The sequence below is a fragment of the Toxorhynchites rutilus genome, chromosome 3 (assembly GCF_029784135.1).
Source record: "Toxorhynchites rutilus septentrionalis strain SRP chromosome 3, ASM2978413v1, whole genome shotgun sequence".
NCBI lineage: Eukaryota > Metazoa > Arthropoda > Insecta > Diptera > Culicidae > Toxorhynchites > Toxorhynchites rutilus.
The window spans coordinates 247,757,820-247,829,908 of NC_073746.1; the positions used below are offsets into that span (position 1 = coordinate 247,757,820).

At 39.4% G+C, this 72,089-nt stretch overlaps 1 protein-coding gene across 1 annotated transcript; it reads left to right on the forward strand.

Annotated features, from left to right (window-relative positions):
• Window positions 1-23,437: 23,437 nt before the first annotated feature.
• Window positions 23,438-25,630, forward strand: LOC129778868 (uncharacterized). The gene is made up of 5 exons (XM_055786019.1): window positions 23,438-23,477; window positions 23,533-23,624; window positions 23,681-24,863; window positions 25,011-25,410; window positions 25,487-25,630. Exons 2-3 carry the CDS (start codon window positions 23,602-23,604, stop codon window positions 24,759-24,761), a joined length of 1,104 nt encoding a protein of 367 aa, XP_055641994.1. The 5' UTR covers window positions 23,438-23,477; window positions 23,533-23,601; the 3' UTR covers window positions 24,762-24,863; window positions 25,011-25,410; window positions 25,487-25,630.
• Window positions 25,631-72,089: the final 46,459 nt, after the last annotated feature.

The following is a 72,089-nucleotide window of genomic DNA, read 5'->3' on the forward strand; positions in this document are numbered from 1 at the left end:
TTCATTAATTACATTTTTTACATAGCCAAACAACATGCTCGATATTATGACATCCAGGACCACAATTACATAAATTGTTAATAGCAAGGCATTCACGATAAACACGTGAATTGAGCCCGAATTGATTGAACTTTAGGGATAAAAAAGTAAAACCATCTTCCAAGAATATCCCACCATCGATTCTACCAACTGATAAATACCTATTATCGGTAAATAGAAATTAATTCATGATTAATATCAACTCACATTGTGAGCTAACGCCGAATTGTAGGCAAAAAGATTGCTCGTTGCGCCTGGGAGGAAAGCGAGTGGTTAGTGCAATCGAAAAAACATACTCATTTTAATAGACAAGTTGTTTAACTTTTTTATTATATTTTCTATTCGTGTTTCAAGTAAAAAACTGCTAGATAAATTTCCTGTCTAATGGTATACAACACAACATATGTCCTAATCACGATTTCGAGTAATACAGGGAAACTTCGATATAACGTACCCTCGTTATAATGTACCCTCCGATATAACGTACATTTTACCTCGATTATATCCCTTGTTCAATGTGTAAAAAATATTTTCCGAAAAAGGTTCTGAGAGTTTCATGTCAATCTCACAGGTTCAACAAAGGTCACTTGGTGGCCTGTACTTTTAACCAATCTCTAGATACAAATGGTTTTATGATTCCGGATTCTAAATGAATCGAGCAGTGTGAAGGGAAACATAATGAGAAAGGTTGGCTTCATCTTTTAGTTGAACTTCTTCATTATTATTTATTTACCGTACCCAAACAACAACACAAAAAAAGTAATATAAGCTGTGTTCCTGGGTTCATTATTTTGCTTCGATATAACGTACAATTCGATACAACGCACAATTTTGCAAGAAAAATGTACGTTATATCGAAGTGTATGCGTTTTAAAAGTCTTAATAGATCGTTACATTTTTCGTAGAGTGAAACCCCCCCCCCTCCCCTTCTATATAAAAATCAAAGACATAGTTCTATGTCAAAACAAAAAATGAAAAACGAAAATCGAAAGATGAAAATCGGAAATCGAAAATCATTCGCCTTAGAATTCAATAGAAAGAAGAAGGGACACTTATGCATCTTGAGTCTTGCACAAAACTGCATCGAGCGAGTGCATAAAGAGATGTTATTTGCGATTTGGCATCTTGTCTTCTATTTCCGTGACACGCATCAGTCTAATTTAATGCTTAAACTGTTATGTTAAATTTCAGCAGATTCATATAGAACCGACTACTCTGCCATAAAGAGGTCTGTTTCAATCTTCAATGATGAAGTTTTAATTATTTTCAGTCGAAAGGATCGTGTGTCGTCGTGGGGCAGTAAATTTTCTTTCATCTATACTTTCTTGCACTTACCGTTCGACGAAGGTTGTATTGTGACTCAATGAAACAGAATAGCGTGAGCCTCTAATGGGCACCTAATGGATGCGTATGGGCTATATTTTTGCCATGTCGATCGTGTGGAGGCGCACATTGATTGGTTCAATCGGAGACGCGTATCGAAAGGTGTTGGATGTAATGACATTAACAAATTATTTAATGATCCTAGACGGAGTTGCTATCCAGCCCGTTTGACCGAGAATCGTACACAGACGGTAAATGTGAGGTAATATAGATAAGTTTTACACTGATTAATTCGCAACAAAGTTGCACTTGCGCACTGTTGGCGTGTTACACTAGAGGAAATGAAATCTAGGGAAATGGATTATTAATGTAGTATCATGTTCTTATTTTTATCTTAGACACTGTGGCATTTGCAATCGCTTTCAAATTTACGATTATCTATTGAAATAGAAATAAAATATCGTAAACTGTTCTCTTCGATCTAGTCACGCTGAAAACAAGTAAGTGATAACAAATCTTGTATATTATTTTCTGCCGTGAAACGCATTGCTCAATAACGTTTCACTTTTCAGAAACAAGTTCCAATAACCCACTTCCAAATGTCACTGGTTCGGCGCAATTAGAGCCAAATCGATTTGAATGATCATTTTCATTCCCACAAACTCATCTCGTCCGATTCGTCGCCACATCATCAATGAATGATATTTCGCGCTTCTCATTCGGATGACTAAATGAACTCAAGCCAGCAACAAATAAGTGAGAAGTCACGCTGGGTTTCAATCCAATAATAATAATAATAATAATCGGCAATGGAATGATCATTTCTAAGACCCGCCGGGTGCTGTGGGAATTGGAACGTTTGCGTAGTATATTACGATCGACAGCAGCAGAAGTGTCATGTCGTTTAGGCCAGACGATGATTTTCCCATAATTTCCACTATTGGCTATACATGGCTCCAAATTGACTGGCGGCCAAAAATAGGCAAAACCAGTATACATAGCCGACTCAGACGCAGACTGGCATCGTCCACAGTTGACGGGTCGCTGGAAATGTGCTTTAATTAAAATTAATTTCGTCCAATCCCTATTTGAACTATTTTCCGATAATGCGTGAACCGTTGGTGACACTGAACAAATTCAGCTCTGTACGAGAGATTATCATCTATTTTCGTTTCAACCAGTTATGAAAAAAATGGTTTGCTGAAAGGAGATACTATTTCTGAAGCTCTCACTTCTCACTGACGCCGCCAAACGGAAACATGTTCCACAATAAACAAGCTCAAAGTAGTTACCCCTTAAAGGCTAAGCATTATCGATAATTTTATGACAAGTAGTAAAATATCAAACTGTTGTTGAAAAGGAGCGGTAAATTATCCATAAAAACATATAAAAACAATAAAAAAAAACAAGATCCACTGATGGATTATTAAGAGCATCGTCGATGTTACAATGCTATGATTTAGAGCTGCTGGTACAGGTGCATTTGTGTGCCCTGTAATGTGCGATAATTGGAGGTGAAAAAGCACCGCGCTCTCAAGGGGGGGGGGGGGCCAGTGGGCATATGGACATTATGCAAAATATAGTCGGTAACGAGCCCATAACTGTTTATTTGTTTATCCTTGTGGGAACGTTACTGTTAACGTAAAATTAAAAGAGTTGCAATATATGAAACGACAACAAGAGAGAAAGAAAACCGCTGATTGGGAGATATCAGGGCGCAATTAGAGTGTGATTATTATAGGTTCCGACGAGGCTTTGTTGCTGGTTGATTGCGGTTCATTTTCTGCACCAAAGTACATCTCATTACATGGTTTTGCGGTGTGTTCCAGAGTAACACAATGATCTCATTACCATGCTATATCGCGTTGGAAAGTGAAAACACAAATAAGAGACCCGGAATTATACATTTTTTGTACATTTTACTTGTGAGAGAAATACTCACAAGATTGGACCGATAATAATAGAATAACATAAAATTTTCAAGGTGTAAAAATTGAAGAAGAGATATTAGGTTGTGGCAAAAGAAATCAACTATTTTTTCAGACAGAGTAGACCAAGTACACAGAACTAGTTATAAAACCCTCTTGATTAACCTTAAAGAGGTTTTTGTTGTTATAATACCATTATACGACCTTGCTGAAGAGTAACTAAGAGATTTAAAAAAACAATTGGGAAAATGATAGAATCTTCGTAGCCACATTGGATGCGCGTTCGCTTGCTAAACGATCGAACGTGAGAGCTTTATTTGATCTTTGTGTTGTTACAGAATAACTACGTCCACGCAATCATCATCGGCAATGGAGATCGATCCACGATGGAACATAAGTCGATTCATCTATACAACTGCTCTGCTCTGCAAGAAACATCGGGGTTGTGCTATCAATAACCCAACAATGATCAGTATGAGCTGTCTTTGTCCGGTCTGCTGGACAATGGATGAACAGGAAGAATACTCTTACGCCAAAAAGGTTTTTACTTTTTTGTAATTTACCATAATGCAATGGAACAGAGAAAAATATTCTCACGCCTAAATCGCTACTAACTACTGTGTAATTTGCAATTTATAGAAATCTAAACATGTTACATGTAAACAATTGAAACCCGGCTCTGTTACAGCTAAAATACTAGTAGTACTCGAACCGCGAAAGTTCATTCACCTCTAGTGTCTGGAATGACGATTTTCCCAGGCTTATCAGTTTAAAAGTACGTCTTAGGGAAACATATTCCGATCTGCACAACGACAAGCGAGTACAAAAGTACTCAACACCAAAAAATACCCCCGACTTGCATGTATTTACATGGCGGATTCCCCCAGGCACATTGTTTTTGAAGTCCGTGATAGGGAAACACAGCTCAGTGGGAAAAAAATACCCCCGACTTGCATGTTTTGACAAAGCGAATTCCCCCAGGCATATTGATTTTGAAGTCCGTGTTAAGGAAACACAGCTCGGTGGGAACAAAAATACCTCTGATTTGCATGTATATTTGCAGAGCGGATTTCCACAGGTACATCGATTTTGAAGTCTGTGTTGGGGAAACCGTAGATCGGGCCAATATTACATATTTGTACATATTTGTGACTCTTTTCCTAGTGTTTTTCGATTTTACCAATCGTTGATCTAAAAGCATCTATATCCCACCATAATGTCTCCGTTGTTATTCACGACCAGTGGCGTAGTGAGGGTAGACAGCGCCCCCGGCAAAACATGAAAATGGCGTCCCCCACACAGTACAATTTTTTTCAATTTTTCCACAGTTTAGGAATTGTGATATTTTGTGAAAACTACTCTTTCATACCAATATTCACTTTAAGCAGTTTATTCGTATTTAGAAGGCTAGAAATATCACCTCTCACCTCTCCACCTCTGATACAAGTTGCTCTGTATCAACATCTGAAGAACACTTCCGCCGGAAATGTAACGCAACCTGCTTCAATTGATTCATGCTCATAGATGTTAGTCAGTTTCTCGTTATAAATAAAAAATCTGATGCTATATCTGCTATAGCAGGGTTGGCCAAACTTTCCACCACCATGTGCGCCTTTTTTCAAAAGCAGATGGCGGACTACCAATATAAAATATTTTTAAGTGACCGTTAATAAGAAGTAGTTTGATTGTAAAATGATATGTAGAATGTTGTTTTAGGTAGCGAGAATGATGATTTCTTCTCAAAAACTAATTAGTTATAATAACAATAGGTTCTTTCTTTTTTGAATTTTTACTGCGAACGAATGCGAATTTTAAACATATTTTATATTTTATATATTTTATCCTGAATATTTGTTTTGTATCTGATAAACGCTGGAAACATTAAGTAGTATATTTTCGTAATGTTTTTCATATTTTTGTTCGAAAGTACTCAAATTCAACAAAATTCAACAGGTTGGCAAATAGTAATGTGTCACAGGAGAGCGATGTTTTGTTTCGATTGTATTCATAGTAGAAAATATTGTTTTCGGGTATAAGTATATAAGTAAGAGATTTTAAAAATATATCAATATTCAAATTGAACATTCCATATTCAATTAATGCTTTTCAATTTCATTGATATTTCATCTATGTTGATTGCATCATTGAATGGAAATGACATGATTTATATTATGTTGTCTATTTTTGGAATAAGACTTGAAGTCTTCTGTCGAGCTCATTTCGCAACGAAAAAATTTAATCTGCGTAACGATCAAATTCATGTGCTAAATTTTCGAATTGCTTTAAATTTCGTATCCTAAATTGTGCTTCTAAGAGTTTTTTCTCCTGATGTTTCAAATTCAATTCATTTTGCTTCGCTTGGATGACACAACTAAAAACGGGATCATGCATTATTTATTTAGGATATGATTTCTTGCCAGTTGCCATAAACTCTTTTTTTTTTGAAAAAAAAATTGGCACCTCGGGGTATAATAATAATAAAAATATTTGATTCACAATTCTATTGCTCTGAATTTGCATTTCTGCTAACTGATTTCTATACGTAGTTAACTATTTCAACTAACTATATTGACTATTTTAAGTGTCGAATTCCTCACATCATCGGATTTCAGCATTTGCTAATGTATACAATGGTAATCGATAAAATTCGGAATATTATCATAAATTTTGAAATCCATTATGATTTCCATCCGTGCGAGGAGCTCCATCAGTCGTAATCGATACCAATTTTTTATTGGAAATCATGTTTTAGTGATGAAGGACATGAACGAGTCGTATATATATTTCGACATGTCGTTTGTCCTTTTTTTGACAAAAAATTGTTAAAAATACTTCTTTATTAGACATATCCTGCAAAAACATCCTTATTGACACATAACCGTGCGGTATCAGTTCATTCGTCGAGTTGTATTTTTAGCTTCTGCTCTAATCATAATTTTTTGTGAGTATTTTTCTTGACAGCAACTTTTTAATCAAATCAATTATTTCAGAAACATTGTTAAAATTTTCAAACAATGATTCTCCTGATGCAACAAACCTCCTTTCACCGCATTCAAAAGGGTTCCTATGCTTTAATAAAATTTAATTTACTTCAAATGTTGCAATTGTGGCTGTTTTCAACTTCGAGTTCGATTTCGAGAAAACAAACTCTGCAGAACATTTATTTGGAGCCAACGATACTTTCTTTTCATTTCAATAAGAGGATTTTTCGTTATTTGATTTCGTTCAAAAGATACAGCCAAAAATAAAGGGCGAACCCGAAATTATTGCGACACATTCAACAGGGCATAACTTTTTTACCATTGGGTAAAAATCAACCAAACTTTGCACACTTTCTCATTGATGTGTATTGTCTACATGCTGTCAAACTCGAAGTCGTGTTTTTCGATTCAACGAAAATGGACGTAAACCAACGCGAGTCGAGAGAACAAATTCTTTCCAAACACCTGGAATTTCCTGACCTGTCGCACCGGCAGTTGGGAAAAATGTTGAACATTCACCATTCAACCGTCTCCAGAGTGTTGAAGCGGTTCCAGGAGCGGTTGACGTTGGACCACGGCAAAGGAGCTGGAAGAAAACCGGGACCGGAGAACAAAAAGACGGAGGGAAAGGTGAAGCGGATGATCAAAGCAAATCCCAACGTCTCAAGCCGTGATTTGGCTAAAAAGATCGGCATGTCGCAGAGCTACGTCCAGAATGCAAAGAAGAGAGCTGGAGCTAGAAGATGCTGACAAAATATGGCTGCTGTGTGATGGACGACGAAACGTATATAAAAGCCGATTTTAAGCAAATTCCGGGGTTGGAGTTTTTCACCGGCAAGAGCAAGTTCGATGTGGACGACAAATTTAAGAAGAAGAAAATGTCGAAGTTCGCATCCAAATATCTCGTTTGGCAGGCCATCTGCTCTTGCGGACTGAGGAGTGAGCCTTTCGTGACAAAGGGCACAGTAAATGGCGAGATCTACAAATCTGAGTACCTCGAGAAGCGCCTTTTGCCGTTCTTGCAGCAGCACGACGAAGCTCCGTTATTTTCTCCACATTTGGCATCATGCCACTATTTTAAAAGTGTCCTGGAGTGGTATGAGGCCAATTCTGTCCATTTTGTTCCAAAGGACATGAACCCGCCAAACTGTCCGGAGCTGCGCCCGGTGGAGCAGTACTGGGCAATAATGAAGCGTGAACTTCGGAAGAGCAAGAAGACAAGAAGACGCAAGAAGTCAAAGACGAGAAGGACATGTTAAGAAAATGGAAAAAAACTGAGAAACTGGTACCGGATGACACTGTAAAGACTTTGATGGAGGGCATCAAGCGAAAATGCGTTTAATTTTACACTCAAGGCTCCATCGATTAACTTTTCTGTTGATTTTTGAAGTAAATATATGTATAAAACAATCCTAAAATTTTGGTTTGATTCTAAACATTATAAGAAAATTGGCATGACATTTTCGGCGTCGCAATAATTTCGTGTTCTCCCCTTATGAGGTCACCTCAAGGTATATATTGTTGCTGTATAAATTATTAAACGCGTTTTTCTCAAAACCATGTTTTTTCAGCTGGTGGTATCGATATCTCAAGATCCGATTTGGCTGACTTTTTTCAGCATGTAAAAATGGATTACCTAATGACTTTTTATTTAATTTTTTTTAAATTTTTTTTTATTATTAGCTTTCAAATATCGATTTTTCATTAAAAATAAGTCATTTTTAACAAAAATGGCCGCCATTTTGGTTTTTTTTTCAGAAACCCCTATATGACGCTTTAGGTATTTTCATAAAGTTTCAAAATATTTATTGGATTCGTTCTGCGACACTTCGTTGCTTCAGAACCGATACCACCAGCAAGGTACCGATTTTCAGACAGCATCTACGCATCCAGCCGTCAATAGCTTAATAATCATTATTCCTGCATTTAAAAAATGGAAAATACATCTTCAAATATACATCAAACAATAACCAAAATACCCGAATACTTCACTTTATTCCTAGCATCCGAAAAAATATTACGGAAATTCATTATTTTTCGACCTTCCAGACAAGGGCCCGCCCTTAAGCAATAACTGTAAAACAACGCATAGCATGGAGGAGCGCCCAGGCATGCGTAGCGAAAAATTAAAAGAGTGTTGGTGTAATGTGATGTTGGGAGTTTCAGTTTGCGAAAATCAAAGAGAGGTTATTGGTTTTATGTACACACAGAAGCAACTACTCATGGTGGATGTTTTTTAACTCAATTGAAATATGAAATATAATACAGTGAAAAAAAATTCTATTGAAAATTCTTGGATTTTGGCGCCCCAAAGGGTCGGGCGCCCCCGGCAAATGCCGGGTTTGCCGCCCGCACACTACGCTACTACTCACGACTACCGACCAACAGAATATTCGATAATTTTAGTGGTGACATTTAGGGCATGACGAACTTGAAGTACAATTATTCGTCACGTTTCTTTCAATTCCAGTCATCTTTAATGGTTTACATCTTCCTATCAATAGCACGTAAAATATTGACTACTTCCATGCTGTATGAAGACATCGGACATAATTGATTATCTATTTACATTTGCATAAGAGAAAACAAACTCGTGAATAGCCCTTCATATTGTAATGTAATCAAACATACATGGTTCAACGGCAACACAAACATGTTTACCACTCACCAAACTGTCTCATCCAAACAACTATGGACAATACCGACCTGGGGCCATTAGATTGGACCACCCTTTGCAAGAAGAAATCCGTACCTACATCGATGCTCGACAAGTGCCTTACAAATGCAAATCAATTGGGTAGGTGGTTGCATCATATTTACGTCTGTTCTTTGTCGTCTCTTCTTAATTGACCGCCACATAGTCAATACTCAACCTAACAATTGCGATTGAAGTGATTTCGCTATACACAGTTCGGCAGTACAAGCGATTATTGATTGTACACAAGTACAATTCTGAACAAGTTTGACCAATCGTAAATCAGTGGAATAACGATGAAATCCAATATTTGGGTCGTCGCGACATACTGACATTCGCGTTGAACTGCGGACCGTCTCCGCCGAGTCTCAGTTGACAAACCGCCCAAATTTGCCAGCCAACAGAAACTGATTATAATCGGCAACAATTAAAAAAGGTGTCGATTTTAAATCGAAGCCATAATTCTCTAACACGTTTGTGGCCGAACACCAATTAAAATTGTGTGGAAATAACTCGAAAAATAACTAATGACCATCTTTCGGGCTGCTGGAGGATCGGGCGGGTTCAAGAAGATCCGCGCCAATTTGTGGACGACTAATTTGCCAGCGACTCCGAACCCCGTGTGCGCTGGATGATTCGAAGTGGCGTAAGGTTACAGCAATTTGAGCGATGATAGTGTAGCTCCCTGAAATGGAAGACGAAATTAGCATAAACAAAGATAGTGTCCCGAGTGCGCTACCAATTATGTAGCTGTCTCTTGCTTAACACGGACCGCCGCGCGAGCGTTGAGCAGGACGTGAGAAATTTAACACCCCAATTAAGGCTAGTTTTTGGCAAGAGATAAATTGACACACGACAACTTTTACTGCGACCGATATACCTACTAGAAGAAACGAAAGCTGAGGTTGAAAGTCGAACTCTATGGCGCTGTCAAAACAGTCTCCCCTTGCGGCCACGAAGATGATGATGTGATGATAGGCGTTAGGCTAATGATACTTCATCATTTTCACCTCCATTTTCGCCAATAACACCAAGTAGCATAAGTTGTGCCCCGCGGGTTGTCAGATTCCTAACGAACCATGAAACAATAACAATTTCATGCACATCTAGCCTGAAGCTTCTGCTCAACGGGTTCGCCTCTTTGTTGCTGCGTTCCTAAACCTGCAGGTATTCGCATCAATTCGAACACAATTTGCAAGGCGAGTACGCTCGTTAGTTCAAAGTTCTGCGGCCGCCGCAAGCATGTATTTGATTTATGTTTATTGGTTCGCTGGCGCTTACCGGTTGGTAGGTGCCGAGAGGAGATGCAAATGATGCAAATAAGCGCCAAGTATTGATGGTAACGAAAGATAAAATGTCCCGTGAAACAAAAGGTGAAATACAGTCTTGTGCTCATGTAGGACAATTTCGTTTTTATCGTTTCACTGCGATACAATCAAACCTCTCAAAAACTTCCAATACCTGGAACCCCGGAAGCCAAACTTGATATTCATTAAAGTTACATTCACTAGTGCCGTCAGGTGGCCGACTGACAAATCGAAAGTGGTTACGTTGTCTTCAGTGCAGCTTCATATTTGATCTGCAAACTGCCGCGAAATGCAAATTATAGTTTTCAGGGTGGTTGAAATTAACTTTCCTGTGCTGTGCTTGTTATATTGATATTCCCTCTTCTTGTTTCACTCGCAGGTTGGTCCTTCTTTTCCACGCATATGAAGATGATTTTATATTATTATGGCATTTTATCGCTCCAAGCCAGACCAGATCGGCGGAGTGCAATTGTAGTTGCTTACGATGATACTACACCCGGGAGTGAACCTGCTTTGGTCCTTTCTGTTGGCAACTCGAGTGAATGGTGGTTTGAGGCGTGGGAAAATTAAAGCTTCGAGGAATTTGTGAGTGGAAAACCTCCTAGATCGACGTTGATGTTTCTGATAATCTGCATTAGTTGAGCAGGGGATATAAATGCGTAGGTCGTTTACTTGTAGCATGCGAGTGATTCCTTAAAAAAATAGACAACGTTATGTTTGTAAATTTTTACAACGAAAATTTTTATGACTACAATGATGATTCTCCCTAAAGCTCCCTATAGTAACTGGATAACAGGGACCGTCGCGCACCACTTGGCAAGTTCAGTTTGCGGGGCTCAGCGTGTTTACAGATTCGAGACGTGGAATCTCAATTTCATCGAAAATACAGTGTGCTTTCCAAACTATTGAAGAACCGCATGTTTGACATCGTAGCCCTGTAGAAACGTGTGATTGAGTGGTAGCCAGTCAACCCACGAATGTGCAGATTAAGGGTTAAGGGGCGATTTCTCAATAAAAACTAGAAGTGGGTTATATCAGCTTTTCGACAGTAACTACGCCGTTTTCCGTCAAGATCGGTCACCCTCTAACAGCAACAAAAGTTCTGGCGGTGAAGTCCTGCTGGAGATTCGTTCTTACTGTAAGTCACTGTCTAGGGTATGGTAGGATGAGCATTGGGCATTGCCAGTCCCCAAGAAAAGCCACAAAAACTCGGAAACAGCTCCTCAAAGCGAATTGACGCCGCTATAAACGTCTTTACCTAGTTCTGGTGATACTCGGGACGTAAAGCAGCAGTATCACGAAGGTCCTGCGAGATAGTGGGGTTGGTCGCAGGCCTTGCTAGCCGCACCACTAAAAACACCAAGCAACGAACGATACACAAGAAGATTTGAACCGGACTAATCAACACAGACTCAGGCGACGAAAACGGACTAACGATTGGAAACTCGGGACGTGTAATTGTCGATCTCTCAATTTCATCGAAAATACTCGTGTGTAATGTGTTCCAGATTACCGAGGGAAATCCGAGGGAAACTACTAAATGATACTAAATGAAATTCTTAGGATTATAATAAAAATGCGTGTGACTTGTTTGGGAGTCGAAGTCAGAAAAAGGGTCTATTTCTTTGACAGCAGTATGTTTATCCCGCCGAATGTTGAATACACGAATAATTGAAGTTATCTAAAGTGTCTATACAATATACTCATTTGATAGATGTTCGAATACACTTTAAAATTCAACTAATCTAAATTGTAATTCGATATGCAATAGCTCTTCCCGCTTACAAAAATCCAGAAATAAGAACAATAATTCAAAAATATTCATATTCACTTTCTTTTCTATTCTTGGCTTCTTCACTCTCTTCGAACGCCTTCATAGGCCAATTAGCACTACCGATTCAAACTGATACTTTCACTTTCTGATTCCATTTACTGTTGATTGATTCTCGTTTCGAACCGGCGTTTGCCGAACATCATTTTTCTCCTCCACAGTTGGCATTTCGGTTTCAGAGGTAGTCGGTATTGGCCAACCATTTTCGACCAATGTCAACGACGGCCTGGGCTGACCCGATGTTCCTTGTGTGTCCTCAACGACTCTGACCTGCGTTGGATGAACGATAGTAGTCGTCTCGTTTCCAACCGTGATCTGTGAAAACTTTTTAGAGAATTGTTTTAAAAATGATTTATTAATCCATTTTTCACGTAAATGCGGTATGTTATGCTTGTACCACACGATATCCACAGGCATCTGCGTATGTAAAGGATCATGTTGATGATTGTTATTATTAGATTTAGAAGCATCATCAAGCGAACGAGGTATCAACAATTGCTTTTATTTTTTCTTTGGGTTGATCAAATCGATCAACATCTTTGGTGTATAACTAAATATTCTTTTAGGAGAGAAACTACCCTTTAATGCCATGTTATAAGTTCTCAAATTAAATAGAAAAGGATGAGTTTGATCATCTGAGCTTAAATCCAGCATACCAGGCTCTAGAAAAAACTTAAAACTACTGAAATGTATATTTATTCTAATGATGGTCTCGTAGTAGGGATCCACTTTGAAGTAATGCTTAGCTTTGGAACAATTGCCATACTTGCACAAACATCACAAGCTGCAACAATATTTCAATGTCCTACAAAACCTGTTCCATTACTTGCTGGAAGATAGACGCACTGAAGGAAGCGCCCTGTAGCAGTCTTCTCTTCTTCAATGGCACTAACGTTCCTAGAGGAACTTCGCCGTCTCAACGTAGTATTACTTGCGTCATTTTTATTAGTACTTAGTTGAGATTTCTATGCCAAATAACACGCCTTGAATGCATTCTGAGTGGCAAGTTCTAGAATACGCGTGATCACAGTGCAAGTCAGAGGAAATTTCTTTGACGAAAAATTCCTCCGACCAGAACGGGAATCGAACCCTGTAGCAGTCTATTATTTGTAAAAAGTCCTTTAATCGTGTTAATTATTTTAAATTGTAGTGATCGTTCAGACAATGATAGCTGTGTTTACGCTCCATCTAAATCCAACGCACAGAAAACGCTACATCCAGCTAATCTAGCAAAAATATACTGACAATTGATAATGGATAGGTATTCGGTATAATTACCTTGTTAATAGAAACTTTGCAGTCAATTACTAATCTTATATCATTGTTTTTCTTCATAACTATAACCACAGGTGATGCCCACTCACTAGTTTGGATAGGAATTATAAAGTTATGTTTCCCTAATTTATCTGAACAATTTAAAACCTTCTCCTCTAAACGATAGGGAACGTCATTTGCCTTCTCAAAAATTGGAATGCTTTAAAATGTCTTATTGGAGTGAAAAAATCCTCGAAGAAAACGTCAGAAAACTTTAATTTATTTTAGCAGTTAATGAGTTATTTTGCTCTTCTGTAATATTATTGATTGGCATAGAATCATAAAAAAAATGTCTCCAGTTGGGAAAAAATTCATCCAACCATGGTCTATCCAGCAAACGAATAAACTGGTAATCACAGTCAAGAACCAAAAGATTCAATTTCACTTTCTTCACTTTGCATTCCACAATAACTTCAACTTCCCCAGAAACCTTTAACCTGGAACCAGTAAATACAACTAATTGTTTCGAACTTTTCACTAATTAAATGTTGAATTTTGAAACAAACAAATTTTTACTCATCACTGATACAGAAGAGCCACTATCAATCTACATCTTTACAGGATCATTTTCAATAGACACTTAAGCACGAAGCAGAGAGAATTGGACTGAAAATCAATGCGTCTAAAACCAAATACATGCTGGCTTTTGGATCCGAGCACGCCAGGTAGTAGTGTAATGATCGATGGCGATGAGTTCGAGGTAGAGTACCAATTTGTCTACCTTGGCTCAATGGTAACGTCTAACAATGATACCAGCCGCGAGATCCGGCGACGCATTATCAATGGGAGTCGTACCTACTATAGTCTCCACAAACACTCAAGGTCAAACAGACTTAGCAGTCGTGCGAAATGTTCCCTGTACAAAACGCTCATAAGACCGGTTGTCCTCTACGGGCACGAGACGTGGACAATACTCGAAAAGGACCTGCGAGCACTCGAAGTCTTTGAACGGCGGGTGTTAAGAACCATCTTCGGCGGTGTACAAGAGGACGGTGTATAGAGGCGAAGGATGAACCACGAGCTCATACGACTCACCAGCGAACCCAGTATCCAGAAAGTGAGCAAAGCTGGAAGGATACGCTGGGCAGGACATGTTGCAAGAATGTCGGACAACTATCCTACAAAAATGGTGTTCATCGGGAATCCGAGTGGTACGAGACGACGAGGAGCACTACGAGCAAGGTAGTTAGACCAAGTGGAGCATAACATGGTGAGCACGGGGTGCCCGCGGAATTGGGAAGACATAGCCATGAACCGAGTTAATTGGAGAAAAATTGTGAATCAGGCCATTTTATAAAGACGTTTAGTCAAAATAAATAAATAAATTAATAAGTCACGGTAACTGTCCTCTTCCGATAGCTTGTTGGTTGAGCAATTGTGGGTGTCGGTTAATGCGGGCGACTCAACGCTATTCATCTGTATGGTCTACATTCCTTCGAATCGTGTGAACGACAATACCTTTATCGAGACGCATTTGCAGTAGGCGCAATTAGACTTTCCGAGATCTCGCACAGCACGCAAAAGAGCACTTTGCGTTATCCAGTCTCGCATCTCACAAAGTCATTGGGAGCTGTCTGCAACAAATGACCGAGGCAGAAGGCAGCCGAGCGAGCAGACTTCCTGTGTGCGCGTTTTATTTTCGTGAGACGAGTATTGATTTTCTCTTCCTCACAACTCTTCTATGTGCAAGCGATGAGATCGAGCTTTAGCACATGGGCTTGGGATTGGCTCTTTCTCTTCTCTTATGTAAAATTGTGTGATGCGTTCAGGAATGCCTCGTCGCGTTTCAATGCGAACGATGCACATGGTTTGTGTACACGATGAAGAGATCTTGTGCATGAGTGCTCGCGAGACTTTCTCGTGTAACTGCTTCAAAGTGACATTTGGTTAGACCTTCTGAGATCTCGCACAGCACGTAGAAGAGACAATTTGCTTTGCCCTATTCAGCCTCGTATCTCACACAATCATTGCGAGCTGTGCGCAACAAATGAATGAATAGATTGGATTATTTTAGCAGCCATATTTATGTGAAACAGTTCTCCACTAATTGTTCTATGTGCCATTTTACGAAGATTAAAATTTTAACACCAGAAACACAACTTCCCCCGATAGGTAAGGTATTCTAGAACGCCTCTCAATATTTTACGAAAGAGAAGAGAAGGAGCCGAACCCAGGCTCGTGTTCTAGAGCCCGGTCTCATCGCTTGCTCATGAAGGGGCTGTGAGGAGGAAAAAATCGATACTCGTCTCTCGAAATTCGAAAAAGAACCAACTGCAATAAAACTACTGAAAAATAACTGAAATTTTAGGTCTAATAGTGAGATAGAATTAGAAATTAATTTATAAATTGATATGATGCAAATAAACTTCAATAGTAGATAAAGTGTGAAGGAAACGGAGTAAAATTGAGTTAATTGCGCTGTAAAAATTGAAATATTAAGTGATGTTCCCGAGAGTTACCGAGTTCGAAAAGCAGTTTGCCGAATACTCCAAACCCTGACGAATAAAATGACGCCGAGTATTGATGCACAAACGTGCACATTTTTGAAAAACTTAATGAATAAAAATGACATATTTTTGCTTTGTAACCACTGTACATCGCAATGGTGTCATTTAACACTAATAGTGTCTTCAGCAAAGTTATGTATTTCCATGTTATCTAAAATTTTGCGGAATATGTTGAGTTGATATAATGTGATTTTGGCATAACTTAAGCTAAGTAACTAGTTTTGAGATAGTCTCCCCAGAAAAACAGTTATATCTCTGAAGGACTGATAGATAAATATTAAGTATCTTCAGCGAAGTTTCATAAAATTTTTAGTTCTTCAATGTTACTGAAGACATAACTCAACTATCTCGTAAGTATAAAAAGTTAGTGTTTTTAATTTTCACTGTAACTTAGTATTAGTTTAAATGAAACCGACAAATTATTCGAATCAACATTCTGAACAACTGTTCTGAAGACACCTAAGCTCTAAAATGTAAGATAAGACGAGTAAAGATTTTTGACCGTCTTTTTTCAGAACGGCCCCACTGTGCGTCATCTCGAAAAATGTTTTTTTTTGTCAAAAATCGCCACTCTGAAGCTTATTCTTCTTTCGGAATACGAGGCAAAACGCATGCTTTAGGGTACCAAAGAAAAATATCATCTCGATTTTTCATATGGAACTTCGTACGATATGTTTATGATTTACACGATAAAATACCCAATGCGAATTTTTTTAAAAACTGAAAAATCAGCGGCAATCGGCGTTTTAAAAAAAATAACGCCAAATGTCTCAAAATTGCATGGCACGTCGAGATTTACGGTCATAAAAGAATGTCAAAAAACGATTTTTCAGAAAAAATGAACGAGTGCCAAAAAAAACTTCGAATCAACATTAGGGGTACCGTAAACCGGGGGCAAATTGATCACTATTTTCAGAAAAATGTGAAAATTTCCGATTTTTTTCGTTAGATTTATACCCAATTATTTTTAAAATCAGTACTGGTGCTGAGGTCACAAAACGTTATGGAAAGTTTTGATCAAAAAATACTTAAGCATTAATTTGGAAAATTTTTAGCGGTAAATTTCGAATGTAGCTTCGGAGTGAAATTGATCAATCTATGTTTTCAGGATTTTCTACTGTCATATGCACAAAAATGTTTAGAAAATCAATTATTTCTTCACCTATGGTCATTTAAATGATAATTCAAGAGTTTGAGGATACAAAAACCCGATTAAATCCACCTAAAGGTGTGATCATGCTTTCCATAACTTGATTTAAACCATTAGGGTTATCCTGCTGTGGCCAAAAACCCTTGAAATGGTCACCAATGAGCTAGTTTTGACGAACCAAGACGCTCAATAGGTCGCTTGATGGGATACGGTTCTGGTCTTTCGTGGTGCTTTTTTGGAAAATAGTTTTTTCTCACTTGTTTGAATAGTAATTACAAGTATTTGAATACTTATTCAACTCATCAAGTATCGGCTAGAAGTGAATTAATATGTTTAGCGTCTATAAATATTGCTTTTATGTGATGGAAATATGATTCTTCACCATAATTAAAAATGTAAACGAAAATGCTATTCATAAAAATATTAATATTTATGCAATTTAATAAGTTATTCGTTGATAACCATTGACTAAAAGAACCTTCAGATGGTAATTTAACATGTCAGATTAAAAAAGTTTAAAAATAAATTGCATAAAACCTCTGGAAATTTATGAAATACGATGTAATATTTATGGAAATTTATGTCATACGATTGATTAATTTCACCCCGGTGATCAATTTGCCCCCGGATGACGGTACTATGTTTTTGGTAACCGAGGCTTGGGTCGAGGTACCGGCGGATTCCATTGTCAAATCATGGAAATGCTGATGTCCCGTTGTCGGTTGACCCGAACGATACCGTACACGACGAGTTTGTGGAGTTTGAGGCCATAGTCAACACAGTTTTGCTTCCAAACACATATTTCTACGATAATTAAAATTCGTTTCCGACTGCCGAGGGTGCGAATGCTTCATCAGTTTGGAACTACATCAGGTAGATGAAGAGTCCGAAAATTTGGATTCAAATGGAACAGCCTTATGTGGATTTGAAAAAGTTATTACTTGGGCTAAAGAAAACGGTTTGCCGATGGAAAGACAATTTCTGCTGCGAGAATTACGTAAAAATCAGTGATGAAACGGTTAGTGATTTGGCCGGATACTTGATACCGGATATCCGGCCAGCTTTGAGGCCGCCATTTAGAAATTCTTGAAACGTAAACAGACAGACAAAAAATCATCAAAATCAAAATCATCATACAAAAATATCTTTAGGTGAATCTTCTAAGAATAAAAGCTCAAACGAAAATTCTTCTTCTCAAAAATATTAATATATGAATAACTTCCAACAAGTCTCTCATACATTGGAAAAAGGGCATTGTTACTTTTGGTATTTTTATGAGAATTTTCAAAAAAATACGTTTTTCTAGAAAAATGAATTTTAATCTTTGAAACAATTTTTTCAGTGTAATTTCCCTCATGTACTTTTTTCATGAAAATTCGAACAATTTCCTACAATTCTTTTTTTGACCAGAATTTTGCAGATAATATAGTTTTGAAGTTTGGAAATTTTTGTAAAAAAACAATTTGGCCCTTTCCAAAAAGTATTCCAATTCTTTTTTGGAGATTTCAGGCATGCAAAGTTGCTCAAATAACCAACGTCTTTACACCCATAACGTTTCACTGCAATCTGAGATGGTCCGGATTTGTCCATTGAAAATGTGTACGTTATATCGAGATGAAATGTCCGTTATATCGAATGACGTTATATCGAGGGTACGTTATATCAAAGTTTCCCTGTAGTTATGTTCAAATAATAAATTAATGGAATAACTCTACTGCGGGTAATCTAAACTAGTTGTATGGAACAACTCCTATTCCAGCCCCCTCCTCTACCTAGCTACATTCAATTTTGTTCAAATAATCACATGTATATAGTATATTAACAAATTATTCAAAAGGTTTGATCAAAAATTTTTTTTTTAAAATCGAAACAAAAATACTCTGGATTATCGAGTCTAAAATCCCGAAAATCGAATTCCGGATAATCGAAGATTCCAGAACATGTATGTAACCCTTGCTATTCTTTTTTGATTATGTTAAAGCTGTCTTTAGCATTCCGGTTACACAGAATCCCGCTCAAACCATGCCACCGAAGTTCCACCATTGAAAAATATTGTTTCTCCTTCCGTAAATCACGCCAGTATCCGTTGAAACCATCAGGACCATCCAAATTGAACTTTATTTCATACCTATACATTGAAGAACTTATCGTTATGGTATATAACAAAATGTATTTTTCTGAAAATATTCTTTGTCATAACATACCATGCCCCACTGTCGGTTCATGTGAGCTTCAGCAAAACTTAGACGTCTTCCGATATCAGATGATGTAAGATTAGGAGCTTTAACCTTTTAAATCCTTTTTAGGTGCAATTCCAAATGAAATCGAACTAAAATGCAAATTTGAAAAACTTATATTCAAACGGAATTTTGTATTCCGTTTGGGTTGGAGGAAAAGTGTGTTTTCCACAGAATTTGGGATTTTTTTGACTCAAGTGTAACTTTTGGAAAGGGCGTATCGATTTTAGTAAAGGAAATCTTTGATAATTTATATCTCAAAAACTATGACTTCTTCTTCTTCAATGGCACTAACGTTCCTAGAGGAACTTCGCCGTCTCAACGTAGTATTACTTGCGTCATTTTTTATTAGTACTTAGTTGAGATTTCTATGCCAAATAACACGCCTTGCAATGCATTCTGAGTGGCAAGCTCTAGAATACGCGTGATCACAGTGCAAGTCGGAGGAAATTTCTTTGACGAAAAATTCCCCCGACCAGAACGGGAATCGAACCCGAACACCCGGCATGTTAGTTATGACGCTAACCACTCGGCCACAGGAGCACAAAAACTATGAGTCGTACCGAAATAGTGTCTTAGAAAGATTTATAGAGTATCGACGATAAAACGTGAAAAAATAGGTACTTTTATTTAAAAAAACTTGTTTTAATTTTGTTTGTTAATGTTAATGTTAATGTTAATGTTTGTTAATGTTAATTAATGTTAATGTTTGTTTGTTAATGTTTTAAAAAAACTTGTTTTAATACATGTTTTAATTTCTTGTTTCATTTTTTCATATAAAATAGAGGTTATGTAGAAATATTAAAAAATCAGTCCAAGATGGAAAAACTATTTTTGACGAACTTTGTGGAACATATAATTTTTCTGAATTTTCGAAACTTCGAATTTTTGTATGTTAACAATAATTTTTAGCCACAAGTTATGAATCCTGATCAGTGTTGCCACATTTAAACCTGTACCAGAGGGGTTGAAAATATTCCTCATCTGTACTTATTCTCCAAAAAGTATATAAAAGTACATAACATTTGTTACGGCCCTGATGGACAAAACTAAAAAACAACACATTTTCATTTTCACAAAACACTTTATTCACCGCTCAAAAAAGTATGAAACACTTAACACTAAAAACCCCTTGAAATCTGCAGCAAATCAGCCTGAGTCCATACCTGAAAACAAAGAGCAATTAGTATAGATATTTAACATGAATACATATTGGTAGTTACCTTTTCATCGTCGTCACGGATACCCAAAAGAATCAGCTGAAATATAATTATTAATTACACATAATTGAACGACACAAAAAAAAGTCACAGGAGGGTTATGTTCGAGACACGACCGCATAGTTGACGTAGGATTCCGTTAGGCTATCTGTTGATTTCGGATATGTTTGAAGAATTACATTGTTAAACTCTTTGATAATGATTTGGTGGCCCTGAAGAACCGTTTTGTTCGGTTGTTTGGTATTGTTTGTTCACTCCACCAGTGTTTACCGAGTGATGATGACAGAAGGATAGTGTACAGTCGCTGGATGGTGCGTATCAGATAAAAGATACCGAAGTGGAACGAGAGATGATGGAAACCGCCCTCTGGGATCATGGACGAGATGCCTCCTGTGTTATGTATGGATGAAATAAAGAGAAAAAAACTCTCCAATGTAATATAAGATAAATACCAATACCGAACACAATTATCAATTTTTCTCATCAGTAAAAACATGTTACTTTAATGTTGAGAAAACATATTTGAAAAAGAAAACGTAATTTTCTTTTGTAATTTTCACTTTCTGAGTGTTTATTTAATCCAATGCGAATTTTAATTAGACTGACAACACCTAACACTATATGTAGAGTATATGGGAAATTACTTTTTGTAAAATTCCTTCACTTTTCCAATTTTTCTCGCCGTATAAATTTTTTTTGAGTGAAAATGAACACAACAAAACAAACAGCTTAAACCAAACGACCCGTTCTCGAGCGGGAACACACCTTGGTTTTTATTTATGAAAATTTAAATAAATCGTTTCATATATCAAGACATTTTTAACACAACTGCTATCATATACAATTTTTCACGTACACTTGTCCTAAATTTTTCACAATACACGATCGGTCACTGATATGAAATTTCACGAAGCAACCAACATTAAAGTTCCCAACTCATTTTTTAACTCACATGTCTTCAAATGTTTTTCAACGTAACTCCTAAACATATATTTTTACCATAATGATGTATTTGGAAAAGTTGTTGAAAATTATAAGCAAACTCATAAAACGTAACGATCATGGCGGTATAATACGACAAAAATATTAGAAGAGCCTATCTACTATAAAAAAGACAATAAATTAGAAATATTTTTTTAAACATCTCGAGAATAGCTGCATTTAGAAGGAGATTGATAAAGAGCTTTTTGTTTTAAATCTAATCAGGATTCATAATTTATGCCTAAAAATGCATACAAAAATTCCAAGTTTCAAAAATTCAAAAAAATTCGATGTTCCACAAAGTTTGTCAAAAATAGCTTTACCATCTTGGACTCATTTTTTGAATTTTCTACATGACTTCCATTTTATATGAAAAAATTCAAAAAAAAATCAAAAATACATATAAAAATTTAAAAAAAATAGAATTTAAAAAGACAATAAATTAGAATTTTTTTTTCAAATATCTCGCGAATTGATAAAGAGCCTTTTTATTATAAATTTGAAGTTTCGAAAATTCATGAAAATTCGATGTTTCACAAAGTTCGTCACAACTAGTTTTACCATCTTGTACCCATTTTTTAAATTTTCTACATGGCATTTGTTTTATATGAAAAAATTTTTATAAAAATAAAAAATAAGTATTTTATTTAGATATTGTAAATTAAATTTTTTTTGTTAATAAAAAAAGGACTGATTTTTTTCCTCAGTGTATATTTTTTTCACGTTTGTACATACTCTACAACTCTTTTTAAGACACTATTTCGGTAGGACTCATAGTTTTTGAGATATAAATTATCAAATGTTTCTCTTACTAAAATCGATACGCCCTTTTCAAAAGTTACACTTGAGTCAAAAAATTCCCAAATACTGTGGAAAACTCATATTTGCTCCAACCCAAACGGAATACAATCTTTCATTCGAATCAAAAATACTCATGTTTTGTCATTTGTCGATTTCATTTGGAATTGCTCTTTATATTGACTTTGTACCGAAATTTGACGAATTGTTTTTCATTAGAGATGTTGATGGTACTGCTCCCGATTTCGTTTGACAGAATATCCCTCTCGGGATAGTCTTGTTTCGTTTTATTAGGAAACTGGACCGATTCCGCGGATGTTTTTACTGGGTTCAACTCTTTCAAAACCTTTCGGGGAGCTGTCCTATTTTGATTTTCCGAAGCATGAATAACTCCTCTATCTCATGTATTATTGACGTATTTAAAAAAAAGTAGCAAAACACGTAATATTAGCAACAACAAAAATAACTTGTTATAAATTGCTTTGTGATCGCTGCTTCTCGTCAAAGCTAAGACGTTTTAGTTGAGAGTGTACACTTCGTTTCATAACTATAGAATCACTCCATTTTTCTGAATTTCCAGAGATATGTAAGAAGTCGGTTGAATTGAAGTATATAGTGTAGGATATAATAACTATCTTCATTTATAAGATTGGCCATTTGAAATATTCAGTGTTTCATAACTATAGAACCAGATGGAAAAATTCTCACTCCTTTATAAAATTAACGTCAATTTCACATGAATTGCAATAAGTTTTTAATTCGTAGGTCATCTTAGGTTCTTATTCTGCTCAAATAACCCATTCGGGGTGGATTCGACCAAGCTGTGCCATGCTGCAAAGGAGTGAGAGTTTTTTTTTTTTTTAATTTAATTTTTTAATTTTTTTTTTTAATTAATCTGGTTCTATAGTTATGAAATACTGCAATTTTTGTTTTTTTAATGTTTCGTGCCTGGATACTGCAATAAAGTAAAAATGGCCAGTTTTATAAATGAAGATAGTTATTATATCCTACATTATATACTTCAAGTCCACCGACTTTTTATTTACCTCTGTAAACTCAGAAAAATTGAGTGCTTGGAATCTACCCATACCGGAAGAATCTCGTGCAAGATGTCGAATCGAATTTCTATACTCCATTCAACTTAAGCATCAGAATGGTTGAATGATGTGAGTGTCTGTAGATTAAAAAGTATTCTTCCTAATGTATTTGTATTGCGAACAGAGAGATGAGCATGAACTGTAGCACTGATAAGAATGTCATAGATTAATAATCGTCACTCGTAGCTCCGCCATGGAACGAAAGCGAATTTGGATGTGAGTGGATAAATCAAATTTGTTGTATCAATTTCTTCCAACATTTTTTGTTTCAGTTTCTTGCTCGCAGTGGTTCTGATCGTCCCCCAAGCCGTCGACGGCTGGTATTACAACTGTTTTGTCGAATCCTCTGTGATTCTTGAGGATGGCTGCAATTTGAAGAACATCGTGGTTGCGAAAGACATAGATGCGGAGAACATTTATTTCCCCCCGACGAACATAAACTTCTTCCAGTCGAATTTTTCAACATTTTCACCAGCTTTAGGCAGACGACTAGCCGTTGAAACGGAAAGTGTTCATTTCTACAATTGCCTCATGCCAAAATTTGCCATTCCACTGGCGGTCAAGAGGATTGGAATTTTCTTCAACAACTTGCAAACCGTGTATTCCAATTACTTATTAGAGAATCAACTCGAGCTGCTGATTATTATGAATACTAAAATTACAAACATCCGATTCGTAGAGGTGCTCAACAAATTGCGCTTTCTACGCATCGTGGGGAACCCTATTAGATATGTTGATTTCGGACGATTTCGCAATCTCACAGCTCTTGAACATATTGATCTGAGCGAAAATCAGATATATAATATCGATCCCGGATCGGAACCGATTGTGCTGCCAAACTTGGTGAAATTGTTTCTGCACAAAAACTTTCTAATTGAGTTTGACAGCAGTATGTGGTACTTTCCGAGCTTATACAGTCTTAAACTGCACAAGAATTTCATGCGATCCATGAATGTGAAGGAGCTGGACAGGGCAGCGCCGCAACTTGGCGAAATTAGTTTGAGTGAAAACCTGTGGAGTTGTCGGCGGTTCACTGCGGTGATTCGTCACTTGAGCAGTCGGAACATAACCTATCTGGATGATGAAGCGAAAACCAACTGTAACTCGATTGATCACTATCAATACGTTACTTTTTCGGCATTGGATGACATAACCGAAACGAGGCTAATGTTGGCGAGACTGAACAGCACCGCTTCGGAGCACTATCAAAATGCTAAATCTGAGGTATTGATAGATGTGTTGAAGAGAAACGATGCTGTAGAGAGTGGATTAACTGAGCTCGAAGCCGGGCTGCGGAAGCTGTTTATCAAATACAATAAACTGAAACTATGGATACTGAACGATAGATCGTGATTTTTTGTCCGTTGGAATAAACAGTATATACTAATCGAAAATAATATGATATTTTAACCATTATAAAAACATTCAACAGAGTATCACAATGTTATACAATAGGTGAGTAAACTTGCTTTCAATCATAATTCAGACGATGAAAACGGCATTTCCCATGCATTATTAAAACGATGCGCATCATTAATGCTTGCAGGCTGTTTTAAGCAGCCAGAAAGCGGGTATATTAAAACGAGATACTCCTTTTTCCAGTATCTCTCTCGCCTCTCTTCTGTCTTCATGTGTCGTTATCGGAGATTGTGGCTGATTCGCCGCCGGCAGCAAAATACTTCGCCAATATGCTGCAATTTTGAACATGTTTCCGCCGCCAGAATCGAAACACAACGGCAGAAGAAGATTGCTCGAATGAGTACATAAGTTATAGGCGAACTCATCAGTGACGACAATGATAGAGCGTAAATCCCCAGGCTGAACGGGCCGACGATCGTCCGTTGGAGCGGCGGAGTCACGGTGGCCAATGACTTCTGTGCAGTGCTTCCCCCCTGTAAGCCCGTATGTCATCCCGTGCAATGCAAGTTTCATTTTGTGCATAAATTAGAAATTATTTTGCCCATCTCGAGGTCCGGACGAAGTCCTGCTTCTTCTGCTCTAGGTTAAAAACCCGCCACGGTTCGCCGTGAGTTATTGAATGACTTAATTATTTCTATCGATTAATTTATTTATTTTAGCTTCTGGTTATGAGCTTGATCAGAAAATGAATCGATCGGTCGGACTCGTGAGTGGCCACTTCCACCCAGCGTCTTCCCCGAAGCCCGGCACGAATCGTGTTGGATTCTCGGCCGAGGATGGCCAACTTCAGCAGGATTAATGCCGCAGCATTAAAGATTATTATTCATTTATTCTTCTTAATGTCGAATTTAATGCTTGTTTTTGCATTGCATTAAATAGGATGAAGTATTCGAACTGCAGAAATGACTTGTCCGAGTCCGAGAGCGCTACTGCTACCGTGGCGTTCCGGGTCTGAATATGCTTTTCGGATTGTATCTCATTCGATCTCCTGCGGGGGATTACATGTACAAAGCGAAACGTTACACGGATCCGCCTGGAATAATAGTTCGGTGAGAGGGTGTTCTTGTTAACTGTAAGCGGTATGAATTATCCTGCTCATTAAAGGCTGGTCCACTTGAATACCCTACTTGAATACTTGAATACCATGTGATCTGCGAGCAATAGACAGAAGGTGTTGTATGACGTGGTGTCGAAGTGTACGCTGCTAGCCTCCAAGAGAGTAAAAATTAAGTAAGTATAACAAGAAACAAAAACGTTTAACCACCGTAAATCGCGATATCTTGATTGACTATTGAACATGCAGTTGTTCACTGAAATACGGTATTCATGCCTGTGTACTAAAGGGAAGCTGAAAAGTTACGAAGTAGGATCAGTCTATACTCAGTGAGTTCGGGACCGGCTTTTGACATAGGACTATGTCTTTGATTTCTATATACGGAAAAATGTAACGATTTCTTAAGAGTTTTCAAACGCATATTACTCAAAATGGTTATTGCGACATATGTTGTGTTATATTAGGCTGTCAAAAAAGTCCTGCGGTATTTTTTTTGAATTTTCATTTGTTCATAAAATTAGTTACAATCATCTGTTTTAAGTCAAATATGCGCCGTTTTGTTCGATGACTTGTTCCCAACGAGATGCCAACTTCATAATACCCCTGTTATAGAAGCTCGCTTCCTTATTGGAAAAAAACTCGGATAGCCAATTTTCACAGGCCTCTTTTGTAGCTAACTTCTGACTACCTAGCTCGTTCGCCATGGACAAAAACAGGTGGTAGTCACTTGGTGCAAGGTCCGGACTATACGGCGGATGCAAAAGAACCTCCCATCCGAGCTCCCGGAGCTTCTGGCGCGTCACCAAAGAAGTGTGTGGCCTGGCGTTGTCCTGATGGAAAACAATGCGGCCTCTGTTTATTAAAGATGGCCTCTTCTTCATGAGTGCTACCTTCAAGCGGTCCAGTTGTTGGCAGTACAGGTCCGAATTGAGCGTTTGGCCATAGGGAAACAGCTCATAATAGATTATTCCTTGACAATCCCACCAAACACACAGCAGAACTTTCCTGGCCGTTAATGAGGGCTTGGGCACCGTCTGAGCCGCTTCAGCGGGCTTCGACCACGACCGTTTGCCCTTCACGTTGTCGTAAGTGACCCACTTTTCATCGCCAGTCACCATCCGCTTCAGAAACGGGTCGATTTTGTCGCGATTCAGCAGCGATTCACATGCGTCGATACGGTCAAAGATGTTTTTTTGCGTCAACGTGTGTGGCACCCATACATCGAGCTTCTTTGTGAATCCAAGCTTTTTCATATGGTTAATAACGGTTTGATGACTTATCCCCAGCTCTTGGCCGATGCTACGGCTGCTACTATGCCGGTCTTTCTCGGCTAATTCAGCGATTTTGTCGCAATTTTCGACAACAGGCCTTCCGGAGCGTGGCGCATCTTCGACGACCTCTACACCAGAACGAAAACGTTGAAACCATCATTGTGCGGTGGAAATGGAAACTGTATCGGGTCCATAAACTGCACAAATTTTATTGGCAGCTTGAGATGCATTTTTGCCTTTGTCATAGTAGTACTGTAAAATATGTCGGATTTTCTCTTTATTTTGCTCCATATTTGCGACACTATAACTCACGAACGACTTAACCAAACAACTGTCAAGGACTATATTATAGCGCACAAAAATACCTTTCCAACAAGCTATAATATGACTCGATACAATGAATACAACTAGAACTACGCGCTTACAACCACACCTCGCGGAAATACCGCATGACTTTTTTGACAGCCTAATATATCGTTAGACATATAACCAATATGTGCTCAATTCATGTTTTTATCGTGTAGGTTTTTGCATGTATTTTTCGAATTTGATTTTTGATTCATCCCCTTAAAGTCAAAAAACATCTTTCTCACATGAAAAAAATAAATTTATCCAAATTCTCTGAGAAGGTGATAGACGATCATATTTGATGAAAAAAATCCTCCTACGCATATCTTTTTTTTGTTTCGGATTCTGTTGCCTCAAACTGGCTCTACATTAAAAAAGTACGCTACGGAAGACGATTCTGATGCTTTCATTTGAAAGATGAGAAAATTTAGTACAGAATAGTAGTGGAACAACTAAATTGATGGATTTTAATAACATTTTGGAAGTTAAAAGCTCAAAAGTTAATGATTTTTGATGTGTTATTATTAATTTTATCCTAAAAATTTATATTAAACTAGATTGTTTCTATCAATTAAATTGAAGCTCTTTAACCGTTCTACAATTTGTTCTTTGACGCCCAACTTATATCTTTCATAACTTGGCTGCAATATCGATATAAACAATTCCTAGTGAAAATTCAGGCAAATCTTCAAAAATCACGATTTTTACCCCACTGTACATGTAATAGCCACTTAAACTTCACCTTAACGTTGAAAGGTTACATTTTTTCTTGAAATAAGCCATATTTGAAATATAAAAAAACATATTTTTTTCAAGTTCAAAATTGTATATAATCGAATCACATATAATCGAGTCTGTATATATTCGAGTCCGACCTGTACTACAATATTTTTTTACTATGATAGAATTTCCACGTCCGTGTTTGGCATATCCCGAGGTGTTGCTAATTTCGTTGGAGAACTATGTGCATGGCTCAAACTTCAAGTTTTTGTTTTTTAGATATCTATCGGTTTATGAATCTAGTTCCTAGATGTACAATGATTGCTTTTAAACAGCTATTGACGTGACAACATTCGTGAGATGACATTCCTTGATTTAGTTTCGCATAATTTTATTTTATTTACATTTATCTTCTCTTCGTCTTTTCATAGCTGCCACTTTTCCATGCTTCTTCAATTTATGTTTTACAATTACTCGATATTTCTTAATGAAGCAGAATTGAGAGTTGGGTGGATGGTTGTTATTTCGAAGAAATTCACCCCATTGCCCCGATACCACTGAACTCCGCAGGTCCATTGTGAGCTTTAATGCACGGGATAATACATTTTTTCAGGTACTCCTGTTTGGACGTTTTGGAATCCATAGTCCAGAGTTTATCGGCAATAAGGAATTCTCCACTATATCAATAATAATTAAATCACAATTTATCAAGTTATAGTTATAGTTATAGTTATAGTTATAGTTATAGTTATAGTTATAGTTATAGTTATAGTTATAGTTATAGTTATAGTTATAGTTATAGTTATAGTTATAGTTATAGTTATAGTTATAGTTATAGTTATAGTTATAGTTATAGTTATAGTTATAGTTATAGTTATAGTTATAGTTATAGTTATAGTTATAGTTATAGTTATAGTTATAGTTATAGTTATAGTTATAGTTATAGTTATAGTTATAGTTATAGTTATAGTTATAGTTATAGTTATAGTTATAGTTATAGTTATAGTTATAGTTATAGTTATAGTTATAGTTATAGTTATAGTTATAGTTATAGTTATAGTTATAGTTATAGTTATAGTTATAGTTATAGTTATAGTTATAGTTATAGTTATAGTTATAGTTATAGTTATAGTTATAGTTATAGTTATAGTTATAGTTATAGTTATAGTTATAGTTATAGTTATAGTTATAGTTATAGTTATAGTTATAGTTATAGTTATAGTTATAGTTATAGTTATAGTTATAGTTATAGTTATAGTTATAGTTATAGTTATAGTTATAGTTATAGTTATAGTTATAGTTATAGTTATAGTTATAGTTATAGTTATAGTTATAGTTATAGTTATAGTTATAGTTATAGTTATAGTTATAGTTATAGTTATAGTTATAGTTATAGTTATAGTTATAGTTATAGTTATAGTTATAGTTATAGTTATAGTTATAGTTATAGTTATAGTTATAGTTATAGTTATAGTTATAGTTATAGTTATAGTTATAGTTATAGTTATAGTTATAGTTATAGTTATAGTTATAGTTATAGTTATAGTTATAGTTATAGTTATAGTTATAGTTATAGTTATAGTTATAGTTATAGTTATAGTTATAGTTATAGTTATAGTTATAGTTATAGTTATAGTTATAGTTATAGTTATAGTTATAGTTATAGTTATAGTTATAGTTATAGTTATAGTTATAGTTATAGTTATAGTTATAGTTATAGTTATAGTTATAGTTATAGTTATAGTTATAGTTATAGTTATAGTTATAGTTATAGTTATAGTTATAGTTATAGTTATAGTTATAGTTATAGTTATAGTTATAGTTATAGTTATAGTTATAGTTATAGTTATAGTTATAGTTATAGTTATAGTTATAGTTATAGTTATAGTTATAATTATAGTTATAGTTATAGTTATAGTTATAGTTATAGTTATAGTTATAGTTATAGTTATAGTTATAGTTATAGTTATAGTTATAGTTATAGTTATAGTTATAGTTATAGTTATAGTTATAGTTATAGTTATAGTTATAGTTATAGTTATAGTTATAGTTATAGTTATAGTTATAGTTATAGTTATAGTTATAGTTATAGTTATAGTTATAGTTATAGTTGTAGTTATAGTTATAGTTATAGTTATAGTTATAGTTATAGTTATAGTTCCCGACAGGTCTGAACTGTGCAGGAGATGCGGTGAGAAAGAGCATGTTGCGAGAGACTGCACGAAGCAACCGAAATGCCTGCAAACCAGAGAACGGCAGCGACCATGCGACAGGAAGCTTCAAGTGTCCCTCGTATAAGAAGGCGTTAGCAGAATCGCAGTAACGGAGATAATTCAGATCAATCTGAACCATTGCAACACAGCTCAGCAACTGTTGAGGTAGTCGACAACAGAGACAAAATGCGACGTTGCAATCATAACGGAGTCGTACCGAGTACCCCGTGATAATGGCAGCTGGGCGACGGATAGCTAAGGGATTGCTGCAATACAGGTGATGGGCAGATATCCTATCCAGGAAGTTGTTGGAGGTTCACATGAAGGTTTAGTAATCGCCAAAATTAATGGAATCTTCATGTGTAGTTGCTACGCACCCCCGAGATGGACAACTGAGCAATTCCACCAGATGCTAGACGCAATGACCGAGGAACTAATCGGTAGAACACCGATCGTCATTGGAGGCGACTTCAACGCCTGGGCGGTGGAGTGGGGAAGTAGATGCACCAACATCAGAGGGTACAGTCTACTGGAAGCAAAGCTGGATGTAACGTTACTGAACGAAGGTACCACCAGCACTTTCCGGAAAGATGGGCGCGAATCCATCATCGACGTTACTTTTTGCAGTCCGTCGCTGTTGGCGAGTACGGAGTGGAAAGTGTGTGAGTCGTATACGCACAGTGATCACCAGGCGATCCGGTACAGAATCGGTCAACGAAACCACGTGCTATTTCGGAGGACAACAAGCGGTGAGCGGAAGTGGAAAACGAATGCTTTCGACAATGACCTTTTCGTCGAAGCACTTCGTCTAGCTAGCGGAGCTTCAGATTGGAACGCAGAAAAGTTGACAGATCTACTGGTGAGAGCATGCGACACTACCATGCCGAGGAAAGTTGTACCAAAAAATGGAAGACGCCCAGCTTACTGGTGGAACGACTCTCTTCGCAACCTTCGCGCTAGCTGTCTTCAAGCCAGAAGACGCGTTCAGAGAGCTGTGCCGAGATGCAGATGTTTCCAGTGAAGAACTGGTAGCAGTGGCGAAGAGACTGCAGGTAAACAAAGCGCCCGGCCCCGACGGAATCCCCAACGCGGCCTTGAAAACGGCGATTCAGGCGTTCCCAGACATTTTCAGGATAGTGCTACAGAAATGCCTGGATGATGGTCACTTTCCTAAGAAATGGAAGATCCAAAAGTTAGTGTTGCTGCCAAAACCAGGAAAGCCCCCGGGGGTACCAACATCCTATAGGCCTATATGCCTGCTGGATACTCTTGGGAAACTCTTGGAAAGGATTATCCTCAACAGACTGACGAAATGTACGGAGAGTGACCATGGTCTGTCAAAGATGCAGTTTGGATTCCGGAAAGGTAGGTCCACCGTTGATGCTATCCGGACAGTGGTTGAAAAGGCAGAGAAGGCGTCACAGCAAAAGCGGAGGGGCGACCGACATTGTGCTATAGTAACGATCGACGTGAGGAATGCTTTCAACAGCGCTAGCTGGGAAGCCATTGCCGAGTCCCTATACCGTATGAAGGTTCCTGGGTACCTGTGCAGAATTCTAGGAAGCTACTTCCAGAACCGCGTCCTAGTCTACGAGACGAGCACGGGGCAGACAACGTTGAATATAACGGCCGGAGTACCACAAGGCTCTATCCTGGGCCCAACGCTCTGGAACGTAATGTATAACGAAGTACTGAATCTGAAGCTTCCCAAAGGCGTGGAGATCGTGGGCTTCGCGGATGATATCGCTCTCACAGTGGCAGGCGAGACACTCGAAGAGGTGAAGATGCTTGCAACCGAGTCCATCGTCTAAGTAGGGAACTGGATGCAAGCAGTGAAACTGCAGATTGCTCATAATAAAACGGAAGTATTGTTGGTGAGTAACTGCAAAGCCGTGCAGCGAGCGGAAATCACAGTCGGGGAACACGTGATAACTTCTAAGCGTAGGTTGAAATACTTGGGAGTTATGATCGACGACCGGCTGAATTTCAACAACCACGTCGACTACGTCTGCGAGAAAGAAGAGAAGTCCATTAGCGCGATAGCGTGAATAATGCCGAATAACGCAAGACCTTGCAGTAGCAAAAGGCGTCTCCTGGCTGCTGTATCCTCGTCCATACTGCGGTACGGAGCACTAGCCTAGTCTGCGGCTCTCGAAACCCACCGAAATCGTAGAAAACTGGACCGTACGTTTCGGCTCATGGCGATGCGAGTTGCGAGCGCGTATAGGACGATCTCGTTGGAGGCAGTCTGCGTTATCGCCGGCATGATCCCTATTGGCATCACTCTGGCGGAAGACGGAGAGTGCCACAGACGAAAGGAAATCAGGGGTATCCGGAAAACAGCGAGAGTAGAATCACTCTTGAAGTGGCAGCAGGAATGGGACACGGCGGAGAAAGGCAGGTGGACGTATGGGCGGTACTATCGACCTGGCTGAACAGGAAGCACGGGGAGGTGAATTTTCATCTGACACAGTTCCTGTCTGGACATGGCTGCTTCAGGCAATATTTGCACCGGTTCGGGCACGCAACGTCGCCACTCTGTCCGGAGTGTGAAGATGTGGAGGAAACACCAGAACACGTGGTATTTGTGTGTCCCAGGTTCACCGCAAGACGCGAGGGGCTGCCTGCCCTTCATGCCGGGAACATAGTAGAGAAAATGTGTCGCGACGAGGTCACCTGGAACGCCGTGAACAGTGTAATCATACACATCATGTCCGAGCTACAGCGGAAGTGGAGGGCCGACCAGCGTAGTAATAACCCCTGACCGTAGAAGAGGAACAAATGCGAGGGCTGTTGCAAAGTGTAGTACCCCACGAGATTCGTTGTGACGGAGTGTGCGGTATGTTGGAGAGCACTGCCTAATCGGCGCTCCGTTGGGAAGAGAAATCCTGCGAGGGTGGCTGTGACGGGGCGCGCGTCAAGTTGGAGGGCGCTTTCTAATCGGTTCACGTCTCGACAGGTGAGAAACCCCGCGAGGGTGACTGTGACGGGTTGGTGGATTGAGAGAGGAACATTGCGAGGGTCGTTTCGGCGGAGCGAGAGCCTAGGAGAGCATCATCAAATCGGTGGGTACCCCACGAGAGTTGCTGTGACGGAGTGCGCGTTATGTTGGAGGGCACTGCCTAATCGGCGCTCTGTTGGGAGAGAAATCCTGCGAGGGTGGCTGTGACGGGGCGCGCGTCAATTTGGAGGGCGCTTTCTAATCGGTTCACGTCTCGACAGATGAGAAACCCCGCGAGGGTGACTGTGACGGGTTGCGCGTCAAGTTGGAGGGCAATTCCTAATCGGTACACGTCTCGACGGGTACAAGGAAGCCTGTGCAGCGGATGTGCGTGGCGGAGTAAAACGGAAACGTAAATGAGATGTATAGAGAAAAAGGGAAGGATCAACGCTAGTTAGCGTTGAAAACTCGTGAAGTGCATGAGCACAGCCGCCCCCTGAAGTAGTCGCCTAGATGTGGTCCCAGGGGGAATGAGGCTACGAGTAGAGGGCTTGGTTTTTATGGGTGCGATCCCCACTCGACGTCTTCCCAGATAAGGCTGGAAGAGCGTTCCTCACCTCTATAAAAAAAAAAGTTATAGTTATAGTTATAGTTATAGTTATAGTTATAGTTATAGTTATAGTTATAGTTATAGTTATAGTTATAGTTATAGTTATAGTTATAGTTATAGTTATAGTTATAGTTATAGTTATAGTTATAGTTATAGTTATAGTTATAGTTATAGTTATAGTTATAGTTATAGTTATAGTTATAGTTATAGTTATAGTTATAGTTATAGTTCTGCCGTGGAGCTGCCGGCCTAGAATAGCACTTCGGGTCTTGGTCCCTGTCCCTGTCGTAGAAGGCGACTAATCGGGTGACAACGCGAGTAAGGGCGCGGTAAAGCCTATGGAGATTGCACGGGGGAAATACCGTGTACAGGAGCAACGTAGGGAGTGCCAAGCACATCAGGGTTGACGCCAGTAAGATCCTGATTACGACATACTGGTACGACACGGAAAACGGACATGTTAAGGATGAGAACTACTTTCGACGCTAAAGGCTGACAATCGTGCTATCCTGTTCCCTGAGTAAGGAAGGGTGACACCTTCCTGAAACGGCGTGTGGGCTAATAGCGCGGTTGCCCCCGTCCCGGTAATAACTTGGCAAGTCTTCGGGTACGTTCGATGCTCGTCTAGGCTTAGGCACTAGGTACTAGGCGTCAGATGTCACATTCCTGACTTGCGCTGATCTGGCTCTGAACACGGTCCCCATGAAGGACCGTGTCAACCCCCTGCATGGCCTCACTGCTTGCATAGATAACCATGGGATCACTGATAGCGACTATGTGCAACGAGCGGAGATAGCGGCCCGGAGTTGGGACCCAACAACAAAAATGAGTTTCCAAACAAATTCAACAGAAATCGAGAGCGAAATCGAAGAGGTAGGCATCTTTGCCAGAAGGGGACAGGTGATGAGATCTCCGCCGCTGAGCCAACCACCAGCACCAAAATCCACAAGCGATAAATACATCGGAGAGCAGCCAAACCTGCAACACGAGAAAACTAAGCTGAACTCTACGATTAAAATCGATTAAAATCAAATCGGCGCTTGCAGCAGCCGAACGCGAGCAACAATTCTGGAGAGCAAAAGCTGAAAAGGCGGAGAACGCACTGAAAGAGAATGTGCAGAGTAAGCCGATAGAAGCGATCTCGACACCAATGAGTGACAGTACCCCGTTAACCGCGAAAAGGAAAAGACTAACTCCTGAAGAGAAAAGGGCAGCAAAGAAACAGAAAGATGGTAGCGAAGTGGCTAATGGTGAAAGCAAACAGAACAACGAAGAGATAAATGAGTGGAAAAAGATCGAAAGAAAGAAAAAAGAAGAGAAGAAGAAAGAAAAATTAAAGCCTAGGCTGGAGAGGCCAAAGCCGGACGCTCTGATTGTGGCTACAGCGGGCGCTGCAACATATGCTGAGATCTTGCGGAAAGTAAAAGAGGATCCGTCCCTGAAAAATCTCGGAGAAAACGTGGCCAAAGTAAGGCGAACTCAAAATGGACAATTGCTGTTCGAATTAAAGAAGGACCCAACGATTAAAAGCTCAACTTATAAAGAGCTTGTCGAGAAATCGTTGGGCGAAACAGCGAAAGTGAAAGCTCTGTCCCAAGAAACAGTGGTAGAATGTAGAAACCTGGATGAGATCACTACAGATACCGAATTGAAAGAAGCCCTGAATGAACAGTTTAAGCTGGGAGAAGTCCCCATATCAATCAGGTTGAGGAAAGCATTTGGAAATACCCAAATAGCAACCTTAAGACTGCCAAGAACCGCAGCCAGCAAGCTGTTGGAGGCTGGTAAGATGAAAGTCGGATGGACGGTGTGCTCCCTGAGAGCTATCCAGCAAGTATCTAGGTGTTTCAAATGCATGGACTTTGGCCACCAAGCAAAGTACTGTAAAGGACCTGACAGATCGGAGCTCTGTATAAGATGCGGCGACAAGGGGCATTTGGCAAAGAATTGTACGAAGCCCCCAAGGTGCTTGCTCTGCACGACTGAGGAAGAGAAGGACCACGCTACAGGGGGACCGAGATGCCCGGTCTTTAAAAGGGCGATGGCAGCAATAACCAAATGGAGGTAACCCAGATAAACCTGAATCACTGCGACACGGCGCAACAATTGCTATGGCAAGCCGCATCAGAAACCAAATGCGATGTAGCGATCATAGCAGAGCCGTATCAAGTACCTCCAGATAACGGAAACTGGGTGACCGACAAAGCTAGAATAGCTGCAGTGAAGACAACGGGAAGATACCCCATCCAGGAAGTGGTATCCAACGCATATGAAGGGTTCGTGATAGCCAAAATAAATGGAATCTTCGTATGTAGCTGCTATGCCCCCCCGAGATGGACGATAGAGCAGTTTGATCAGATGCTCCACAATCTAACCGAAGATCTCGTAGGAAGGAGCCCTATAGTCATCGGCGGAGACTTCAATGCCTGGGCAGTGGAATGGGGTAGCAGATTTACCAACACGAGGGGCTTTAGTCTGCTGGAAGCTCTGGCAAAGCTGAATGTGAGACTGGCCAATGAAGGTTGCACCAGCACCTTCCATAGAGATGGTCGAGAATCAATTATTGATGTCACATTTTGCAGTCCGACACTGGCATCAAACATTAATTGGAGAGTGTGTGATGATTATACTCACAGCGACCACCAAGCAATTCGCTATACCGTCGGCAGCCAGAACTTAGTAAAAAGACGAATAATGAGAACAGAGGGTCGAAGATGGAAGTCGAAGGAATTCGACAAAAATCTCTTCCTGGAAGCACTCCGAGAGGAACGATCAGTCAATAACACGAGCGCCAGTGAATTGACAAGTATAATGGTGAGAGCATGTGACGTCGCCATGCCGAGAAAAAGAACACCGAAAAACGAACGCTGCCCAGTTTATTGGTGGAACGAGGTGATTAACTCCCTTCGCTCGGACTGTCTCCGAGCGAGAAGGAGAATGCAGAGGGCTAGAACTACTAGCGAAAGAATAGAGCGTAGAGAATTATTCAAAACGGCAAAAGCCGCCCTTAAGCACGAAATCAGATCCAGCAAGAGAAACTGCTTCAAAGAGTTATGTCGCGATGCCGATGCGAACCCTTGGGGCACAGCATATAGGGTAGTGATGGCCAAAATCAGAGGCCCATCGATGCCCCGTGAAAGCTGTCCGGATAAGCTGAAGAAAATCGTAGAAGGGCTCTTCCCGAAGCATGATCCGATTACCTGGCCAGCAACGCCATATGGCGATGATGAAGAACGCGTCGAGAGAGTGTCAACAGAGGAGCTGATTACGGCAGCAAGAAAATTAAAAGTCAACAAAACACCTGGCCCCGACGGAATCCCAAATGTGGCGGTTAAAGCCGCAATACAAGCGAACTCTGACATTTTCAGGGCAACGCTGCAAAAGTGCCTGGATGAGGGGTACTTTCCAGACATGTGGAAGAAGCAGAGACTGGTGCTACTGCCAAAACCAGGGAAGCCACCAGGGGATCCATCCTCGTATAGACCGATTTGCCTCCTTGATACCCTTGGGAAACTGTTAGAGAAGATCATCCTCAACAGGCTGTCGAGATGCACAGAAAGTGAACACGGACTCTCGAGGATGCAGTTCGGATTTCGGAAAAATAAATCTACGGTGGATGCCATCTTGTCAGTTGTCGAAGCAGCTGAAAAAGTGTTGAAGCAGAAAAAACGTGGAAATCGATTTTGCGCAGTAATTACGGTCGACGTAAAAAATGCGTTCAACAGTGCCAGCTGGGAAGCTATCGCCGAAGCGTTGCACAGACTGACGGTACCAAACTATGTTTGTAAGATCCTGAAAAGCTATTTCGAGAACCGAGTTTTGATTTATGACACAGACATGGGACAGGAGTCATTTAACATAACAGCGGGTGTCCCACAGGGTTCCATCTTGGGTCCAACACTATGGAATGGAATGTACGATGAAGTGCTGAGGTTGAAGCTTCCGCAGGGTGTAGTGATTACCGGCTTCGCCGACGATATATCCTTGACGGTAACAGGCAAGTCCCGAGAGGAAGTAGAAATGTTGGCTACTGAGGCAATACAAACTGTTGAAGATTGGATGAACGATGCTAAACTGAGGATCGCACACCACAAAACAGAAATGGTGATAATCAGCAACCACAGAGCAGTACAGCAGGCAGAAATAACAGTTGGGGCGCATACTATCGTCTCCAAACGCGAACTTAAATACCTGGGTGTTATAATAGACGACCGACTCAATTTTAAGAGCCACGTGAAATACGCGTGTGAAAAAGCGGCTAAAGTTTCCACGGCGTTTGCTAGGATAATGCCCAATAATGCAGGGCCAAGCAGTAGTAAGAGGCGCCTTCTGGCCAGTGTAGCCACTTCGATATTGCGATACGGTGGTCCGGCTTGGACAGCAGCGCTTAAATTACAACAAAACCGTAGACTGTTGAACAGAACTTACCGGATGACGGCGATGAGAGTAGCCAGTGCCTATAAAACGATATCTGCGGAGGCGGTATGTGTCATAGCCGGATTGGTTCCTATCGAAATCACTCTGAGCGAAGATAGTGTGTGCTACAATCTGAGAACGACAAGCACACAGAGCAATAGAGAAGCTCGAGTAACAGCAAGAGCCGACTCCATGAGGAAGTGGCAGCAGGAGTGGAACAGCACCCCTAACGGTAGATGGACCCACAGACTGATCCCAAATATAATCAATTGGGTACAAAGAAAGCACGGTGAAGTCAATTTCCACTTGACGCAATTCTTATCCGGACATGGTTGCTTTAGACGGTACTTGCACAGATTCGGCCATGCAAGTTCACCGTTTTGCCCTGAGTGTGATGGAATAGAGGAAACGCCGGAGCACGTGGTTTTCTACTGTCCTCGCTTTGTCCAAGAAAGAGAACAAATGTACCGGGAGATCAGCCCAGATGTGAACGCTGGAAACGTTGTTCAACGAATGTGCGAAAAAGAGAGCACGTGGAATGCGGTTAATTCTGCTATTACCAAAATACTCACGATGCTCCAACGAAGATGGAGAGAAGAACAAAGAAGTAGCAATTCATAGAGATGAGTGCATGAGCACAGCCTCCTCCCGAAGTAATACCAAACGGTGGTTCCGGGGGGGGAAAGGCAAGGCGCATAGGAGGTGGTTTTAGTGAGTAAGAATCTCACACTACCCAGTCAACATGGCGACTGGGTGTCTATGAAGATCTCCACCTTCTTCACCAAAAAAAAAAAAAAAAAAAAAAAAAAAAGTTATAGTTATAGTTATAGTTATAGTTATAGTTATAGTTATAGTTATAGTTATAGTTATAGTTATAGTTATAGTTATAGTTATAGTTATAGTTATAGTTATAGTTATAGTTATAGTTATAGTTATAGTTATAGTTATAGTTATAGTTATAGTTATAGTTATAGTTATAGTTATAGTTATAGTTATAGTTATAGTTATAGTTATAGTTATAGTTATAGTTATAGTTATAGTTATAGTTATAGTTATAGTTATAGTTATAGTTATAGTTATAGTTATAGTTATAGTTATAGTTATAGTTATAGTTATAGTTATAGTTATAGTTATAGTTATAGTTATAGTTATAGTTATAGTTATAGTTATAGTTATAGTTATAGTTATAGTTATAGTTATAGTTATAGTTATAGTTATAGTTATAGTTATAGTTATAGTTATAGTTATAGTTATAGTTATAGTTATAGTTATAGTTATAGTTATAGTTATAGTTATAGTTATAGTTATAGTTATAGTTATAGTTATAGTTATAGTTATAGTTATAGTTATAGTTATAGTTATAGTTATAGTTATAGTTTAGCCGTGGAGCTGCCGGCCTAGAATAGCACTTCGGGTCTTGGTCCCTGTCCCTGTCGTAGAAGGCGACTAATCGGGTGACAACGCGAGTAAGGGCGCGGTAAAGCCTATGGAGATTGCACGGGGGAAATACCGTGTACAGGAGCAACGTAGGGAGTGCCGAGCACATCAGGGTTGACGCCAGTAAGATCCTGATTACGACATACTGGTACGACACGGAAAACGGACATGTTAAGGATGAGAACTACTTTCGACGCTAAAGGCTGACAATCGTGCTATCCTGTTCCCTGAGTAAGGAAGGGTGACACCTTCCTGAAACGGCGTGTGGGCTAATAGCGCGGTTGCCCCCGTCCCGGTAATAACTTGGCAAGTCTTCGGGTACGTTCGATGCTCGTCTAGGCTCAGGCACTAGGTACTAGGCGTCAGATGTCACATTCCTGACTTGCGCTGATCTGGCTCTGAACACGGTCCCCATGAAGGACCGTGTCAACCCCCTGCATGGCCTCACTGCTTGCATAGATAACCATGGGATCACTGATAGCGACTATGTGCAACGAGCGGAGATAGCGGCCCGGAGTTGGGACCCAACAACAAAAATGAGTTTCCAAACAAATTCAACAGAAATCGAGAGCGAAATCGAAGAGGTAGGCATCTTTGCCAGAAGGGGACAGGTGATGAGATCTCCGCCGCTGAGCCAACCACCAGCACCAAAATCCACAAGCGATAAATACATCGGAGAGCAGCCAAACCTGCAACACGAGAAAACTAAGCTGGGTGAGGCCAAAAGGGCATCTGATGAACTCTACGAGTACATTAAGCCTCGCAGTAACGTTCACGCCGTCATAAGGACCTTGACGATTAAAATCAAATCGGCGCTTGCAGCAGCCGAACGCGAGCAACAATTCTGGAGAGCAAAAGCTGAAAAGGCGGAGAACGCACTGAAAGAGAATGTGCAGAGTAAGCCGATAGAAGCGATCTCGACACCAATGAGTGACAGTACCCCGTTAACCGCGAAAAGGAAAAGACTAACTCCTGAAGAGAAAAGGGCAGCAAAGAAACAGAAAGATGGTAGCGAAGTGGCTAATGATGAAAGCAAACAGAACAACGAAGAGATAAATGAGTGGAAAAAGATCGAAAGAAAGAAAAAAGAAGAGAAGAAGAAAGAAAAATTAAAGCCTAGGCTGGAGAGGCCAAAGCCGGACGCTCTGATTGTGGCTACAGCGGGCGCTGCAACATATGCTGAGATCTTGCGGAAAGTAAAAGAGGATCCGTCCCTGAAAAATCTCGGAGAAAACGTGGCCAAAGTAAGGCGAACTCAAAATGGACAATTGCTGTTCGAATTAAAGAAGGACCCAACGATTAAAAGCTCAACTTATAAAGAGCTTGTCGAGAAATCGTTGGGCGAAACAGCGAAAGTGAAAGCTCTGTCCCAAGAAACAGTGGTAGAATGTAGAAACCTGGATGAGATCACTACAGATACCGAATTGAAAGAAGCCCTGAATGAACAGTTTAAGCTGGGAGAAGTCCCCATATCAATCAGGTTGAGGAAAGCATTTGGAAATACCCAAATAGCAACCTTAAGACTGCCAAGAACCGCAGCCAGCAAGCTGTTGGAGGCTGGTAAGATGAAAGTCGGATGGACGGTGTGCTCCCTGAGAGCTATCCAGCAAGTATCTAGGTGTTTCAAATGCATGGACTTTGGCCACCAAGCAAAGTACTGTAAAGGACCTGACAGATCGGAGCTCTGTATAAGATGCGGCGACAAGGGGCATTTGGCAAAGAATTGTACGAAGCCCCCAAGGTGCTTGCTCTGCACGACTGAGGAAGAGAAGGACCACGCTACAGGGGGACCGAGATGCCCGGTCTTTAAAAGGGCGATGGCAGCAATAACCAAATGGAGGTAACCCAGATAAACCTGAATCACTGCGACACGGCGCAACAATTGCTATGGCAAGCCGCATCAGAAACCAAATGCGATGTAGCGATCATAGCAGAGCCGTATCAAGTACCTCCAGATAACGGAAACTGGGTGACCGACAAAGCTAGAATAGCTGCAGTGAAGACAACGGGAAGATACCCCATCCAGGAAGTGGTATCCAACGCATATGAAGGGTTCGTGATAGCCAAAATAAATGGAATCTTCGTATGTAGCTGCTATGCCCCCCCGAGATGGACGATAGAGCAGTTTGATCAGATGCTCCACAATCTAACCGAAGATCTCGTAGGAAGGAGCCCTATAGTCATCGGCGGAGACTTCAATGCCTGGGCAGTGGAATGGGGTAGCAGATTTACCAACACGAGGGGCTTTAGTCTGCTGGAAGCTCTGGCAAAGCTGAATGTGAGACTGGCCAATGAAGGTTGCACCAGCACCTTCCATAGAGATGGTCGAGAATCAATTATTGATGTCACATTTTGCAGTCCGACACTGGCATCAAACATTAATTGGAGAGTGTGTGATGATTATACTCACAGCGACCACCAAGCAATTCGCTATACCGTCGGCAGCCAGAACTTAGTAAAAAGACGAATAATGAGAACAGAGGGTCGAAGATGGAAGTCGAAGGAATTCGACAAAAATCTCTTCCTGGAAGCACTCCGAGAGGAACGATCAGTCAATAACACGAGCGCCAGTGAATTGACAAGTATAATGGTGAGAGCATGTGACGTCGCCATGCCGAGAAAAAGAACACCGAAAAACGAACGCTGCCCAGTTTATTGGTGGAACGAGGTGATTAACTCCCTTCGCTCGGACTGTCTCCGAGCGAGAAGGAGAATGCAGAGGGCTAGAACTACTAGCGAAAGAATAGAGCGTAGAGAATTATTCAAAACGGCAAAAGCCGCCCTTAAGCACGAAATCAGATCCAGCAAGAGAAACTGCTTCAAAGAGTTATGTCGCGATGCCGATGCGAACCCTTGGGGCACAGCATATAGGGTAGTGATGGCCAAAATCAGAGGCCCATCGATGCCCCGTGAAAGCTGTCCGGATAAGCTGAAGAAAATCGTAGAAGGTCTCTTCCCGAAGCATGATCCGATTACCTGGCCAGCAACGCCATATGGCGATGATGAAGAACGCGTCGAGAGAGTGTCAACAGAGGAGCTGATTACGGCAGCAAGAAAATTAAAAGTCAACAAAACACCTGGCCCCGACGGAATCCCAAATGTGGCGGTTAAAGCCGCAATACAAGCGAACTCTGACATTTTCAGGGCAACGCTGCAAAAGTGCCTGGATGAGGGGTACTTTCCAGACATGTGGAAGAAGCAGAGACTGGTGCTACTGCCAAAACCAGGGAAGCCACCAGGGGATCCATCCTCGTATAGACCGATTTGCCTCCTTGATACCCTTGGGAAACTGTTAGAGAAGATCATCCTCAACAGGCTGTCGAGATGCACAGAAAGTGAACACGGACTCTCGAGGATGCAGTTCGGATTTCGGAAAAATAAATCTACGGTGGATGCCATCTTGTCAGTTGTCGAAGCAGCTGAAAAAGTGTTGAAGCAGAAAAAACGTGGAAATCGATTTTGCGCAGTAATTACGGTCGACGTAAAAAATGCGTTCAACAGTGCCAGCTGGGAAGCTATCGCCGAAGCGTTGCACAGACTGACGGTACCAAACTATGTTTGTAAGATCCTGAAAAGCTATTTCGAGAACCGAGTTTTGATTTATGACACAGACATGGGACAGGAGTCATTTAACATAACAGCGGGTGTCCCACAGGGTTCCATCTTGGGTCCAACACTATGGAATGGAATGTACGATGAAGTGCTGAGGTTGAAGCTTCCGCAGGGTGTAGTGATTACCGGCTTCGCCGACGATATATCCTTGACGGTAACAGGCAAGTCCCGAGAGGAGGTAGAAATGTTGGCTACTGAGGCAATACAAACTGTTGAAGATTGGATGAACGATGCTAAACTGAGGATCGCACACCACAAAACAGAAATGGTGATAATCAGCAACCACAGAGCAGTACAGCAGGCAGAAATAACAGTTGGGGCGCATACTATCGTCTCCAAACGCGAACTTAAATACCTGGGTGTTATAATAGACGACCGACTCAATTTTAAGAGCCACGTGAAATACGCGTGTGAAAAAGCGGCTAAAGTTTCCACGGCGTTTGCTAGGATAATGCCCAATAATGCAGGGCCAAGCAGTAGTAAGAGGCGCCTTCTGGCCAGTGTAGCCACTTCGATATTGCGATACGGTGGTCCGGCTTGGACAGCAGCGCTTAAATTACAACAAAACCGTAGACTGTTGAACAGAACTTACCGGATGACGGCGATGAGAGTAGCCAGTGCCTATAAAACGATATCTGCGGAGGCGGTATGTGTCATAGCCGGATTGGTTCCTATCGAAATCACTCTGAGCGAAGATAGTGTGTGCTACAATCTGAGAACGACAAGCACACAGAGCAATAGAGCAGCTCGAGTAACAGCAAGAGCCGACTCCATGAGGAAGTGGCAGCAGGAGTGGAACAGCACCCCTAACGGTAGATGGACCCACAGACTGATCCCAAATATAATCAATTGGGTACAAAGAAAGCACGGTGAAGTCAATTTCCACTTGACGCAATTCTTATCCGGACATGGTTGCTTTAGACGGTACTTGCACAGATTCGGCCATGCAAGTTCACCGTTTTGCCCTGAGTGTGATGGAATAGAGGAAACGCCGGAGCACGTGGTTTTCTACTGTCCTCGCTTTGTCCAAGAAAGAGAACAAATGTACCGGGAGATCAGCCCAGATGTGAACGCTGGAAACGTTGTTCAACGAATGTGCGAAAAAGAGAGCACGTGGAATGCGGTTAATTCTGCTATTACCAAAATACTCACGATGCTCCAACGAAGATGGAGAGAAGAACAAAGAAGTAGCAATTCATAGAGATGAGTGCATGAGCACAGCCTCCTCCCGAAGTAATACCAAACGGTGGTTCCGGGGGGGGAAAGGCAAGGCGCATAGGAGGTGGTTTTAGTGAGTAAGAATCTCACACTACCCAGTCAACATGGCGACTGGGTGTCTATGAAGATCTCCACCTTCTTCACCAAAAAAAAAAAAAAAAAAAAAAAAAAGTTATAGTTATAGTTATAGTTATAGTTATAGTTATAGTTATAGTTATAGCTATAGTTATTGTTCAAACTGCGCCAATAACATTGACTGGATGTATCCTATGGCTTACCTACCGTATTAACAAATTTCCTAAGTTCCCGAGATATTTATGAGAGGTCGTAGAGCTCTCTGCATCTCTCTTAAGTAAATATCGAACTAACATTCCTTCGTTTCCTTAGCAGTTGCAAGGACGTGGTCAGGACAATTCTTAACTGTTGGAGGAAGCATGCCTCCATCTAAGAGATATTACCAATCGTCAGTAACGGATTAAGGCGGGCTTTTGACGTAACAGCTCTGAATTTGTACCACCTACGATATTGTGCAACTTGCTCAATGCTAATGCTAATTTATATTTTTATCGTGTAGGTCTCACTACTAACAACTTGTGTAATTGTGGTCCAGGATGTAATAATATCGGGTATGTTGTTTAATTATGTGAAAATGCAAAAAATGAATTTAAATGGTTGCTGATATAGAAGATCGAAAAGGTATACCCACGTAAATCAGATTATGATAGCTTGAGTAGTCGCGATCTTACAGGGCTATAAAGGGCCTGGCCGGATAAGGGAGTAAAAAGTGCGCCCAAACCAAATCACTAGCTGTATGGCAAATATTGTAAAGGATATTAAATAAGAAATTTTGGCGGTTTATTTGAACCCCTATGTGGTTTGACGTAGGATCTATAGTGAAAACGTACTTTTTCGATTATTTCACGCCATCCTCAAAAGATCCGAGATAAAAATTTGAAAAAATACTGAATGTGCATCTTACTACGGTGTATCAAAAAAAATTATCAAAAAAAAATTTCATCAAAAATTTTAGTACTAAAAAAAATATTGAAATTTTGAAAATTTTTTTTTGGGATTTAGAGATTCAGTACTACTCTAATTCATATTTTAATGTGTTTCTACGGCTTTTCTAGATATGTGTGATTTTTTTCAGATTTTTTTCAGTGTTGCGCGGTATCAAAATTTTTTTTTTATATTTCCAAAGAGTGGTTAGGTAAGGGAGTAAAAAGTGCCCCTAAACCAAATCACTAGCTGTATGGCAAATATTGTAAAGGATATTAAATAAGAAATTTTGGTGGTTTATTTGAACCCCTATGTGGTTTGACGTAGGATCTATAGTGAAAACGTACTTTTTCGTTTATTTCACGCCATCCTCAATAGATCCGAGATAAAAATTTGAAAAAAATACTGAATGTGCATCTTTCCACGGTGTATCAAGAAAAATTATCAAAAAAATATTTCATCAAAAATTTTAGTACTGAATAAAATATTTAAATTTTGAAAATTTTGAATTGAAAAACATTTAAATATGAATTAGAGTAATACTGAATCTCTAAATCCCAAGAAATTTTTTTTCAGAATTTAAATATTTTTTTCAGTACTTAAATTTTTGATGAATTTTTTTTTGATAATTTTTCTTGATACACCGTGGTAAGATGTACATTCAGTATTTTTTTCTAATTTTTATCTCGGATCTATTGAGGATGGCGTGAAATAAACGAAAAAGTACGTTTTTCACTATAGATCCTACGTCAAACCACATAGGGGTTCAAATAAACCACCAAAATTTCTTATTTAATATCCTTTACAATATTTGCCATACAGCTAGTGATTTGGTTTGGGGGCACTTATTACTCCCTTACCTAACCACTCTTCGGAAATATAAAAAAAATATTTTTTGATACCGCGCAACACTGAAAAAAATCTGAAAAAAATCACACATATCTAGAAAAGCCGTAGAAACACATTTCAATATGAATTAGAGTAGTACTGAATCTCAAAATCTCAAAAAAAAAAATTTCAAAATTTCAATATTTTTTTTGGTACGAAAATATTTGATGAAATTTTTTTTGATAATTTTTCTTGATACACCGTAGTAAGATGCACATTCAGTATTTTTTTCAAATTTTTATCTCGGATCTTTTGAGGATGGCGTGAAATAAACGAAAATGTACGTTTTTCACTATAGATCCTACGTCAAAGCACATTGGGGTTCAAATAAACCGCCAAAATTTCTTATTTAATATCCTATACAATATTTGCCATACAGCTAGTGATTTGGTTTGGGGGCACTTTTTACTCCCTCACCCGGCCAGGCCCTTTCGGACAGAATTTTTTGAACGAAAATTACATCACACTTGATTATATTTTATAGTCAACTGTGAAACACTTACCAAGCAATCACAGTAAACTGTTAACGATGATGAGAACTGATGAAACACGGGAGAAATTTATATATTGATGAACGGATAAATTCTACGTGCTCACGCTAAGCAAACGTCAAACACAAACGATAGTGAGTACTGTTGATAGATTTTTGCCGATTATGTTATAATTTCAATGTAGTTCTCATATGAAATGATAGTGAAACCAAGGGATTACTCTAAGAAGCAATTGTGATATTAATTTTACAGTTATATCATCAGTGCATTAAGCATTTGAAGATATTAGAACAAAGTTTCCGAAATATGATTCAGAACGGTATAAACGAAGTTATTTTTCGTGAAAAGAACCAATAATCGTCAATTAGATATGGTAAACTTACATAAATTTTCAATTTCTTGAGTTTTTTCATTATGATAATAATTTCGTTCAAAAATATTGTAGATCAAGAAATATTTCTCATACCATTAACATTTCAGGCTTTCTCTAGTGACGAAAAAAAGTTCCGTCTCGATGGAGGGTTTTGTGCAAGTGGAAATCCCAAGATAGCTTTCACATCCTTCAAAATAAATGGCAAAAACTACATCCGGATTCTGGAAAGCTCTTTTCTACCTTTTCACGAAAGTGTCATCACAATGTCGCCTTTCATACAAACTAGGAAACCAAACAATGGGTTGAAGACCAAAAATGAAATTTTCTGGAATGGCCAGGGGACCTACAAAAATTTTACACCGAGACCATTCGATACATTTCTGAAATAAAATTTTTCAAGAATTTATGGTAATTTGATGTTTTTCATTATCTTCCACAGAAAAGAAATTGAGTAAGCTTAGGGATCTCAAATTCTCAATATGTCAACTTAAAGATACACTCAGTGCAGACAGCGTGTGATTACAGCCGCGGCATCACCCAACCCCACGATACGAGACACAAAGCTGCAGCGTAACAAAATAGTTCCACAAAAGCGCAAAACCGGTGGCAAATTGTTCCCGTTGCAGAGGAGACTTCCCCCGGGTAATAACATGCTATTTGCGGTAATTTATAACGATTTTAAAATAATTCACCTTCTCTGCCCCACCAATCACGACTCGTGGAGTGCAATCCACACGTTCCACCTTCTCACAGCATGAAGCCTTTGGAGTGTGGTTGATGATGGCGTCAAAATGCTGAAAGCCTGCTTGAGATAATGCTCTCTAGGCTCTCAATGGCAAACGCGCAATTTTCCTAGAGATGCTTGGAGGCTGTGTTTGCCGCCACACAGCAAATCATGGAGCAGAAGAGTTTTATCCTAAATGTCTTTATCGGTCTCAACGGAAAAATGCCCTCAAATTATTAAAGATTTCAAACTAGCTTCATGTGCTTGATAGTAACCCTCATTTTTGTTAAATTCATTTAACCGTAATTGTTTGATTTCACTGCGAAATTGCATCCCTCATGATAAAACTGTGTAGTAACGAGATCGAAAGAAAGGATAGAATCAAGAAAACGATAATGACAAAAGGGCGCCCGCCATTTCTTGCCATGCGAAGCATAAAACTGAATAATGAAAATCATGATCATTCGAGGCACTTAAAGGACTTAATAAGACCGCCAGGCAGCGACTCGTTCACATTGAAGGAAAGGAAATAATAATCGTCGCAAACCGTTTATGTTGGTTTGTGTTTAAATTGTCCGTAGATGAAAGGTTATTACGCCAGCTTATGGTTAGGAATTAAAAATCCTGTTAGCTGATGTGTCGGTAATCACACGCTTAGGTATCGAAACTATCGGATAACACAGCCTCATGCATATAGTAGTGGTGCTACTAATAGGCGGGAAATTGAACAATTTGTGTAACAAGACTGTTACCAAATGTTACCACCATTCTGTATACTGAACTGTTCGTCGTATCGTAAAAATGCGAAAGAGAGAAAAAAGTCGCAGAAAAAAACTGATTAACGATGATAAGGCTGTCTACTTCCAACTTTGTTTCAATTCAACTCAAGAGCAGCTATCCTATTAACAATTATGTTCATTAAAGTGATGTTTCGAAGAAAAAGAAAAAATAATCGCACTCGCACTACACCGGCATGCGGCGATGACCATGGGATCATATCGTTAAATTGTAAGCGAGGAAACGATATCGATCGATTTGTCGGATGAGTTGTTCACACGATCTGTAGTGGCGCAAATTAGGTCGACAAAAACCAGTCAACCATGCGTGAGGCTTCTAAGTGTGAAGCACACTCTGTCTTCGAGGGCATTGTCCTTGCAGAAATTCTAGTGTAAATTCTACGAATCCTTAATTCTATTATTTTTACGTCCACGCCACGTCACACACATGACAAGTGACATGCATGTACCATGTGTCATCTTCGAGTGTCAAGTTTTTGCGTTGAAACTCATTTGCTCACTTAATAACATAATCCAAACAAACGTCTGGCGCTACTCCTTGCCGTCCCAAAACCGCATGCATGGCATCTGAGTTCGCAACTCAGCGATGTTGATGATGATGATGCTGTAAATTCACTCGAGGCATTCGGTGTCACTGCAATAATTCTAGGGGCAGCCAGAACAATCCAAGGGGCGATAGACGATGGAGGTACAGTTTATTAGTATATCGCTCAAATGAAAAGCTTTTAAACCGTATATTCAATTTAATTCGCATTCAATAAAACTCAAACCACCGGCACGCAGCCGCAGTGTGATCTGAAGCATTATTGCAGCTGCTGTTTGCTGCAAAGCAAAACATAAATGCTTTCGTCCGTCGTCAGGGCCCCCGATGGGTAATATATGTATTCTCCCATGGACGAGTTGGAGCGATTCTGCTGGTTGGATATTTTGAACACACACTGAGAAAATAAAATGTGATTATGTCGAAAAACAATTGATGTTCCATATAATTGAAGATTGTTTTAGGCATACTTAGGTTGAATGAAATATGCACTATTTTGTTCGCCCTACCACTTTTCAGCTTCCATTCTATCCCAATTGTTGAACGTAGTCCAATATTTCTCGAATGAGCGATGAGCCATTGTGAAGATACCACTGACGTATGTATGTCTCTGCTCTAGTGGTAGCTATCATCTTCACCTCGAGATGGTTGATTACTCTACATAGCAACCAATTTTCTACGTATCGTAGCCTCATCATCTTGAAAGAACACCGTTATCTGACCAGAGACGCACGACACAAAGCAGTGAGGAAGCCCCAGAATCACCTTGATCAGCCTTGCCAAATACCTTCGAACAGCCACAGTCTCCTCGTTTTTATCCTTCAAGTCGTTCCGGCTCTGAGTACACCCAGGTTTTTTTACGCGTTTTTTTTTGCGCGGTTTTTTCACGAGTTTTTTCACGTGGATTTTCCAATTAACGCGGTTTTTCTTACGCTGATTTTCCGATCAACGCGGATTTTCCAATTAACGCGCTTTTTTTACGCGGTACCCGCGTAAAAAAAGACCAGTGCAATATCACATCTCCCCCTCAGCTCACATTTCTCTCTTATGTTCCCTCAGAGCATATTACGGTAACTAGTGCTTGTAACGGAGCTTAGCGCATATGAAGAAAATGAGTGCCGCGCCTTATCACGATTCTTACGTGGATTTTAGGTGTTGGGTAACGGGTAGCTCTTCTAGCAACAGCAGATGACCTCATTCGCGAGGAAAACCGAACTATAGCTACCAGTAACCAACGAAATTGCAGGAAAAAACTACGGGTTTTCGGAAGCGAGCAACACTCAACTTTTTACTTCCGTTCTACGTAGTATTTGATATCCACCATTAGGTGACATGGATTTTTTACGCGGATTTTCCAATTAACGCGGTTTTTTACGCGGATTATCGAACTAACGCGGTATTTTTATGAGGTACGTATTGAGAAATGAATTTAAAAATTTGATGATACTTTTGAAAAAGCTTCTAAATAAGTACATGATTTGTAGTTCTAAAACAAAACTGCTATTATAAATGTAGCACTGCATGGGGATGGACTGCTTGTGATTAAAATATTTGACATGATGAGCTTTTCGGGAAAGTGTTTTTTTACAATAGAGACTCCCATTATGCTAAATAAACACTCATTACGGATGATGTTGCTATGTGAAATTTGGTGTCCCTGCTCGTTCATCCTATACCATCAGAACAGATCAAAAATCACATCGCATAACAATCAAATTATGTCACATCATAGGGGAAATGGCGCTTGTTCCACTCCGTTTTCAAGCTTATACGGAATCATTTTTTCACATTTCTGTAAAACTTCGCAGTTTTTTTTTATCCAAAATATATATTTTATTAAGGCTCATATGGCGTCAGCCTGACGGGGCCGGGAGTTCAATATTTTGACAATGTTTGCTTACAACTATGTTAGTAATATGTAACCGATTACTCGCGGTTGACTCGAGGTTAGTATTACAAGTGTTCTCATAATTGGTATGTCGCAGTCTTCGATGCTCTGTACGTGTGCCCGACACGGGATACTTCCTATTGGGATGCAGCTGACCATTAATCAGCAACGCCCCCCTAGTCTGTACCCCCTATCTAGCGTGGTGCGTCTTTCTCGACTCGAGGAATCCAGGATAGAATGGTCACTAGCCGGCGCAATCATCAGCTCGTGTAGAGTTGTCATGAGCGGTACAACCTTTGGCTCTTGTTGAATGATCAGTGGACTGCACAACCTTCGGCCCGTGCATCTGTAAAGAGTGTGTGTATGTATTGCCGCGACTAAGTAAAAGTTTATCGATCGGATAGGAGGGATATGAAACGGGGACACAACGAAGGAAACATCATTAAACGTTGACATCGGCGTTTCTGAGGAACAGGTATAGATGAAGCAGAAGATCAGGATCCCGGCTACCTAAGATATCCCGGACGGGGATATCCGATTGTCTGCCTTGTGCTCTCAGTGCTCTAGAGAGCTGAGAGCGAGCAGCATGGAACCGGATACACGACCAGACAATATGCTCGATGTCGTGGTAGCCATCGCCACAATCACAAAGATTGTTTGCTGCGAGCCCAATGCGATAGAGATGCGCGTTTAGGTTGTAGTGATTGGACATAAGCCGAGATATCACGCGAATGATATCACAACCTACATTCAATCCCTTGAACCATGCACTCGTCGAGACCTTAGGGATAATCGTGTGTAACCAACGACCGAACTCATCACCACTCCACATGCGCTGCCAACTTACGAACGTATACTGACGAGGAATGTGGAAAAATTCATTATAAGCAATTTGCCTTTCAAAAAGTGTGCCTTCTAAAGCGCCCACCATTTTGTGTCGGTCGTCATCTTGGATTTTCAAGATCATGAAATACGCAGTTTTATAATGACTGCAGAGATAAAGATGTGTTCCAAATTTCAGATCAACCGGTCAACAGAAAACGGTAATGTGGTACAGCGCCATAGACAAACATGTTACATACAAACATACCAATATGTCACAGTCAAATAAAACCGTTTAAGGTGAAGGTGGAAGCTAGCCACAAATGGATGCCACAATGGCGCTCATTTCTTTCATCTCCCTCCCTCACCCCTCGCCCAAAAAATCAATAATTTTGCGAAACAGTGTGAAAAAAATGATCGTTTTCGCACACTTCCCATCAAGTAATATCAACTAAACTCTAATCGATTTCTCACAAGATATTAAATTTTCATCTGCTGTCGCACTGTATAGTGAAAAGCGTCGGAAAACTCGAGCTAGTGCTCTGAAAGTTAAATTCTCATTTTTCAATTTTTGGCAATGGTTTTGTTTGTATTGGTGAAAGCATCGTTATTTTTTTTCGACACTGATGCCAGACAACATCACCGAAACAGCTATAAAAACCATTCAATAAAATGTTATTCCTGAGTCATAGCGTTTCATGTCATTAAAATCAATAGAATTAAATTATGTTGATATCAATACAATTATTCTTTCTACGTTTAATGGGTCTATAATGTAAGTTTTAGCAACTATAACATTGGGTAAGAAAATTGTATTGCAGAGCTCGGAACACTGCCACGGCTGCATATGCTTTCAAAAACAATAAACGGAAATGTATTACATTCAATCAAAATGACTCGGCCAACGAAGAGAAGGGTTAAGGCTCTCCAACGTGAATATATGAAAACAATACGATCAACGAAGGAAAATATTAAGGAATTATCAACATCGAGTTACTATGCGGAAGAACTTGTCAATACCAAAAGAGCCCAAATTCGCATGTGTTATAAATTTGCTCATGTTACGCTCGCGTATAATCAGAATTTTACTTCATATGCAAATGCACCTTCTATATGTATTTATATTTGCAATTGTTCATCGGAACATATCGTTCATGCATTTTACTTTAGTACTGAATTGTTTTTTTTATGACTCGTGTCAATGAAGCGCCGCACAGTCTGATAAGTGAATTGATCTATTTATGTGTGCTTTACTCTTCTCTCACAAACACTATTACCCCATTTTTACACGTGGGTTTACCTATACTACTACAATGGCTAGCTTCCACCTTCACCTTAAAAACTCCAGCATTCTATCAAATTGAGCGCGATTAGCCACTCATTCACCCGGCGCGACGATTCCACCGCTTTGAAAACACTTCGATAGGCTCTCTTGCTCCACATCCCATTGAAACTCCTGTCTCTCACTCTTGCGGTATCGCACCGCATACATCCCCTGCAAATGCAGCGATATCTCTTTTGCTGAAAATCAATTTCAAGATGTCGTCCATCCTGTTTGGTGTCCGATGATAAAGGGTGTGTCACATCAAATTGCATCACGGAAAAAACGCTGTAGAAATTCGCCCAGTAAACCGATCCTTTTGAAAATTTCAGACAGTAAAATAAAAACTATTGAACAACTTTTGGCATTTTCTTTTTATTCATACTTCGAGCCCAAGCCCGTATGCTCGCACCTTCCTCTTTACCCCGTCCATAAGGTTCTGTACAACGTCAGGTTGTAGTTTTTTTTGAACAGAAATCCATTTTCTCTTGAAGTCCGCCTCCGATTTGACAACTTTTGGGTTCTTCCAGAGGGCCTGCTTCATAATCGCCCAATATTTCTCTATTGGGCGAAGCTCCGGCGCGTTGGGCGGGTTCATTTCCTTTGGCACGAAGGTGACCCCGTTGGCTTCGTACCACTCCAACACGTCCTTTGAATAGTGGCACGAAGCGAGACCCGGCCAGAAGATGGACGGGCCCTCGTGCTGCTTCAATAGTGGTAGTAAGCGCTTCTGTAGGCACTCCTTAAGGTAAACCTGCCCGTTTACCGTGCCGGTCATCACGAAGGGGGCGCTCCGCTTTCCGCAAGAGCAGATCGCTTGCCACACCATGTACTTTTTGGCAAACTTGGATAGTTTCTGCTTGCGAATCTGCGGAGAAGAACAACAGGCCCGGCAGCTGACGAAAGTCCGCTTTGACGTAGGTTTCGTCGTCCATTACCAAGCAATGCGGCTTCGTCAGCATTTCGGTGTACAGCTTCCGGGCTCACGTCTTCCCCACCATGTTTTGCCTTTCGTCGCGGTTAGGAGCCTTCTGAACCTTGTATGTACGCAGGCCTTCCCGCTGCTTGGTCCGCTGGACGAATGAACTTGACAAATTCAGCTTATTGGTGACATACCGGACCGAACTTCTCGGATCACGTCTAAACTGCTTAACTACGCGCTTGTGATCTTTTTCACTGACGGAGCATCCATTTTTGCCATTCTTCACCTTCCGGTCGATGGTTAGGTTCTCGAAGTATCGTTTTAGTACTCTGCTGACCGTGGATTGGACGATCTTACCGATGTCCCGATGTGACAACTCCGGATTCTCGAAATGAGTGCACAGGATTAATTCACGACGCTCTTTTTCGTTCGACGACATTTTTCCAAATTTACGAAAAATTTACAGTGAAGCATGGCCAACGTGATCTATACACTCTTATCTGATTATAACCGATAGCTGAAGATATAATTCCTAAAAATTAAATTTCTACAGCGTTTTTTCCGTGATGCAATTTGATGTGACACACCCTTTAGAATGTGGCCAAGCTCCACCATCGCTCACTTTATATAGCCACATAGTTAACGTTGTAGCAACCGCCTATATTTATTTATAATCTCTTTTTTGTCTCCCTCCTTCACCTTGTCCATACGTTTCGCCCGTACCCGTGGTTGCTTGTAATGAATAGCTGTTTGCTGCGGGAGCGCAGGCAAAATGTATGGGAAAGTAGGGAATTCTTTCTTCCAACTTTCATCAATTTGAACTTTATATGAGCTGAAAACCCGTAATATGTAGCATGTAAACAATTGCTGAGGATGTTTGCTATCAATGTGTGTATTTGGAACCAAAATACATTCGTTAATTGAGGAGGTATAAGCGTTCAAAAACTGAGCACTTTTTCATATCGAAATATTGAAATAGGCTCCTATATTGAAAGGTTAGTCATAGTCCTACGTCAAAACAGGAAAATGTCGATTTTGGTGCTTGCGTCACATTGCGAGATTACGGCAGTATACTGCTCAGTTGTTGTACATTAACCCTTTGCGGCCGGAATTAATTTCCCTTAAAAGAAATGTTCTTATCTTTCCAAACTAATACTATTTTATTTGTACCGAGTACCGTTACCTACTATTCATAGAAAATTCTTATATATTCGCAAAAAAGTTCACTAGATATTGAAATTAGTTTGGAAAAAATGTAAACTATTACATTGCACAATGGTCCAGGAGATCAATTTAAGTGGAAATTAGCATTTAGAGCTCGACAGTTATTCTCTAGACCAAAACTGTCTTCGACAAAGTTGTTACATACGATAGAGCGCTTATTTTTATGTTAGGGAAAAAATAGGGTGACCAAAATTGTCGATGAAATAAAAAATCTAACTTTCTCATCTTTATAGATAGAGGTAAACATAGTTCGACAATGTTGTAGTCCAAGTTATTTGAGACATCTTTGTAGAGTAAAGTTTTTTTCCTATCTCTTGAAATAACCGATATAGTGCCTTTTTTCTAAGTTACGTTAGGGTCACCACGAAAAAACTGTTTTTTTGCTCTAACTTCTATATTTCAAATTCTACATACAAACTGCCTTGAAAGACTTTTAGAGCTTACATAGAGCAGGACACAATTCTCGTTCAGAATTTTTCAACAACTTGTAAATAACATGTTTCTCCGTTACATGGAATAAATGTTTTATACAGAAAACATAATTGAATAAAAACAGCCCTAAATCGGACAATTCCTTCCTCGAGTTCTGCTCTTATCAACACATCTGGCGATCCTTTTGACGTAGAACTACGTCTTTCATTAAGGGTGTCAAATAAAAAAAAACAGGTCACGTTTTTATGAAATAAAGTTAACGTTAATAACTATTTTTGCCGCGAACGGATTTTGGCGATTTACATACTAAACGAATCGGAAATTCCGTAAGATTTGTTTAATATGCCATACAATAGAATCCCCTGGTTAGTAAATGGTTAAAATTCATGAAAACTTGAGGGGTTTCTATTTTCCCATACATTTGTTCTGTCCATTTGAGTGCTTTCCCGAACAGAGATATCAATAACGAGCAACTTATCGACGACCAACGGAGGGGAAATCGTAGGATTTAAAGTCTCCGTGAACTCCGTTAACATTGTTCATTTTCCGTCTTCATAAGGGCTTCGTTGATGCCTTTGAGAATGCATCAATGCATTAAACTGACGTTATGGCGAAGCAGACGTTAAGGTTGTGCACCAAAAAATTATTTGGGAATACCAAGCATCTTGAATGTCTTACTGGAATGTTATAAGTTATTTGGGTTCGCGTGCCAGTCGCAAAACTGCCTTCAAATAGGACTGCATTTGCGCTAATATTGATCATAATGAAGCATTGCTACTGTTTTCGAGGTTGTTATTAACAAAAAGAGTTTATTTCTCTTGTTTGGTAATCAAGAAAGTAAATGTTCTGAAATTTTGTATGTGATAAGGTTTCGCTTACCAGTAGCAAAACTTCCTCCACTAAGGGTGACAGCTGCGCTTCTCTCGAGCATGAGAAAGTAATGCAAGTCTTTTCGAGGCCAGTAATATTAACAGAAGCGTTTCTTTTGAGAATAGCGCAAAATGATGAGAAATGTTTATATTGCTAGTAGTTTCAAGCCACCAATGTATGGCTCTGTATGCATGCTATGGTGAACGCTTGTTTGGCGCTTGGTTTACGCTTAGTTTGTACGAACGATATCTAGAGGTGCGATTCCTTTGAGGCAATACTAAATAACATGTAGCATAATATTTGATACTTGCAAGTGTTGTCATTGTTGTTGTTTACATGCGGTGCCAAAGATATATTGATGTAGTTATGAGATATGGAATAATGGTGCTGGTGCAAAATGTATATAATCGACTGTAGCCGAGTCTATGTCAATTTCGAAAAAGGCCACCGGAATAGCCTTCGAGGTAAATTTTCAATGCATTGACATGAAATAAATTGCGACATACGATTGTTTTGCGAGGGCAAGAATGAATCATCAATCAATTATCGTCAACTGATTCTACAATGAAAAAGAGGGGTGGGTAATGTCGGTGACATAACCGGAGTGACGTAGGACTATACAAAGGGGACAGCTTTTGCTAAATATATATTTTAAATATATTGTTCTATTTTCTTCTCCTACGTGAATTCCTACCTATCTACCTGAAAAATGGATTAGTTTACTGTTTACTCTTTATGAACATGTTGGGGGTTCTGAAAAGAACCTTTGGTGTTGTGTTTTTGCGTTTTTTTATACAAACTTGATTCTTGATTTTTTTCTGAAGGCTTTGTACTTATTAAATGTTCAACGTCGGGCATCTTTCGGCGTATACACATATCGTACAATCAAAATGATGGCTGTGATAGGGAATGCACAGGTAGTCATCAGCTCGTTCACTATCATATATTTCACTATTGAGCACATTACCGTACCTTAAGCTGTGGTTTCGGAGACGAATGAATTGTTAGATGTGTAGTCTCCGCAAACAAAGTAAATAAAAATGAAAAAGAACTGAGGTTGAACTGAGACGAACTCTACGATCTGTCGAGAAATAAACGAGCTATAAGCGTTCTGAAAAACCAACAGTAAAAACAGGGACGGATGACCTTCGGATTAAAGTCCTTTAAAATAAGAACAGAGCAGCAGGAAATACATAGCTCATCGTGTTGCTCCTTAGTTATTTCTCTATGCAATGCAGATGTAACGTCAGTCAATTTTCAACATCAGTTATCAACTAAAGAAAGCAGTTCTTGCTACCGAGAAAATTCGTTAATGCCATCCTGCATACAATGTGTTGTAATTTGAAGCCACTTTTAATTCGGAAACCATACATGGGTTTGTGAAAACTGAATGATCAATTTAAAAAACCCCAACCACCAATAAGTTCAAGAACAAGCATAAACAAAAAAAATCAGTTTTTATTATATGTCATATTATGTTACTTTAGAATGCATTGGTATTGTGAAAAACTTCTAATAACTCTTCTTTGAATGGTTTGATGGCCCTGAAAAGCGCCGTGTTTTACGGTGGCTGGTTTTGCCACCAAAGCAGTCTGTATAAACAAACTTTTTCTTTATTCTACCTGCTGCCGTTTTGCGATTGCGTTTGCCACTCGCTGAAACTAGTTGCCACCGAACCAAAAGGCTCTGTTCTGCAGGCGGGTTTTCTTATTGTCGTGAGCAGCTTTGCAAGCCATCTCGAGCACTCCGGCGGCCAAAATTCTATAACCGCTATTAGGTATACTGGTGCTCCGGCACCAATCCGTTGATGCGATGCGATGTTAAACGATGCCGTACAACCACACTGGTTTACGGTTTGAAAGAAAATGAGATTTTTTTTGGGATCCGCGCGTTTTATACACTAACGGTACACGCTCACAGGATAGAGACAAATCGGCAGACTCAGCCAAAGGGGCGAGTCCAACGAGACGAACGAATGAGCGTTAAAAGGCAGCGATGGCAAAAAAATACATCTAGAGGCGAATGAACTGCAAAGTTTAAAGCCTCTCAAAAACAAAGAAGAAGAAGAAGAAAAATACATTCATTACGATTTGTTCGCTCGTTGGATTCACATGCAGGCTAAAAAGGGTCCTTTTCAGGATCACAAAGTTATCTTCAATCTAAAGAGTTTATTGTTTTGTTATCACTCGATATCCCCATCTTGTTCGGCTAAACCTTCCTGTTTAGCGATTTGTTGCCACTCGCCACAGCTTTCACAGTTGGAAATTTTTTTTCCATCCAGCTTTGTGACATGTTGTACAGTAAATTACATTCAATGCGACGTGCCGGAGCACCACTCAGTGTCGCATTGGAGGCGATTTTAACCTGTAATTGAACATTTGCGATGACAGTGGTACAGTGTCGACTTTCAATGTGGGGTCATAATTTGGATTTCTATGTTTACAAAAATGTCCAACTAAATATGTCGCATTACATGTCCGTCCAATTAGCTAAATGTCGAACTAATTGTAAATTACTGTACTTTCAATCTGGAAACAATTTAAGAATTGGTGAAAATTGAATAATCGGGAAAGTCCCCAACCATCAATAAGCTCAGAACAACTGCCAAATTCACATACTCATCAGATCCTGGCAAACAAATTATGAAAAAATCAATTTGTGTTTTATTATTATTTTGGATATTATTTTAGAAAGCATTGAACTGTATTTCGTAAACTCTTTTTTGGAAGGTTTAATGGCCCTGAAAAGCGCCTTGTTTTATGGAATGGTTCCAATTTAGAAAACTTTTTATACTCGTGGTTTTGAAAAAAACCATTTCGAGCGCCCACGATGCCGCTTTGTTCTGGATTTGCCACCAAAGCAGATTGTATACAGAACAAACTTTTTTTTTCTGCTACCAGCTGCCGTTTTGCGATTGCGTTTGCCACTCGCCACTCGCTGCAACTGCCTGTTGTCTTGATGTCCACCGAACCGAATGTGTTCTGTTCTGAATGCGGGTTTTCTTATCGTCGCGAGCAGCTTTGCCAGCTAACTCGATCACTTCGACTTGTGATGCGAACCGATGTAGTGTACGGTTTGGATGAGAATGATCGTTACGGAAGGAAGGAAGGTATTGTATTATAGTGACTTTAAACTTTTGCAGTTCATTCGTCTCTAGCCTTGAGAAAGGCCCTTTGAAAACTCTACTCTACTCTATTACTCTACTCCAGCGCTACCACCTCCGCCCTCTTGCCTTGAGAAAGGCACTCAATCCCTCGCCGTCCAGCTCGTCCAGCAACGATGTTGTACAGTCGGTGTCCACACAAAGAATGATCGTTACGGCAGCGGAGCGGGGATTTTTAAGCTGACTGGCTGGCTCGAGAATTACGCATGTGTGATACTACGACCAATGTTTCGTTCATTTTTTTCTTTTTCCTTTCCAATCGTGCTTCATTCTATTTCGCTGCTGCTCTGGTTGCCCGTTTTGGTCGGTACGATTTGAGGAGCACAAAATGGACCAATCAAAAATGGGCACATAGGGCATTTTAACAATGCTTGATATTTCACAATGATTCAATTATTTATCTCAAGAAAAATGAAATGTTATTCGTTATGATAGATGCGTAGATATATTTCCTATCAATTGATGCAAAAACCTTTGCGATCTATTGAGAAATGCTCGAGTTATAAGCGTTCCAAATCTTGCATTTTTTCCAACTTGTTCAGTGCCTAGATTTCCATTTCACCCCCTATATATTCCGGTTAGACGTAGTCCTACGTCAAAAATCATTTCAGAGATTATTCTACTAAGCAGTTGTTTCTAAAATTTCACAGCATTATAGAATAATATCTGAAGGTATAAACAAGCGACTTATATAAAATAACAGCGTAGTTCTACGTCAACAATGCGGTTGTATCTTGGACACAACCTCCTATAATTTTTTAGATAGAAGAAGATATAGGAGTGCGTTTCATCACATCAAAATCCATTTCCAGTTTCGAACAAAGATCAATTTCGCTAGCGCAAACATCAAATGAACTAACAGCACTTGTCACAATGTAATTGCAGAACATATGAGAATTTAATTTTCCGAATTTTCCCTTTTTCTTTCACATTTTTTCGAAAATTTTCAATTGTCATATTTGCCTCGAATATTTGCGGTTGAAATATGTGTAATATTTTTATGGGACCCCCTCTTCATTCCAGAGGAGAGAGGGGTGTCATAACACTTTAGAAACATTTCTCATACCCAAAAACCCTCACATTCTGAATTGTGTTTGATTAGCTTTCGAGTTATGCCAAACTTTGTGTCATTTGTATGACACCCCACCCTTAGAGAGCGGAAGGAGTGTCTAACCATCATAGAAACATTTACTGCACCCTAAAACCTCAATATGCCAAATTTGGTTTCATTCGCTTTATTAATTCTCGAGTAATGCAGAAATTTGTGTTTCATTTGTATGGCAGCCCCCCCTTAGAGAAGAGGGAAGAGTATCTAACCACCGTAAAACATTTATTGCACCCTAAAACCTCCACATGGCGAAATTTGTGTTTCATTTGTACGGCAGACTATCACGAAAAACTTCCGCGGGGCCAAAAATCCCTACATACCAATTTTTATGTTGATCGGTTCAGTAGTTTCCGAGTCCATTAGAATGAGACAGATATATATATATATATATATATATATATATATATATATATATATATATATATATATATATATATGCATGTAAAAGTACTACATGAATGTTATAGGAATCAAATGAAAGCAGTTCAATAAGGTTGATTGGATTTGTTATAGAGTTGGTTAGCGAAAAATTGTGTTAGCCTACAAAAAGTTGGAAAAAAACTGAAAGATATCGATTTTTTATTACTTCCTGATATTTTTGTCCACGTCATCTATATACACCCAGATGAAAATAGGTTCATAGCATATTCCAAAACAAGCAAGTATGAGCTTCAAAATGATATGCATCCCATCTTCATACGTTGATTTTTCAAGAAGTTACAGCATTTCAAAAATCACTTTGCACTTTGCACTCTGTTTCTCTAACTTTTTTGTCGTTTATGTCTTATTTATGTTTTATGTTTTATGTTAATTTTTTTTCGAATTTTTATATTTTGACAGCTAAACATCACACCGGTCAAAATGACCGGTTTGGTAGGAATAAGTATATAACAAATGTCGGTAGTTCTAGTGTTAACTATGATTAGGTTAAGTTAATTAATTTGGACCTCGGAGGTCTGTTTTTTTTTCCAAATACATATTTTATCAAGGCACATATGGCACTGGCGGGGCCGGGAGTTCAATATTTTGACAATTTTTGTCTTACGACTATGTTAGTAATATGTAACCGATTACTCGCGGTTGGCTCGAAGTTAGTATTACAAAGATTCTCATATTTGGGATGTTGCACTCTCCAGTGCTCTGTGTGTGTGGCCGACACAGGATACTTCCAATTGGGGTGCAACTTGATCATAGGAGGTCTATTGATTGTTGTTATAAATAAATAAATAAATTACATTTGCTTCTGTTCTAATCTGCTGCATCCAGCTTATTTAACTTCTTCGTTCGAAACACGTGATCCAGACTTGATGTTCCAAATTCTGGTTTGTTTTCTATTATATATTGAATGGCGTTAACGTTCACTATGGAACTTTTTCCGTCTCAACGTATGCATTAACTAGCGTCATTTATCAATACTTAGTTAAGATTTCTTAAGCCAAAAGACACGCCTTGAATGTATTCCGAGGGACAAGCTCTAGCATGACAATGTGAGACGCTAACCACTCGGCCACGGGTGCACTTGGTTTGTTTTCTACCATTCCTATATTTACTCCCCTTTTCCATGTACTAATGAGCTCTATTCCCGTTTTCTTTCATAATCTGAAAAATGTAGGCTACTTTTCTCGTATCTTTCGTATATGAGTTCCGATTCCGAATTCTTGATTGCGTTTTTTAAACTCTCGGTTGTATTTACCAACTTCTGTATATGGATCTCCTTACACCACCTGATTACATTTACTTACCCACTTCTACTATAACCTACTGGTTGAATTCCCTTCAAACTCGTTGCTATATTCACTATAACCTTCCGGTTGTATTTAATTCAATTTACCAGTTGAATGCACTTCAACCTCCCGGTTATTATAATTTTCATTCTGAAAATAATATCCAAAGTAATAAATAAGTGGATTTTATACAATACTGCTGTAGTCCAACGTCGAAAATGCGGTCGTGTTTCGGACATAATAAAGGTGTTTCTGGTGACAAGTAATTGTCACTCAAACATGATATACGTCTAAATAATTTGTATAAGTAACTTATGTGTGGAAATTTACTACAATTTAGATAAGTGGGGTTATAATAGAAATTAACTTTATATTCTCGATCGTACATTTTATCATTTAATTTCAATGAGCTACATATAGAGGTGGAGCAGTACGCGAAGTATGTCTGTATGGGCAAGCCAAATATCGTGTCGTAATTATTTGCATTAAATATGGAATGTACATGGAAGAAACAAAACAATGTTGAAAATACTCACGGTTGCATGATAATTTGAGCCAAAATTATCATGAAATCATTCAACTGCTTGTTTTTTTAACAGATGACAATTCTATCGTTGCTTATTTCGATTATTCATGTGGTAAAAAGGCCCAGAGAGCAGTTGTATGCTTAGTTCTCGAAAGCAGTAGCATTTTCGGTGAAATTTTGATTAAAGGGTGTGTCACATCAAATTGCATCACGGAAAAAACGCTGTAGAAATTCGCCCAGTAGTCCGATCCTTTTGAAAATTTTAGACAGTAAAATAAAAACTATTAAACAACTTTTGGCATTTTCTTTTTATTCATACTTCGAGCCCAAGCCCGTATGCTCGCACCTTCCTCTTTACCCCGTTCATAAGTTTCTGTACAACGTCAGGTTGTAGTTTTTTTTTTGAACAGAAATCCATTTTCTTTTGAAGTCCGCCTCCGATTTGACAACTTTTGGGTTCTTCCGGAGGGCCTGCTTCATAATCGCCCAATATTTCTCTATTGGGCGAAGCTCCGGCGCGTTGGGCGGGTTCATTTCCTTTGGTACGAAGGTGACCCCGGTGGCTTCGTACAACTCCAACACGTCCTTTGAATAGTGGCACGAAGCTAGATCCGGCCAGAAGATGGTCGGGCCCTCGTGCTGCTTCAATAGTGGTAGTAAGCGCTTCTGTAGGCACTCCTTAAGGTAAACCTGCCCGTTTACCGTGCCGGTCATCACGAAAGGGGGCGCTCCGCTTTCCGCAAGAGCAGATCGCTTGCCACACCATGTACTTTTTGGCAAACTTGGATAGTTTCTGCTTGCGAATCTCCTCCGGAACGCTGAATTTGTCCTCTGCGGAGAAGAACAACAGGCCCGGCAGCTGACAAAAGTCCGCTTTGACGTAGGTTTCGTCGTCCATTACCAGGCAATGCGGCTTCGTCAGCATTTCGGTGTACAGCTTCCGGGCTCGCGTCTTCCCCACCATGTTTTGCCTTTCGTCGCGGTTAGGAGCCTTCGGAACCTTGTATGTACGCAGGCCCTCCCGCTGCTCGGTCCGCTGGACGAATGAACTTGACAGATTCAGCTTATTGGCGACACCCCGGACCGAACTTCTCGGATCACGTCTAAACTGCTTAACTACGCGCTTGTGATCTTTTTCACTGACGGAGCATCCATTTTTGCCGTTCTTCACCTTCCGGTCGATGGTTAGGTTCTCGAAGTATCGTTTTAGTACTCTGCTGACCGTGGATTGGACGATTCCCAGCATCTTACCGATGTCCCGATGTGACAACTCCGGATTCTCGAAATGAGTGCACAGGATTAATTCACGACGCTCTTTTTCGTTCGACGACATTTTTCCAAATTTACGAAAAATTGACAGTGAAGCATGGCCAACGTGATCTATACACTCTTATCTGATTATAAGCGAGAGCTGAAGATATAATTCCTAAAAATTAAATTTCTACAGCGTTTTTTCCGTGATGCAATTTGATGTGACACACCCTTTAATTGGCGATTATTATCTCACAACATATACACCGACACTGAGAGCCATCGAAACATCAACTTTTTTTTTTTATCCCATTTATTTGTTTAAGACTCATTAGCATTTTAGCTGTAACAGAGCCGAATTTTAATCGTGTACATGTCACATGGTTATCATATCTATAATTAGCACATTACACAGTTGCCATTCGCCAGTATTCCTTCTATACCATTACATATGGTACATTCACACAGTAGCCATTTAGGCGTAAGAGTTATTCTTTCTGTTCTTCCATTATCCAGTTGGACCACCGGACAGCGGAGACAGTTGATTGATCATTGTTGAGTTATTTATAGAACAGTAGCCCGATGTGTCTGGCAGAGCAGAGCAGTTGTATGGATGAATCGATCTTATTTCGACCGTGGATCGATCTCCATAGCTGATGATTGTTGCGTGGACGTAGCTATTCTGTAACAACACAAAGATGGTCAATGAGGGCCCTGAGTTATGAACTCACGATCGATCGCTTACTAAGCGAACGCGCAACCAATGTGGCTACGGAGACCCCCTAAAAAAACATCAACTTCATAACGGTAAAATATTGAAACTTCGTTTGTTTCTATGAACGTGGGGGAGTGAAAAAGGCACATGACTGACGTCACTATTTGCGAAATAGTTATGGCAGCGCATGCTATGTCGTTCGAAACTCGACCATCTTCATTACCTTTTTTCCAGGACATTGATTTAATTTCAATGCATTATTACTGATATTTTTTATTACGTAATATTATGTAATTGCATTCTGAAAACTATCTGGAAACATGTCAATTAATTTCCCATAGTCTATTCAAACAATTTATTTTCTCCGATGACGCAAATTCTTCTACTAGAATTCATAGAAAAAAATACCTATGCCTGCAATTGAACTGAACGATTAGTCCCACCACGATATGCGTGATTAACACAGGAGTCTTCCGTTGAACAAATAAAATCTATCACCATCGTTTTCCGTGCAGAAAAACCATTTACTACCGGGCGGCAGAGGTACACTCTGTTAATAGGTAAATCACGACCATCACAGATGAGTTGAACGATTGTTGAAATCGCATCGCATCGCAGCCCTAGAGCAAAGATAGCGAAAGGACTCATGTAGCGCCATACATCCATGGATCAGCACCAATGGAGGCAGCTTCGAAAACCCACAACAACAGCACAACCGTGGTTTGCCGTTTTGATGCATTGAATCATAAATTATGCACATACAAAAGCTTTTAAATAATTCGATTACCTGCCGAGTCGTCGTCGCCATGTCGACTCCTTCTTGCTCCGACTCTCTCGAGCTGGGGCTTTCGAGGGGTTCCTTCTTCTGCTGGAAAGCGTCGGCCCACGGAGTCAATCGCGCCGGACGGTTAGCAGCAGCGCGGGAAACATTGTTTATAGGGTTAAATCACATTTATGAGAAGGCATGAAAAACTATATGTTTGCAATATGTAATCAGGTAACCACTGGCGCCAAGTGGATTTCACATGGAGATGATGGTGGCTCAATGATAGACATGTTTATGGATAGTTAAATGTAGCAAATTTAGGTCATTCTGCATCGAAAGCGCAGTATGACCAATAATGGAAGTGGAATTTGAGTGAGCCGTAAGCTGGCTTATGCTGCACCCTCGCGGTGAACAGAAGGCGTCCGGCAGGAACAGAATTACAACTGAGTGGCTGGAGCTACAGCTCTTGTGGCTGAGCCGATTGGTTCAATTAGTTCGAGGCGTCAATCAATTGATGGATTTTTCGACACACTGCTAATGGATGATTCTTGTATATGGGATATTGACCAGCGATATGTGGGTGCGTTCGCGAATCATATTACTCGAATAAATACATTTATTGTATGATATTATTGCACAGCAAGCGTCAAGGATAGGGAACCGCTACTTAAGGGGAACCGTCATGGTATCTGTCGGGCAGCTGTTAAATCAAAATTCAAGACAAGTCAAAGAAAAACAAAATTATAGAGGGAACGAAAAAAACTTTTACGTTTGGGAGGAAAGTATTAATTGAAAATAAATGCATGATTGTGAAGCTTAGTGATTGTGCTTTAATATAATTTTCGTTCGAACTTCTTTTTTTCCTCTCTTAAGAACTGTACATTATCTAACAATCTGCGAAAGTAGTTACAGAGTGTGGTTTATAAACAATTATTCATTCATGCTAACTGCAATTTTGTACAACTACTTCACCATTAGACAACATTTTTCATAGGGACAATTTACCACGAATCATAATTGAACGCTGAAATGTATCAGTACCTAATTTGAATACAAATTATCCGCAAACTCAACACATTATCAATGAACGGGCAACAAGCGTGTCGATGTCCGAGCGCGCTGCTGAGTACAAGAAAAGGGTGCATGAAAAATGACCGTTTCGAAGGAAAATTGCCCTGCCATTGTAAAACCGTACCCAGACTCTCGCGGGTAACATAAGCCGGTCAGCGAAAAAAAAAAACGGTGAAATATATCATTTTAAAAGTACCATAAATTCCGATTGTTGCTCACAATTAGGTAAAGTACGATCCGGCGGCGCGACCGCCGCAATCACCGGCACCGGCTATCGGTTCCATGAAATGGAAGCCATGTCTTGCAAAGTGCCGATGACGCGTCGTCGCGCGATTTCAACGATTATACGATTATGCCAGAACCTGCAGGCCGCCGCCGCCGTCACTGCTTGCCCCACCAAAAGGCGACAGATTTACACATTCAGATTAAATTGAACCGCTATTTAACGTAACAAAATCCGCAAATAGATTTCAACGCCGATATGTTCGCCGGTAATGGACTGCCATATTTTCCGATGTTTACGACCAGCATAATTTCTAACGTGACACTATTTGACACGGTCTCTAAATTATACCACGGGAAAAATCGGCATTCTTTCCGGACAGATTGGGCCCTTCCCGGGTCGCGCTGTATGAAAGAATTTGCCGAATGCGACCTAATAAATTCTGACCACGATTGGTACATACAGTACGTATATATCTATCTCATAAATAGACTATTAATCATAATTAATTCAGTTCCACATAGTGTCACGATTTAACGACTTTATATCACGATTACCGCTTGCTGAAATTGCCATAAATTTAGAAATTCGCAAAGCTCTCAGTTGCCGCACATGATGAGTGCAGGATGGAGTTCACCCGATTTCAGTGCCACCATCCGATATGGGAAAATGATTGCGAGAACGGAACTCCCTCTCGGTTATGGCATTAGAAGGCATGCAATGCCCGGAAAAGGTATGCAATCCATCTCGTCAATGTGAGAACCGGCGTAATTGTGTCATCGAGTCGGTCCGGTGTGATGAGTCATGATATAATTATTATTAAATGTCACAGAAAACATAATTTCTAGAGTAGATTGGAAGGATGAAATTTTGAAAAATATTAAACTGTTATGCAATAATGCAATAATGCGCTTTGGAAAGCAACTGTTTGGTAACGTTTTGGCAACAAATAATAATCACTCATCATCAATTTCATTCAATTCAGTATAACTCCGTTGGTCAATAAATTCGGTTTTACACTAAACCTACCGATGTTTCATGTATACCTATTCCTACCACAGCGCGTCAAGTGACACTTTATGAATAGTTAGTGAACAATGACTCGATTTATATAATAGGAGTACCGGTAAGCTTCTTCGTTTTTTTTTCAAAAATTAATGCTTTATTCTTCAAAAATGGTTACAAATTTAATATTCAAAGTATTGCCCATCGCTAGTCACAACTTTTTCCCATCTTTCTGGCAATTCACGGATCCTTTTGCGGAAATAATCGGCTGCGTTGTCGGCTAACCACGAATCGATCCAATTTTTGACTTCATCAAAATTGGAGGAGTGCTGGTCAACCAGGCCATGTTGCATCGATCGAAAAAGGTAGTAATCGGACGGAGCAATGTCTGGAGAATACGGCGGGTGGGATAGGACCTCCTATTTCAGCTTTTTTAAGTATGTTTGGACCGGTTTCGCGACATGCGGCCGAGCATTGTCGTACTGCAAAATAACTTTATCGTCTCTTTGTTCGTATTGTGGCCGTTTATCCTTCAGTGCAAGGCTCAAACGCATCAATTGTCGTCGGTAGATGTCATTAATGGTTTCATTCGGTTTTAGCAGCTCATAGTACACCACACCCAGCTGGTCCCACCAAATCCTAACCTCCAAACTCCAAACCTTCTGGCCGTGGATATTCCGCGCGGCCGGCGATGTTGATGCATGGCCGAGGTATCCATACGTTGCCCGACGTTTAGGATTGTCGTAATGGACCCACTTTTCATCGCCATTAACGATTCGATGCAAAATCCCTTTCTTTTATGCCGTTAGAGCAGTTATTCGCACGTGAAAAAACGGCGTTCGACGTCTCGTGGCTTCAATTCATACGGCACCCAATGTCCTATCTTTCGGATCATTCCCTTTGCTTTTAAACGATCGGATATGGTTTGCTCAGCTACTCCAAGTGTATCTTCAAGTTCTTGTTGCGTTTGTGACGGATCTTGATCGAGTAAAGCCTCCAATCTTCAAATTTTCTTTGGCGTCCCGGAACATTCTTCGTCTTCCAAGTCTAAATTACCACTTATAAACCGTGCAAACCACTCTGACACGTTCGCTCAGTTGTAGCATGGTCACCATAAACTTCCATCAAAATGCGATGAGTTTCTGCAACTTTTTTCTTCATATTAAAGTAATGAAGTACGAGTAACACTCCCCGCAAAAACACTCTCGTTGGTACGAAATTCGACACATTCGAAGTGGCAAAAAACTATGTGGTTTACGCTTCAACTTTTTGACATATACTGAAAAAGACGCACAATGACAGTAGCTTTCCAACGAATGTCTGGAAATTTGATTCACTGGAATGATAATCAAGTTACGCCTTCTGTTGAAAACCCGAAGAAACTTACCGGTATACCTAATAGTTTTGTTGACAAACGTGACAAGCCATATTTCTCCTGTATATTTCGACATTTTTAGGATAACAATTATTAGCAAAATAATGAAATCACGATTCTTGACACGCAAAATAGCACTGTAGCTTGAAATGGTTATTGTTAGCTCGCTTGGATAGTCAGCAATACAATTAATTCTAATCATTCACTATTAATTCACAAATACAACAAAATATATAAAGCAATAGCAAAAATGTGTAATGCAATGGTTTTGTATCACAACCACATATACAAATCTTTCTGATATCATATGAATGTTTGCACGGGTCAAATGACCCGTTGCGGTAGTTAGGGCAGATTACATATATTTCTCAGTAATAAACATGACAAGTAGTAAGTAAACACTGAAAAATACATTCGATGTATGTTTTAAGAAAAGAAGAAAAGTTATGTGGGCAAATTATGTTGTGACAATGTGATTTGCAAAAAAATTTTGACTTAAAACTTAAAATAGGTCATTTGACCCCTTCGTGGTAGGTTTAGTGTTAAATCAACTGTGCGCGAAACATGCATAATCTAACGTAACCTAACAAATAAAAACGCCCAATAAAATACGAAAATATGTAAACTTTTCTAAAGTATTACTTTGATAAAAAAAAAACGAACATTGTGATGGGGGAAAAAAACTATTCGATTGAACCTTCTTCAGAAAAATAAAAATACAGGATTTGGTCGATTTTCATTTTTTTCTTATTTTCCGGAAAATGGAAGATTGGGAAAAGAACCTTGAACTTTGAGGTTTCTTTAACACCAGTGATCAAAATTACGACAATTACGACAAAAAAAATTCACAGTTCGGTAGCTTCGAGATAAAAATTTGAAAAAAATTCTGAAAATGCATCTCATAAAAGTGTATCGAGAAATATCATCAAAAAAACAATTTCATCAAAAATTGAAGTACTAAAAAAATCCTTCAAATATTGAAAATATTTTTTGGGGGATATGTTGTTATATGTACTTCTTTAATTCGTATTTAAATTTGATTCTACACCTTTTCTAGATATGTGCGATTTTTTTGAGAATTTTAAAAGTGTTTCGCGGTACGAAAAAAATATATTTCTAAATTATGATTTTTTAGAATTTCGAGACCCATCAGTTTATATTTAAATATGTATATTTATTTGATTGTGTATTTATTATATGTTTTGATATTGGTGAATAAATCATAATATTTTAGAAATGCGCGGTACGAAATATATCTAATAAATGTTTTTTTTTTATTTCCATTTTTTATGTGATTTTCGAGCATTTTTTAAATTTTCCTAAAATCTATTATTGTATTGTATTCGTGTATTCGTAAAAAGATCCCCATCTTATCACCAGCGCTATGAAAAGTATTGTTGCAAATTAGAAAATTAGATAATTTTTCTGGTTCACTATACGAGCTATGGCTAAAAACAATGGTTTTTTCCACGACACTCTCGCTTGGAAAAGAAAATATAGAAAAAATACTCATAGTGTATTATGGTATACTCATAGTATCTCACTATGATAAAAGTACCATCAATAAATCAATTTTTTTTACATTTCGTTTTTTTTATTCAAAATTGGATAACTCTATAAAAAGAACAGATGTTGATGTGTTTAGTCTTATGAATTTAAATTTACGATCATCGATTTCATAAAAATAAAAAAAAATGCAAACGGTGAAAATTGGGAAAATATTTTAAAATAATTGATTTACTGCAAGTTGCTGTTACTTCCCCTCAGTCTTTTGGCAAAGATGCGGAAGCTTTGTTGGGAGATGCTCATGCAGTCCGGGACTGACTCCAAGTGGATACCCCTAATCAGTGACTTTTTTGGTCAGGTTGTGGAAAATAATTAAGTACCGTCGATGAGAGTGAAAATGGGTGAGAAAGTTACTATAAGTAATATCTTGAATATTTTTGAAAGCTGTGAACCGTTTAATAGGAGACATTTTTCTACAACTTCCAATGCATAATACTTAACTGTAGTACAAATAGTTATTATTCAATAAATCATCGAAGTTTTATATGTAAACTAGCTGACCAGGCAAACTTCGTCCCGACCAAAATTTGTTTTTTGTTATCAATACCTTCAAATTCACGTTTTCTTACTATGAGTAAGTTCATGGGTCCAATCTCAGAACTGTCCATTGATTGTTCTTCTATTCGACCCTGTTGAA

Coding starts and splice junctions, on each gene's coding strand:
- LOC129778868 (XM_055786019.1), top strand. CDS start 23,602: ATGGAACGAAAGCGAATTTGGAT. Junction 23,625..23,680: donor GAACGAAAGCGAATTTGGAT/GTGAGTGGATAA, acceptor TTTTTGTTTCAG/TTTCTTGCTCGCAGTGGTTC.